General features: G+C 42.8%; 1 protein-coding gene across 11 annotated transcripts; it reads right to left on the reverse strand.

Moving 5' to 3' along the window:
- Positions 1 to 463: 463 nt before the first annotated feature.
- Positions 464 to 52,264, reverse strand: LOC120405295 (cytosolic phospholipase A2 zeta-like). 11 transcript variants are annotated; one of them, XM_039538805.1, is made up of 21 exons: positions 52,073 to 52,264; positions 39,608 to 39,738; positions 37,683 to 37,755; positions 32,492 to 32,628; positions 28,452 to 28,580; positions 22,642 to 22,691; positions 22,064 to 22,106; positions 21,559 to 21,625; positions 20,038 to 20,207; positions 17,499 to 17,612; positions 13,493 to 13,530; positions 10,421 to 10,556; positions 9,759 to 9,895; positions 8,175 to 8,397; positions 7,271 to 7,385; positions 6,271 to 6,408; positions 5,822 to 5,929; positions 4,733 to 4,927; positions 3,664 to 3,830; positions 2,152 to 2,338; positions 464 to 911 (listed from the first exon to the last, which is right to left on the reverse strand). In XM_039538805.1, exons 2-21 carry the CDS (start codon positions 39,707 to 39,709, stop codon positions 691 to 693), a joined length of 2,550 nt encoding a protein of 849 aa, XP_039394739.1. In that variant the 5' UTR covers positions 39,710 to 39,738; positions 52,073 to 52,264; the 3' UTR covers positions 464 to 690. The 11 variants fall into 11 exon arrangements, with proteins under 11 accessions (XP_039394739.1, XP_039394738.1, XP_039394743.1 ...); XM_039538804.1 differs by lacking the exon at positions 52,073 to 52,264 and adding an exon at positions 41,766 to 41,836; XM_039538809.1 differs by lacking the exons at positions 39,608 to 39,738; positions 52,073 to 52,264 and adding exons at positions 34,016 to 34,217; positions 41,766 to 41,782.
- Positions 52,265 to 53,207: the final 943 nt, after the last annotated feature.

Genomic DNA, 53,207 nt, shown 5'->3' on the forward strand with positions numbered 1-53,207 from the left:
TCAGATTAAAGGAGGGGCCAGAACTGTGGAGTATGGATCCAGAATTTACCCAAAGCTCAGATATTTTCTTATTCTGGTGCATCTCCTATTCAGAACACTTATCTATATTTATGCTTTCTGGAGACAGGAAAAGCAGGTGAAGTAACTATATTTTTTACCACCCACTAAAACGTATGTTTTCAAAGGAAAACTATAAAGCTAAACAATGCAGAGCATGGAAGAAAGCTCATGCCCTTTTCTTGTGTGAATACACACACCCTTATCATCAACCCTAGGCACTTCTTGATGCCACCCTGACAGTACTGAATATGGAGCGAAACCTTCTTTCCCCTGAAGAATAGGCATCCTGGGGATTAGTTTACCAGCATTATATATTTATCAATGGAAAAGCGTAACTGGCTTAATCCCATTGATTCACACATTGCACAGGAACACAAGAGCACAGTAAGAACATACAGACATGTTCATACAAAAATATTTTAATGCTATTATTAAAGCTCCACTCACACACTTCACCGAAAAGTGAAGTCCAGCTGAGACATTCTATATTTGGAGAAGCTACGAAACATAGTTGAGTTATCAGCTGTGTTGGTCATTTGCAGATACTTTAGCCCTTTGGTTTTCCTGTCTGAAGCTTTCATGTATTCAGTGCCCTGCAACCAGTCAATATCCTAAATACAAGGCTGCATCTTATTTCCTTTTGGCATTCTTGAGCACCCTTCTTTTCATGCCCAAAGCAAGGGCTTTTAAAATAGCTTCCTTGTTGTTCATAATATTGTAGCGGCTTAACTCCAGCAGCCTATCAAATTCATTGGGTTGATATGTGAAGTTCATAGAATGGTAAGGAGATTTTTCCCCTTCAACAGGGAAGTTGCCAAAGGATTTCTCATCTTCCGTCTCACGCTTGACTCCTGCAGACAGAAAATCAGACAATAACAGTCTTCACAGATCCCCTTAATAAGATGCTCCCATGTTTGTGCAGGAGCAGAAGGAGGTACTACCATCATGGTTTATCATAAACCTGCCCACAAGTTGATGATAGATAGATAGACAGATCGATCGATCGATCGATCATTGGCTCCACCAACTCTGCAAAAGGCTCTTTTGTCCTGTCACTGGGTGCAAGAAGCAAAGTTCCTGACAAGGTGAAATAGGTGTATGTTTGAAGTACTTTAACCACGCAGGATTTTCAAGCCCTATACGTGGTTCCTATCTCACAGGCAGTGTGAATGGTTTTAATTCAGAACTTTTTCAGCTACAGAGGGGAACCAAGAATCCCTAATCCCCAGTACTCTTCAGCTTTGCATTCAAACCTTTGGACAATACAATTCCATATGCCATTGTTGTTACTGTTCATAAAACCAAACATCTCAGGGCCCATTGCCATTATCCTAATACAAAATTTCAGCTTAAACTCAGACTACAACATTTAAAAAATGAGGCCAAAGCTATGACAGAAGGAACCAACCCTAAGGAACCCAGAATCTCTGGTAATGGAGTAAAGAGTGCTTCTGAAAACTGAGCTAACAGTACACCTGAACAAATATACTCTATATGACAAAAACTACTTTGGAATATTTGAATACATTAAAATACAGTTTTAAACAAATGGTCTGTTGCACCACTAACTAGCAGCTAGAGCAGGGAACACACAACCTTTATATTTGTGCATTTAATATTATAAATATTTAATCACTTTAAGTAGCACATTAATCATATTTTCTTGCGATACTGAAGATGGATATTCTGGTGGCCGATGTCCAATATATAGTTACTGTTCCAAATGATTCTTCTTGTAGAGCAGGTTTACACTACAAATGTGCAGCTGCGCTGCTGTAGCGTGTCTGGTGAAGATGCTCTAAGCCAACCGGAAAGAGGTCTCCCACCTCTATGAGTTATGTCGGTGGGAGAAGTTCTTCTGCCCACATAGCACAGTTTACGGGGGGGTTAAGGTCAGTATAACTACATCACCCAGGGATGTGGATTTCTCACACCCCTGAGTGACGTAGTTATGCTGCAGTAAGCATTTAGTGTAGACCAAGCCTTAGGGTCTTAGGGTTCAACCCTGTAAGGTGCTAAGAAACCCCTGACTATGGGGCTAAAAATGCTCAGCACCATGTATAATTGAACCTCGCCTACACACTTCCTTACCTGGTGCCTTGTATTTCTGGAATGTGTTGTTCACCAATGGAAAGTGAAGCACTATGGGAACTTTAGGATTGAGATCATCCACGAACATATAACACTCCTTGGGCTTCTGCTTATCTGTTTCATTCACAACAATGTGTGGAAAGGGGATTTCCCGTTCTTCACAATACTTCTGGGCCTGATGCAGCACCTGAACTCAGAAGTCAACAAGTAAAGTTATTTTCTTTACTGGATGAGAGCTAAAAATCAGGTGGTGCCAGATATTCAAAAGCGCTCAGCTCCCATTTAGGCATCTAAATAAAGACAAGATTTTTCAAGTGCGCAGCACTCCAAAGTCCTCATTCTGACCTCATGGCCAGATTTACAGAAGAGCTCAAAAGAGTATATGTCTACATAGTGCTTAACACAGTGGGGCTTCAACCTCAGCCTCCAGGTACTATTGTAATATAAATGTTATCATCTATGATAACAATGTCGCTGTCTGATTTGGCTATTGTTATCTCTAACCACTAAGAAATGCCCCCCTCCAAAAGCCAGGGACATAACCCAGGATTCCAGTCTCCAATATTCTATTGCTGTCTAGCCAACAGCTGGGCAACCCACTGGCAAAGTGTGCATCACGTTGCATCCCCCTGTAGTGGCTGCTCCACACAGAGAAGAGCAATTATTCCTGTAACTCAAGTAAAGTCTTGTGCTGGGAATGTGAAAATCCAGAGTTCAAACTCTGCTGATGATCCATATAGCAGAGGGTTTTTTTATTGCAAGCAATAGAATTAATTTTTTTCCAGTTTTCTTTTTTTAAAAATTGGTTTATTTAAGTAACACGGTGAGAAAACATCCTTCAAACATGCTTTATATATATTTTTTAAATCTGTATATTATGGTGTGCCACATTTTGGTCATTTATCACACATTTTGATTGTTGGTGTCACACACTGGCAGTTTGAGGGGATGAGAAATTTGCTTTGAAACTTCTATTTCTTGTGTTTTTAAATCTATGTCAAGGGCCCTCAGAGCCCAGAATGTGCAGTGTCATGTCGAATTTCTAAATACACATAATGTTCATTTAACATGGCATTTTAAGCATAGCAAAAAAATGATTAATCTCATATGGAAATGGTTATTTTTAGACTGATATTTGTCCATCAGGAACTGGACTGAGACCATCCATTTATTTCAGGTAAATCACCACACAGCCATCAGTTGGAAATCTACCAAATTGATCTGGGATTCAAACCAATTATCTACAGGTTCATAGATTTTTAAAGCCAGAAGGGATAAATATGATCATCTAATCTGATCTCCTGCATAACAGGCCACAAAATTTCACCCAGTAATTTCTGCAGCAAGCCCCAAAACTTGACAAAAGGTTGTATAATGCATTATACCCAATAATAATTCTCTCAGTCATTGAGATATGTCTAAATAGGGCATTTGACTATTCTGATTTCATCCATGATGTCCTGGTCAGCATGCATATGTGTTTGCCTAATTCTACTCCTTTTTGTCTCTCACCTCAAATGGAGCTTCCCAAGAATAGTTGAATGACAAGATGACATCTACATCTCTCTCTGGCTGAAGCACCAAAGGAAAGGGAGAATTGATAGAGAAAACCCCATCTATCAAGTACAGGTTTTGTTCCATGGGAGTTAGCTGGTTGGGAAAGGCATCCTGGTGAGTGCCTGAAAGATCCCCAAATCATACTGGTCACTGAAGTACACAAAACACATCAATCTAATTTCAGAGAAAAAGGTGAAAATCATCTGAGACCCTAAGGAGAAATGTTTAAATACCCTGGAATTACATTAACTGTACTCCCACACCCCAACACCCAGATACCACCAAATCAAACTAAGTTACCTCCACCCTGAACACTCAGCAAAACAAGACAAATCAAAAAAGATCTATATCTGAGCACCACAGAAAAGCTTATAAGCAAACACCACCACAGGAACCAAGCATCTCACGTGCATTAATCTGTCCTCACAATACCCATTTCAGGTAGGGAAGAGAGATTAAGTGACTTGCCCACAAAGAGTCAGTAGCAGAGCTCAAAATAGAACCCAGATCTCTCTAACTCCTGATCCAGTGCCCTAAGCACAAGCCCATCCTTCTTTCTGGGACAGATAACTTTCATATATGGCAATTTTCAATACAGTCAAAAGGGATTTGGGATGTTTTTGCTCTGAAGTACCGGGTATGTAAGCCCAAGTCTGCTGTCAAGTACAACCCTGTCATTGCAGTTGCCTGTTTGTAAATGAAGACTGCATTTGGCCAACAGCATTTCCACTAGTGGTATTGGTGACTTTACTCATGGCGATCTGGTTTACACAAACCCCAGTGGCAGCAGACACATATTTTTAACTTGTTTAAGACAGCCACTGCATTTTGACCAGCCTTCTATACTGCCAATTGAATGGTTTGCTCAGAGCAGCATCTTGCCCATTTTATAAGCTGTACAGCGGTATGTACTTAGATGACACACACTTCCACTGTCACTGACCAGTCATCTTTATCTTCCTAACTGTCCCCAGTTCCTCTGACACACAGCCTGGTTTCTCTCACACAGAATCTTGTTACCCACCTTTCCAGGCCACAAACTCCTTGGCATTGACATAGTCCCTGTGAAGGTACAGTCCACGCATGAAGTTAATGTTTTCCCCAGCAGAGAAGCGAGACTTAAATAAATCTTGAAATAATTGTGAGAAAGCTCCACCTGGCATGACCATTCGCTTTTCTAACTGTAAAGGGTCCAGAGTCTGGCGTCCACGAGCTTCATCTGCAAAAAGAAACAAACAAACCAGAATTCAGATCTCTTCATCCAAGCTCAAATTTCACTATTCCTTGACCATTTTACCCTGAGTTCAAGACACCAGCCATTTTATACTGACATTTCCCGCTACAACAGCTGGGATTTTAAACACAACTGCTATTGTCTTTAGCAGGACTCATGTAGCTAACACCTCAAGCAATATTTGTTAAATGATGGGTATTATTAAGCCCCCACCTACAACAGAATGTTGAGAAAACAATTAAGACACATTTGTCTCCAACCTTATATACTAGAGTTAAAATCTCTAGTATAGGTGGGGCCTACCCATGTCCTCACTTTAGACAGTGCATGGTTTTCACCTGGCTAAAGGGACATAGATAAGTACTATTTAAACTACAAACTTCAAACATATTGCATGTGCTTCAGGGGACAACTGTGATATTGCCAAATCCTCTGACTCCATAATAGTTGTAGTGTAAATAAGTCCAGAATCTGATGCTGTTGTGAAGTTTCAAAAAGTTGTGGTGCTGCACATTTTTTCTTTTTCTTCATTATACTGGTAAGGAGAACTTGTATTCTCTCTTGTATTACAAACTATTATCCTTTCTTATCTCCTCTGTCAGTCCCACACAATGTTCCCATTATCTAAACCAGGTTTAAAAAGGTTTCAGTGATGAATCCCTCAGGCCAATGTACTAGTCCTTATGTGGCCCTCGTGGTGATTTGACTTTGAGATCCCTGATCTAAACTAAATGAGCTACCAGTAGGCAGTGCTATTAAGGCCCTCCTAAATTATCTTCTTTTATGTTGTGAGAAGGGGTTACCTTCCTTGAATGGAGGAGATATTTTCAAGGCCCTTTCATATGACTAAGGAAAGCCCAGTCTCTGTCTATCCTTTACCTATAGCTTTGATGGCATCTTTCAGAGATTCTAGAAAGCCAACTTTTGAAGAAATCACCTCTTCCCAGATTTCATCTAGATTGGCAGCAAAGGCACTGGCCCATATTCCTGAAAATGGACAAGAAAAGTATTGATTTAGGTCCCCCAGACTTCTCAGGCACTGAACAGCATGACCAAACTCAATTTCACCACATCAGATATGCATCATATGCAGGACAAAATTGGGATAGGACAGATTATCTTTAATAAAAGTCTTGTTCAGTTAAGAACACAGAGTGTGGTTAGATGCCTAAAAGTCTCCAGGGACAACATCTTATGCAACTGTGCAGCGGTTGATATAAGTCACTAAAAATTAAATATCTGATTATTCTTAACCCTCTCATCAATGTGCATCAAGTTACAGTTGCTATAAAGCATAATAGAGTGTTTCTAGCAGCATCAGATCTTACCCTGCAGAAAACTAATTCTGGGCTCCAGACGTTTCCCAAGTAGCAGCCCATTGAAGAATTCACTGCCAAAGTCTTCTATGCGGATAAAGGCTCCATACTTGTGGGTACCAAACTCATAGGGTGTGAACTCACACCACTCTGTGAAAGGGTTAACCAAGATAATTATCTCAAAAATACACTTGAATAAACATTTTCATCCCCTCCCCATTCCCGTGAGAATGGCTAAGAGAATAATTCAGTTTCTTAACCCATACCAATGATACCTATGCTGGTAAAGGTTAACCCTTCCAGCTAACAATGCCTTAATGCATGAATGCCATAAGGTGAGATTTTCCCACATACATCTTACATATGGCATGGGAGCAGTATGATTGACAGGAGGTTTATTTAACAGCGATTCACAGGAATTCCCTATTAAGACTTTTCACCAGCATCGCAAGTTGATATTTTTAATGGTGGCAAAAGGAGTGAAGAATGAATGTAAAGAAGCATTATCGTGCCACTAACAGGAATAATTAAGTAATGGGATTTTCAAATCCGCCAAAAAAAATTCAATTAATCGTATCAGCATTTAAAAGTGTGTTGGAGACAAAAAATAAATAAACATTAAATAAAGATGTGCACATCCCCACAGAGAGATGCAGCCAAAAACAAACCATGTCTTGGCATTACAATTAGGATTGCCAAGTACAATTTGAGAGAAGATGTACTATTGAACACATCATTACAAATATTTAAAAGGCAGAGAAAGTTAAGTATACATAATGGGTGAAACCCTAGCCCCAATGGAGTCAATGGCAAATCTCCCATTGAGAGTTTAATGGGAACAGGATTTCACCCAGTACATTCAATGTAGCGAGGGTATGAAGGAGAATTTATGTTGCTGCCCACCATCATTACTATGCTGCAACAAGATTGGGAACAAGGACAAAAATAATTAAAACTGAGGGGGAAATGTAATTTACAGATTTTAGAGGGGAAAAAACACTTCACGTTATACCTGTAAATTCATGGCTACTGACATGGGGCTTCACATTGACAGCTGCATAGATGGGGAAGGGGTTCTGTCCCCACCTGACTGCTGACTGCTGGTCAGACAACTTCGATGGATCCTGCTGGATATGGCAGGGAAAAGTCATATCACTTTGGTGTTCAGTTTTGCCTTTAAATAGAAGGTTCCTCTTGCCCTCGCAATACCATGTGATTGATGTGACCAATCACAGAGCATGAACAGTGAACAACTTAGAGGAAATTCTCAAGCAAATTCTCTTTAGTTTTTCATGGGCTTTTTTAAAACCGCATAGAGTAATTTGTCGAATTCATGAGCTCATCTTTCGGTATTTCCATAATCCAGACATTGAAATAATGTGAGAAAAAACTAGATCTCAGTGTTTAGTCCTCATAAATGGTTCCTTTAGGCATCAGGAGAGACAATAAAAAACATAAAAGCAAATACAAAGTACTAGTCACACATACCTACTGAGGAAAATACAGTGAGCCGAGGATTCTGGAGTGCTAATCCGATCCATCTCTTATTCAGCATGTGGCCTTAAACAAGTAACATAACCTCTCTGTGTCAGAGCTATGCCATCCGCAAAAAGAGGTAATGCTTATCTATCTCAGAGGTGTTATGAAGATGAGTCAGTTAATGGTTGTGAAGCATTTTGAAAATACAAAATGCTATGGAATAGGTTTATGATTAATGTAGGATAATCACATGGAGCTTTAATCACCGTTAGATATTATTTAAAGTTTTAATTTCTCCTGTAAAATTCTGTTTATCTCTGGGAGAAGTTTAAGAAGTGTTCCACAAGTCTGAAGAGATAAGTTGCCTGAGGCTTCAAACAGGTTTGTTAAACTCCTATTCTGAAGACAAACCATTCACAATCCAGGACTTTCATTACCTTCTGTTGTAAGAAATATTCTATGATAAGGCCCCACAAATCCGTGAGTGAGACTTTCCGTCCTTCTTTCTCCAGCAAGATCAGCTGCTGGAAATAATACACCAGTCGTTCAGCAGAAAATGCCCCCACTTTGCTGCTGGTCACAAGTTTCCGAGCAACGCTAATTGCATCCTGGAGGTCTTGGTGGGACCAGTGAGGGTCTTCGTAGAGTTTAGACAAACACCTAGTAAAATGTCCACCAAGTTTTTCAGTAAACAACAAATTATTACACAAGATGCCAAACGTCTGGGGAAAGATGGCTGCCCTCCCCACATTGTGATTTGAACAGAACTGAAAGTAACATCACTGTTTTTATTTAACAACATATTAAATTTATAGTCTATAGCACACCTTGGAATCTTCAAGGAATTTGCTTTCCTATTAAATAATTTTATGATATGTCATAGTTTGGGCCTCAAAACTGCATTCTCTTAAAAAGTCTTAATATCATATCTCTGTGCACACCCTCAGACTTTCAGTAACAACCTAATTAATTTCTAGTATGAAGAAACTTTCCTAAAGCATCGATTACCATGGTCATCTAATGTCTGGGGCTTCCTATGTGCCCTCTTTTCTTTACCTCAGTATCTCAGACTACTTTAGGCACAAACACACCCCCTTTCCAGAGCCTTCCCTCTAACTTAATTCACATTATTTTTTCTTAATACCTAGACATACTTTGTTCACCTTTCTACAAGCCAATTTATTTTAATGCTACATGGGCTTGTCCCTTGATTTTTCTGCTACAAGCCTGATATCACTAAAACCTCATTTCTTAGAAAGAAAACCTTCAGTGGCAAAGGGACTAAGGCCCCAGAGAGATGGATCTGACTCATTGAAACTGGAAGTAGTCTGAAATCTTTTGATAAGAATTATGTTAATGAAAATATTGTATGGATTGAAGAAAAACGCTCACTTAAAAGGGGGGAGGGGCAAAGATATTATACCTTACTTTCCTGCTTCTCCTTTTTATCACTGATTCGAGGCAGGGAGGGAGGGAGGGAGACTACTCAGATCCCCTCTCTCCCTGTGATGTACTGCCACAATGGAGATCAGCAGGGCACTTAAGCTGAAGCTCCCTCAAAATAAACAAGAGGGAGCTGCTGATAGGGCATCCCCTGTGAGGGGCCCTTGATTCTGGAATTCAATTCTCCCTACTTAGTCTGCCAGAGCCTAGATTTCTTAACCTTCTGTGCATGCTACAAATCTCACCTTTTTCCTCCCTTAGTTAAGGCGGTTGAGAGGGGGTGGACCAAGGTGGGTTTATTTACGGGCAGTCCTCTGGCTATATTTATCCTGTAATTTTTAATTTATGGGAGAGGCACCCAGAGCTTGAATGGGCATCTATCGATGAACTTTAGAAATCTGAAGGATAATTAAAGAAGTAACTGGATGAGTAACAGAAACTTTGAAAATATATGAGCTTATCACTGAATCATCCATGTTGGTAAAAGTAAATTGTATCAGAAGGGTATCATTCCCCAGACTACACTGACTTGGGTTCTCAGGTCAAAGGACTACGGGGGGAAAGTTCCAGTGACATACCAGGTGGATCCTGAGACTCCACACATATACATCAGGATATCCAAGAGGTCAAGCTGCTGGAGTCCTGACAGATTGCCATAGAAAGCAGTCATGGCTCTCATGCCACCTCCAGATCCCACTACTGCCACTACAGGGATCTACAGGAATAGAAAAATGAAAGGCTATGAAAAACATGCAATTGAGTATACTGCATTACATACATATGTATTAAATTACACACGCACATACAAGGTCATTTGGTTTTAGGTTTCATTTAATGGATTTTCTCATTATAAACAAAAATAAAATAGGGGAGGTAGTAAGAGAGACAATTATTCCTATGAAAGGGCTCTGCTGACATTAAAAATCTGAGCCCACTATGTCCAAATCTTCTGCTCATTTAGCCTCTGTAATTTTATCCAGGAGTATGAGCAGCCATTTTGGACAGAAAACAAAGACTATTAGCAGCTCAAATAGCTTTCTCCTGTTTTTTTCTGGGTTGTTTGTCCCTGTTCTGCTACTGTAAATCCAAACTGTGACTGTCTTGTATTCTGAACTGCTTTTTCAAAACCTATGTGCTTACAATCTATTTTCCCATTAGGCTGAGGTTCACTGGCAGTACAGTTATCTCCCCCTAAAACTAGTCACAAAGGACAGAGTTCTCTAAAAAGGGAATTTCATACCTCATCTTTCTTGGGTTCCTCTGGCAAATCAAGTGTCTTCTTTAGGGCATGAGAAACTATTTTCTTCCTCATATCCACAAATTCTCTCTCTCCTCTACAAAGGTCAAAACTGATGCGAACATCAAGATCCTGAGAGCTACTCCCACAAGCAAGAGGAGAACAAGGGAGAATAGGAATGGCAAAAGAGAGAGATGAACTTTCAGAGAGCCCTTATCACTTGAGACTATCTCTCTGATTTTGTATCCTGCATCACCAGTTAAGACCAGCTGAGAAGAAATTAAATGCATTTATTTTTCCTTGGTTTTCATTCATACCTATGTTGCATTCTTGTTTATGTTTTACTAGTATCTGATTTTAAAGAACCAGGCTGTCCAAGTGATAAAAGCACAGTTTGTCCCGTCTCTCTGGAACAGTTTTCTCACTTCAGCATTCCAGACCAAACTTCACACTTCCTTCAAGACCCTCTGAAAGGCCTCACATCATCAGGATAGCCTCACAAAAAGGAAGCTTCCAAACCTGCTCTCTTCCATCAGATAATTAAACATTAAAAAACAAAATTAAATATTTAAAAACATTTTACCTGACAAGTCTGTTCAATCACCTATACCATTTCTCAGATGATACATGGTGAGAAAAACATTTATACGGTCAAAAAAGCAAAATATACACTCTTTAGATATATGTATTATAGATCAGGGAACAGTTAGAAGCAAGACATCAGCAAAACAACGAAAGTTAGTTCTAACGTTCTTCCACTCACAAGATTATGCAGTCACTTCACTTTTAAGCTGTATCCCTTCCCCAACCCTGCTTTCCATTTTGCCTTTTTACACCATAAGCTCTTTGAAACAGGCTCTGACTCCTTACAGATTTGCCGAATGCCCATGCATCTCAATAGAGCGATAGAAGTATTAATATGTCTAAAAGAATTGTAACCTCCCTGAAAAAGGCAGATATAAAATCTGGTTAGAGGAAAGTCATAAACGTTCAGCAGATTGAAAATATTTTAAATGTGTATTGATGACATGATGTGTGGTTTATACCAGACCATGCCTAAAACAGGAATCAGCTATACTTTGAAAAAATATAATTTACCAATAACGACACACATTGTACTGTTTGGAACTGAGTGCTAGCTCTCCTGCCCATGCTCATACATGCATTAGTTTATGGATGAGTTCACATATTACCATTTGAAGCAGCTTTCATCCAGACCACATCACACAATCCATTGTCTACAGACAAGCTCTAAGATACAAACGCATTTGCTCCAATCCCTCAGACAGAGACAAACACCTACCTACAGGATCTCTATCAAGCATTCTTAAAACTACAATACCCACCTGGTGAAGTGAAGAAACAGATTGACAGAGCCAGAAGGGTACCCAGAAGTCACCTACTACAGGACAGGCCCAACAAAGAAAGTAACAGAACACCACTAGCCGTCACCTCCAGCCCCCAACTAAAACCTCTCCAGTGCATCATAAAGGATCTACAACCTATCCTGAAGGACAATCCCTCACTATCACAGACCTTGGAAGACAGGCCAGCCCTCACTTACAGACAGCCCCCCAACCTGAAGCAAATACTCACCGGCAATTACACACCACACAAGAACACTAACCCAGGAACCAATCCCTGCGACAAACCCCACTGCCAACTCTGTCCGCATATCTATTCAAGGGACACCATCATAGGACCTAACCACAACAGCCACACCATCAGGGGCTCATTCATCTGCTCATCTTCCAATGTGATATATGCCATCATATGCCAGCAATGCCCCTCTGCCATGTACATTGGCCAAACCAGACAGTCTCTACACAAAAGAATAAATGGACACAAATCAGACATCAAGAATTGTAACATTCAAAAACCAGCAGCATAGCAATTTAATCCCCCTGGACACTCAACAACAGACTTAGGGCAGGTCTACACTAAGGGCGGGGGTCGAACTAGGGTATGCAAGTTCAGCTACGTGAATAGCATAGCTGAACTCAAAGTACCCTAGTTCGAACTACTTACCCGTCCAGACGCCGCGGGATTGAAGTCCGCAGCTCCAAGGTCGACTCCACCACCGCTGTTTGCAGTGGTGGAGTACCGGAGTCGACCGGAGCGCACAGGGAGTTCGAACTATCGCGTCCAGATTAGACACAATAGTTCGAACTCCGAGAAGTCGAACTCACCATGTCGACCCGGCAGGTAAGTGTAGACTAGCCCTTAAAGAGGTAATTCTTCAATAAAAAGACTTCAAAAACAGACTTCAATGAGAAACTGCAGAACTGGAATTAATTTGCAAACTGGACACCATCAAATTTGGCCTGAATAAAGACTGGGAGCGGCTGGGTCACTACTAAAAGTAATTCTTCCTCTGCTGATACTCACACCTTCTTGTCAACTGTTGGAAATGAGTGACATCCACCTTGACTGCACTGGCCTCGTTAGCACTACAAAAGTAATTTTCCCTCTCTTGCTAGTCACCCCTTCTTGTCAACTGTTGAGAATAGGCCACTTCCAACTTAACTGAATTGGCTTCTTCAGCACTGACTCCCCCCCCCTCTTGGTAAGGCAACTCCCATCTTTTCATGTTCTGTATATATATCCTGCTTACTGTATTTTTCACTCCATGCATCTGATGAAGTGGGTTTTAGCCCATGAAAGCTTACGCCCAAACAGATTTGTTAGTCTCTAGGGTGCCACAAGGATGCCTCATTGTTTTTGCTGATACAGCCTAACACGGCTACCACTCTGAAATTTTTCAGATTTGACTTCCATAAGCAACTCTTCAGCACTCAGCCCCAAGTTTGTTATAGTTTCAGTTCTTTTTCTGAGCCCACAGATACAATAAGTTTCAAATACAAGGAAAACTGATTCTACAGTAAAGTTACAGTGAACTGATACAACAGACGAAAAAACCCTCTACACTAGGAACCTTTTTTCACTTGAGACAGTCAAGTAAAATGAACCATAAGTGCGACTGGGATAGGTAAAACAGTTACCAAGATAGTTTATAAATGAGAACAGTATTTGCTTATCATATGTTATTTTAGGAATTTCTGGTATCTGACGCACCTCTCTTCAACCTTCACAGTCAGATCCACACCTTGCCCCTGGAAAAGAAGGAACAATCCTGAACCAAAGGATAGTTTTACAGATGGTCTCACCCACGAACCATAAAGAATTCCCACAGCTTATCGTAAAAAAATTATACAAGATCTATCCAGAAGTAAAGCCAACTCGAAGACAGGCCATGTTATGTTTTCACCATACACAAAGAACAAATGTATGCTTTAGTCAGAGTGACCTTTATTGTAGATTAAGAAAACAAGAAAAGCTAGCAATAAAGTCACCATAAAGGAACACAGTGGTATACTGTGACAATGTATAGAATATGTGGGACACTATGATATTGTTGATACCAATATTATAAAATTGCAAAGAATCTGACCAGATACACCGTGTGAGGTATCTGCCAAAATGTTACCATTTGCCAAGTATGATAATTTTGTTTATATGTTTGTATCACCTTTTATTATGAGTTATAGATATGTAGGGTATTTCCAAACTTGTGCTTTGTTTCTGGGTGATACTCCCAGACAGATTGGCTTCAGCACTGCTTAGCCTGTTTGATGGCCCCTCAAGGGTCATCTGTTGTACAATGTATCCACTGAAAGGAGCCAGGGAATACACCTCGTGAGCCAGCAGGACTTGTAGGGGGAATACCTATGGACAGAGACTTTAAGGCTTTTCCATGCCCATGGGTTGTGAAGCTTGTGTTCGGGACACAAAATACAAGCCACATGGCAAGAGGAATATAAAGGGCGGCTGCAACATCTGCTTTTTGTCTTCAGTCCTGTTTCTTACCTCTGGAGTAACTTTTCTACAAACTGAAGCTCTGAACAAAGGAGACTGAATGACCCATCCAAGCTGTGGATGTGTTCCAGAGGGATTTTCAAGCCAGCAATCTCACCAATACCACTAAGAACCTGATATATGGACTTTGAAGTCTCTGGGTGTATCTGAGCGCTTTATCATTTAAGTCTCTTCTTGTCCTTTTTTTTTTCTTTAAAATAAACCTTTAGTTTTAGGTTTCAGAGTAGTAGCCATGTTAGTCTGTATCAGCAAACACAACGAGGAGTACTTGTGGCACCTTAGAGACTAACAAATTTATTTGGGCATAAGCTTTCGTGGGCTAAAACCCTCTTCATCAGATGCATGGAGTGGAAAATACAGTATTTTCCACATAAAGGGGTCTGTGTGATTTCTTTTTTAGCTTCTTGATAACCAGTATAGGGAATCAGAAGCACTGTTTGTGACTGGTTGGTAAGTTTAACTTTAGTGTTAACCAACCACCAGTTTGGGGAGTGTCTGCTCTCTCTTTTGCAGCCTGCCCTGTCCTTGGCATTTCCAGTGAGGGTTGCCTTAGGCACACTGGGTCACATGTACATCTCCTCTAAAAGTGCAAAATGAACACAGAACCTGTAACTGTAGAAAGCTCAGTCTTTAGAGATTTAATGATCTTCTGACATCAATTTGAATTATTAAATAAATTAGTAAAAAAAAATAAGTTACAATAAGTAATGCAAGCTGGCTAGGAGAGAAGCCACTTGCTTTGGAAAGGCATTAGCAGACATCTAGCATAATCTTTGATCTGAGCAAATAAAGTTTGGTCAGTTCAGTACACCACAAAGGCTGATTAGGGGAAGGATTCTCTTTCAATTTGGGGAAGTGAAATTAACTATTGTGTAAACTGGTGCATAAGTTGCAGACCATATTGTAAACACCTCTTTGTATACGTTGGTACAGCAACCCAGCACAATGGGGAGCATTCCTGCCTGGGCCCTCTGGGAACTACTGCAATAATAGATAGTCCAAATGTAATTCAGTGTAGGATGTTTGGTTTGAATGCTCATTGTACAAGCGTGTAGGATTTGAAATCAGATGGTATGAGGATACTTATCCGAAGCAAAACTGAAGCCATGTTATGGAGGTTCTGCCAGAAGTTAAAAGTAGCACAAGGATTTTCCTTTTAATTGGCCACATTAATATTTTTTCAGATTTCAATTTTTTTGAAGGCAAATTTAAAAATTACAAAACTTAGCATTTTTTAAAACTTAGAGAGTTTTTAAAGTGTTGGAGAGTTTGTGAAGTTACTGTGTATTATAATAATCACTCTTTCAAGATTTTCAGGGTTGGATTTTCAACTTTTTTGTAAACCATTTTTGTGAGCTACCAATGCCTACAGAATCATAAAAATCACATATAGCAAGAACGGGACCATTTTTGGTAACTGGAATGCTGGCTATGGCAATAAATACATGGATTTTGACAAATTTTAACAAAAAGAGCTAATTTAGTTCATTCACATAATCCCCTGTCTTCAGCATGTGAGTCAACATAGCAGAAGGTTTTGAATATGAAAGTTTATATAACAGAGGTTTTCGGACATCACAGCTCATGTGACAGAAGATTCTGGAGGCTCCTCCTAACAGTTCACTGAAGATGACACAACACTGTGTGATGAGAAAACCCATCAATGTAACCATAGAGATTATAAGCACAAAAACATAGTCAGTACATATCTTGTGACAGATCCAACAAACCCCTGTGTTTGACCTTGCACACTATCTTTGGGTAAAGCTCAGTCTCTTCAGATGTAGAATGAAAAGATATGCTACTAATGACTCTAAGTGGGGCCTTTGTGACTCCCCACTTTGCCACTGTGGCCAGTGAGAAGATGTAGGCAACAAAGCTGTGGGGTACACCCATCAGGAAGGGCTGCCTTGTTCCTGCATGGATTTGCACAGTGCCCTTCTCTCAGCTATTCAATGTTATGACATTTAGACAATATGATTGACTTGATTGCCTATGTAGATGCTATATATATATCAATCAATCACATCACATTGCTTTTGCAGAGCCAAGGGCCTGGAGGAGGGAGAGAGTAAGAGAATGGAAACATGAGACAAGCCACGGCCAGATCGACAGAGGGAGGAGCAGGTTTAGTTGCTGAGCTGCCAGATCTGTGCTCACCCAACACTAGCCTCTGTCTCCTCCTCTCAAGAGAGGACCAGGACTAGGCAAGTGCAATACCAGCTCTTTCTTCCAGAGTCCATGGGCATGCAAAATTCTTCTTGTAATTGCTCGTCTCAAGTCAACATGGACATCTCATTTCTTCCCATCTCCATAAAGAGGTCCTTGACCAGCAAGACCAGACAGAGAAAATACTGAACTGAACAGGAAGAAAACAGGGCTCAATAAATTTATACACCGTTTTGCTCTGTTTTATTCAATGCTTTAAATTAACCCATGAATTGTAGACGAGATTTCACTCCTTACTCCCATTTACCACATTTCAGAGATGATCGCTCCAACTTTACAGTGAGGCAGCAATAACGTGCGAGTGACTGCTCATTAGGAGAGACAGACAGTATGTAAGGGGTTAGTTACCATGGGCTTCCGCAGTTGAATCCAGAACATTTAGCAGAGCACATGTCTTCTCTCTAGCAACCTGTCAGGCAGGCCAAAGTGGATAGGATTTCTGAGCCAAACCCAATTCCAAACCGAAGGTCAGGTAAGTGTGAGAGGACGGGGTAATTAGTGAAGGGAAAATGAAAGACACGAAGGGAGAGATAGTGGTAGGCTTATCCCTATCAGCCCCCTCATTCACTCCTACCCTTCACTTCCATTATAATATTGTCCCCCTCTGATTACCCCCTTTACATTCCTTATTTGCTCTAACAACCAACTTTCTCCTTATCTCCCTTTATTCTCAATCAAAAGCTTCTCCTCCTTCAATATTCCCCTTCTTCCATTCCTTATCTCTGACTCATGCACCCCTTTCTCTTCCCTCTTATTGTAGCACATAGCAGCTCCAGTCAGATCCAGGCATCACTATACTAGGGTGCTATATAAACACTTTGTAAAAAACATTTTATGCCCCCAAATCCTTCTGACTTTAAAAAAACAACACTAACAGTAACAAAAAGACAACATAGAGCTTAAAAGCACAAAGCTTAACTTAGTCCACCATTTCCATGCCCCCAAAAAACCTGTGCATAGAAAGAGAGACTATTACCTTTCCTAGTGGAATGCTAATTTCAACTTCCTGTCCAAGAGGAAGTGTTGCAAGAGGGACTGCTCCCGTCCCTAAGCGTGCAGTGTGCATTTGCAGATCCTCACTCCATCCCTCCTAGGAATTAAAATGCTTGGTTTACATATAGAGAAAAGTAACTATTTATATACATTTATAGAAGCATCCTTCGATCACTCAAGGTGCTGTACACTTGTTATAAAAACATACCACTCAACTATGTGCTATTGACTAATAGAAAACCATATGTACACTGTTCAAATGAGTAAAAATGGCTGGTAATTTAATTATCCAATAACAAAAACTTAATTATGTCACAGTTCAGATTGAGACATGCAATTCAGGAAAAGATGTACCGATAATATCGCCTTAAAATATCACTAACTTCAAAAAGTTAAAAATTACAAGCTAAAGTTACATAAGCAATTCTGACCTACCCAATTCACACAAGTGGACTATTATACAGAAACATTCCCAAAGACCAGCAACTAAATAAACTTGTCCTTTGAACCTAGATATATGGTAGTATATGAAGGCCCAATCCTATTTCCACTGAAATCAATGGTCCTCTTTCCTTTGACTTTAATAGGAGTTTGACTGTGCCCTTTTTAACCTTTAATAAACCTATGTGGCTCATCAGCAGGTTGGAACTTTTAGATCCACTGCACAGACCTCTGCCACTTGAGGTAACGGAGTAATTGATAGCAGTAGTAGGTTGTCACTATCTCTACGGCCCAGAACTAGAGGGGACACTTTGCCGGTGGGTTTCAGAGATATTTGCTGACAGCAGAGGAATGGTGAGACTCATGAATCTTGGATTCCATTCTAGGCTCTGGAGAAAAGTTTGCTCTAGTGGGCACAGACCCTTCTGACCATTTCTCACCAAGGTTGACCCCTTCTGCCCTGTCTCCTCCAACCTGTCCCTGAACCAGTCCTGTTTCTTCCCCACTCCTGGCTCCTCGCTTCAGTCTATTCTCCTCATCTAGCTAATCCCAGTCTCCATACCTCAGGTTTCTCACTCCAGTACCAGTCTCCTTGCCCAGTAAGTCCTAGTCTCAACCCCTCCAGACATTCCATCCCAGTCACCTACCCCACTCCAGGTCTGAGTCCTCTTGCCCAGCCATTCCCAGTTCCCCACCACCCTCACCCGCCCCTTATCTCCAGTCTCCCGGCCCAAGCAGTTCCAGTTTCCCCCTCCTCTTCCAATCTGTTGCTCCACACTCCCAAGCCTCCAGTCCCAGTCTTCCTCCCCAGGCTCCTTGTCCAATCTCAGCACCTCCCTTCCCCGCTTCCCCCAACTCTGGCTCCATGTGCCAATCTCTTTGCCTACACAGTCCCAGTTCTCCCCCTCTCCAGCTCCTTGTCAGATCTGTTCTAGTCCAAATCTCCCCACAACTCCTCATCCAATCTCAGTTTCCCCAGCCCAACCACTGGCTCTCAGTCCCATCTGTTTCCCTCCCTAGCTCCCAGTCTACTTGCCCAGCCAGTCCCACTCCATCCCAACAGTTTCCCTCCTTTCAGCCTTCAGTCCCAGTTCATCCCCTAGGCTCCTTGTTCCAGTACACTACCCCATCTACCCCGCCCCCCACCCAGTACAGCTCTTGTCCCCTCTAAATTGGAGTAAGGTAGCTTTCTCCTCCACACTCCCTAGGTGTCAGCAGGAGGGTCATTGAGAGCACAGGAGAGACAGACTCCCTTGCTCCCACTTCCAGTGTTTGACCCCAGCACAGTCTGCAATTGCAGGGATGTTCTGCTTAGCTCCAAGGTGGGGCATGCCCAATGTGGATGGAATTCTCAGGGAATTCAGCTACAAAGTTCTAGCATTTCTCTACTGACCATGTACAAACTGCAATTTTTCAATGGCTACTAAATTGGCCAAATATGGGCTGATTTTCATAGGGATGGTGAAAGAAATATGCCTGACACAAATATCACCCTCCTGCCAAATTTCAAGTCCCTGCTCCAAGGAACGGGGGTGCTAGAGCTTCTCAAAGAAAAGATCGCCCTGGTGTTTTTTTGTTTGTTTGTTTTTAAAAAAAAACATGGGCAAAACATATTTTTCCCTAGGCATATTCTCAGAAACAGCTCAATGATTTTGGCTGAAATTTTCCAAAATAATTCAGCTTGAGGCAGATATCTGGCAGTAACATTTCAGCCCAAATGGTTAAAGTTTGATAAAGTTATAAGCAAATAAAAACCATCTTATAATGGGAAGTGCTGGACCATCTTAACAATAGTCGGCACTGCCAGCCCCACCCTATAATTATTTGTTGTGTATTCTCACATCCAATAGTTAATATAAATAGTTACTATTTTAACATAATGGACTTATTTTCATCAACAGGTTTAAAAGCTATGTCAACTTTGCCTCTAACACTACTTGTCCAACTGGGGTAGTTCATGGAATTATTATGAACGGAACGCAAGTCAGGACCCAAGTGTCACTTTCAGGAGCCAAGGACCTGGCTTTAGAATGGATTTGCCTGGCTAGTGGATTAAGCTTCTGGCAAACGCTGTTTCTCACCTCTAGGACAGTTGTTGTTTGCAGCAGCTCCAAGTGCAGCTCTGGGCAGATTTCTCGGTCTACGTGGAAGAGAAATGGGATCTTCCTTCTCTCTTCTGAATCAGCACTGCAGAAAGTGGATGACCGATTCTCAAAGGCCCCTGGCACAGACAACTTGACTTGACAGTTCTCTGAATAAGGAAATGAGAGATTCAATCCACACAATTAAGAGCATAAAGACAGAAAAGGAAATCCCTAATATACTACTTTAGATTGCAATCAACTCTCCTCAAGTGACTAATGCCTCAGCAAGAATCCCCTCCCAGATGCCAGAACTTCTCACATACTCCAGAACAGATTCCACATTGATTCCTCAACATCCTGCTTGCAATGCTTCTCTGCTGATCATCTCCAGCTGTCAAACCTACAAATGAACCCTTGTAACATTAAGATGGTTTCCAGGTGGGTTCTGCTCATCCAACCCAATACGGACATGGTGGCAGTGGAGGTTTGTTAGCTATGCCCCCAGCACTGCAGATAGCATTGAGGGACTGCATTAAGTGAAAAGGGGGAATTTTGTTTGGATGGATTTTGGCAGGGAGGGGGTAGCGTTATTTTATAGAATACCTACAGAATTATCCTTGTTTGCCCCAGCTGTCGTCCTCACAATCCCCCTTTTGTAGGAGTGTCAGTATCTGCCCTTTGCCAGCCAGGGGAACAAAAGGTCCTGTTAAGGTCCTGAAGGTCCTGTTAAGCCCATATCAATGTTTTTTATACAACTCCATAACAAGGGGAAGTGCAGTTCCTCACCATATCCTCTGCCATTTAAACCCTGAATTGGATGTATATGTCAAAGGAAGGATATATCCATCACAGTTCAGGGCAACTGCACCTGTATCCCCCCCCCCCATCGCAGTCCCTTGAGTGCACCCATGCTAGGCTCCCAGCTCCTCAACTGTCCTCTCTTGGGCAGAGACCACATTTCTCTCCCTTGGGATCAGAGTGTTTCCAGGCTGCACAGTAGTTCCCTGCCTACACTGTGATATCCCCAGAAAGCCAGACTCCATAAACAGGCTAGCTCTGCACTTAGCTTTCTCTTTAAAGGGTATGAATAGATGTAATTGCCAGCAGTTATAAGTTACCATACAGCCCTTTGTGAGCAAGCACATTTATTCTTAAGGTGAAAGCATTACAGAGAAAACATATTAAAAACAATAAAGGAACCTACATGCATGCTAATAAACTTGCCAAAGATCACCTCTCAACTCCAGCAGGAGCTCTTTTACTAGTCAGTCCTTCAAACCCCACAAAGGGGTTTATCTGTGACCAAACATTCATAACAGCCATGAATAGCTCAGTTTTTCCTTTACACAGCTTGGGCCTTTGATCCAGGCCTCATGGAAAAGGTGATCAGCAGACAAAGGTCCACAATAATACATAACCTTTGCATTTAACACAATGGACTCCAAAGATACTTAACTTAATTCAATAAGGGTTTTCAAGGCTATTGTAGGAAATTGCCATGTCTCTCACAAGACCTACCCTGTATTATCCATTTGGTCTTCTCACTTTTATTGATGGAACCTTGAACACACAGGCAGGGATGAGCCTATGTGAAAAGAATGGGCTGTGAGAACTTAACTCTCTGACTAAGAAATTGTGTTCATTTCCTCACAGATGCTAATGCTAGTCTCTATGATGAGAAGTTGCTAGATGATTATTCCAAGGACAAAACTAAGGTCAGTTCATGACAGATTTGTTCCTGCATCCAGAAGAGCATTCCCCCTAAGCAAGACTCTCATCACAGTGCTCAGAATTACTCTCTGGCTTGAGCACCTTCCTCCAACTTCTTATTACTGGTTGCTTCCAACCTAAACCAGTGCCAAAGTGGGGAAGTGGGAGACATCACTACAATCGCAGCCAAAGAGAGTCTCTCTGATTTGAGAGAATGAAAGGGGTGTGTGGAAAGCAGTGCACCACCAACAGCACAACCCACACCAAATTACAGTCCTCCAGCACGGTAAGTAAAAACACATCTTCTACTCACCACTAGAACTCCATTGGTGATGGACTCAGTGGAGGGAGCTGTGCTGTGGAAATGAAGTGATAATATGAATGAGTTTGGGTTCCTTACCTACCTCTCTCAACTCTCTGCATTTGGGGCCTAAACTGTGATAGGCTTTTTATAATCTATAATCTGACACTGAAGCAAATGCTTCCTTTATGTCAGACAAAAGTTTTCCACTGTCAGAGGAGAAATAGCATCTTGGTTTTATACAGCTGCTTTGGACTCTCCCACCTTGTCACAGGATAGCCAGAACCCAAGAAGGAAGGATTTGAACAGGATACCAGTCATCCCAGACATACTGCAATGAAACACTGGAATATATACTGTGAAATATCCAGCTGCATTAACCTGCCCTAGACACATCTAGGATACCAAGATTGTGACTTCCTCAGAGCAGCTCTTCAACAACCCCTTCAAACTGAGGAAGCAACAGCCTTGTTGACACATATAATCGCATCCCCTCACGTAGTGAGTGCACTGAGAAGTACTACAGTGGATTGTAAAGGGTTAAATTCAAAACTAGATATACAGTTAGCAGCACCTGGTGGGTACCTCACCTTTCTTCCAGGGAAAATTCCACATCCAACTCTTCTTTCCCCTCCTTTTCCTTGAAAGAAACCAGACACACAATGGGTCACCTGAATATTGGAGAGCACATTTCATAGCTCCAGACCCACCCCAGTCCTTTTTTTCCCTTCCATGATAACTTCTATCCATAGAATGTCTATGGATAGAAATGCCATGCTTGAATAATAAGAGTATAGCAATAGGAATATACTACCGACCACCTGACCAGGATGGAGACCGGGGAGGAGGGAAAAATACCAAAGAAAACCTCCACAGTAGCATTTAATTTAAAAAAAAAGGGGAACTATACAAAATCAGGAAGCTATGAAAATTAAAAGGAACATTCACAAGAGGGAAATGCCTGCAAGCTGCATGGAAGCTTTTAAAAAAGACCATAATAGAGGTTTAAACTAAATGTATACCCCAAATAAAAAAAAACAGTAAGAGGATCAAAAAAATGCCACTATGGCTAAACAACAGAGTAAAAGAAATAGTTAGAGACAACAAGACATCCTTTAAAAATTGGAAGTCAAATCCTACTGAGGAAAATAGAAAGGTGCATAAACTCTGGCAAGTCAAGTGTAAAAGTATAATTAGGAAAGCCAAAAAAGAATTTGAAGAGCAACGAGTATGACACACAAAAACTAACTGCGAAAAAAAGAGGAAATACATTAGAAACAGGAAGTCTGCCAAAAAATCTGTGTGGCCTGTAGCCTGACCCAAAGTTGGGTAAATATAAATGTAACTTAAGGATTAACAGGTTCTTGTCCCAAGATCAGGCACAGTAAGATTATTATAAAACTATCATATAATTTGGGAACCCTGATGTGCACAGGTGCAACACTCACACTATAGGAATTCTTTATATATAGAAATATATGATTTATTAATAATTTAGCAAAAATTATACACACACAAACTTAACAAAGCAGATATAGATAATATAGAAAGTACATCTGGACATCCATACTTATACCCTTATCTTTCATACTTAACCATTATCTTTCTCATCATCATCATCGTCCTCATCTTCCCCGGTGGCCATCATTCTGGCCCCTCCCAAGGTCTACATTTCTCCAACCTATCTGCTGCCCCTGGGATGTTACTTTTATAGTAGGTTACGCTGATGCTGCCATGACCAATGCATATTCAGTAGAGGTCCTTATTTGTATTTCCTTCCCTTAAGGTGTCCGTTTTCTATAGGTTAATATATGTATGATGTTACCCTATTAGCATACACGTCAATTTGCTGTCATGGCAGCTTTGTGGTCAGAGATCCTATCCAGAACGTTCCGGATGCTGGGGTCAGCTATGTTCTGTGGGTGGCTGATGTCAGTATTCTGGACAAAATCCCCCCTCTTGCATGCTACTTTTAGTTCCCTATAACTTATGAGTTACTTAAGTTTATCTATACCAAAGGTTATAGGCCTCAAGCCTCACACTATCTACTAAAGCCAAATCTTACAGGATAAATGCCCGTAGGTTCCTTGCATTACTACTAAATATAATAAATGACTATAATACAGGTAAGCTGGCGCACTGGGCTATAGGCCATTGGATGATTGAGGTGCTAAAGGAGACAAGGAAGACAAGGCTGTTGCAGAGAAGACACATAAATTCTTTGCACCAGTCTTCATTTCCCAGGATGTGATGGAGATTCCCACACCTGAGCCATTCTTTTTAGGTGACAAATCTGAGGAACTCTTCCAGATTGAGGTGTCAATAGAGGAGATTTTGGAACAAACTGATAAACAGTAATAAGTCACCAGGAATAGATGATATTCACCCAAGAGTTCTGAAGGAATTCAAATATGAAACTACAGAACTACTAACTGTGGTATGTAACCTAGTGCTTAAATCAGCCTCTGTACCAAATGACTGGAGGATAGCTAATATAACACCTATTTTTTAAAAAGGCTTCAGAGGTAACCCTTGTAATTATAGGCCAGTAAGCCTAACTTCAGTACCAGGCCAATTGGTTGAAACTATAGTAAAGAATAGAATTATTAGACACAGAGATGAATATAATACGTTGAGGAAGAGCCAACACAGCTTTTGTAAAGGGAAATCACTGATCTATCACAATTCATTGAGAGGGTCATCAAACATATGGACAAAGGTGATCCAGGGGATGTAGTATACTTGGACTTCGAGAAAGCTTTTGACAAGGTCCCTCACCAAAGGCTCTTAAGCAAAGTAAGAAGTCATGGGATAAGATGGAAGGTCCTCCCATGGATCAGTAACTGGTTAAAAGACAGGAAACAAAGCGTAGGAATAAATGGTCAGTTTTCACAGTGGAGAGAGGTAAATAGCCGGGTCCCCAAGGAGCTGTACTGGGGCCAGCTGTACTGCTGTTCAACATATTCATCAATGATCTGGAAAAAGGAGTAAAACACTGAAATGGCAAAGTCTGCAGACAATACAAAATTGCTCAAGATAGTTAAGTCCAAAGCTGACTGCAAAGACTTACAAAGACATCTCACAAAACTGGGTGACGGGGCAACAAAAGAGCAGATGAAAATCAATGTTGACAAAAATAAAGTAACGCACGTTGGAAAGCATAATCTCAACTATACATACAAAATGATGGGGTCAATTAGCTGTCACTACTCAAGAAAGATTGTGGATAGTTCTCTGAAACTGCTCAATTTGCAGCAGCAGCCAAAAAAAGGGACTATTAGGGAAAGGATAAATAATAGGACAAAATATCATCATTCCACTATATAAATCCATGGTACACCCACACCTGAAATACTGCATCCAGTTCTGGTTGCCCCAACTCAAGGAAGATATATTAGAATTGGAAAAAGTACAGAGAAGGGCAACAAAAATTATTAACAATATGAAGAGATAGTAAAGACAAACTATTCAGCTTGGAAAAGAGACAAATTAGGGTCGATATAACAGAGGTCTATAAAATCATGACTGGTGTGGAGAAAGTGAACAAGGAAGTGTTATTTACCCCTTCACATAACAAAAGAACTAAGGGTCACCCAATGAAATTAATAGGCAACAGGTTTAGAATAAACAAAAGAAGTACTTCACTCAACGCACAGTCAACCTATGGAACTCATTGCCAGGAGATGTTGTGAAGGCCAAAAGTTTATCTGGGTTCAAAAAAGAATTAGATAAGTAAGTTAATCAATGACTATTAGCCAAGATGGTCAGGGACACAACCCCATGCTCTGGGTTTCTAATCTCTCCCTGGCTGAAGCTGAGACTAGATGAGAAGGATGGATCACTTGATATATTGCCCTGTTCTGTTCACTCCGTCTGAAGCAGCTGTCACTGGCCACTGTAGGAAGGCAGGATACATGGTTAGATAGACCATTGGCATGACCCAGTTTGGCCATTCTTCTGTAACTTCTCACAAAGATATCTTTTACACTGGGCCTTTACAGATATCTGAGCTGATCTGTCTCTAATACAAAGACATGTAGCCTCTCAATTAGCCTAAATTTTATTCCCTCTGTTCTCCTTCCCCTTTCTGTGTTAAACTGCTGCCATTAGAGCACCTTGCTGCCAACAGGGAGCATGGGCAGCCACCCTTGAGGCTGGCATAGAGAGCTAATAGTGTGGAAGGTGGTACCCACCCATCTTCTCCTAGTCCAAACATGGCACCTTCACCATGAAGCTAAACCCAACTGATCTGAAAAGAAACACTGCTGAGGTTACCCTTCACCCATGCATCTTATGTTGTAGCATGGATTCCCTCCAGGCTCATTTGTGTTGCCGGAGGGCTAAATATACAGAGAAACACTGTGATTAAAAATCTTAAATGAGAGTAAAGTGGAGGCGACAGCAAGAAGCAAGTACTTCCCTACTAAAAAAACAAGCGCCTTTGTAACCCACACATCTCCTGGTGTGTTGTTCTGTCCCATCTAGTGGCACCGAGACCACTTAGAGAGACAGAGAGATTAATGAGTCTGCTCTACAACCTTAGCTAAGAGCCAGTTGGCTTTTAGCTCATGCAGTAGAGGCTCATGCACTAAGCTCCAGAGGCCCCAGTTTCAATCACAATGACCGGGGTCTGTCGGTGTTACAAGTGGGGGCTCTGGAGATTTTAGTGCATAAGCCTCCACTGCATGAGCTAAAAGCCAACTGGCTCTTAGCTAAGGCTGTAAAGCAGACTCATTAATCTCTCTCTCTAAGTGGTCTTGGTGCAACTAGATGGGACAGAACACCACACCCAGGAGCCGGAGGTGTGTGGGTTACACTTTATCATAAACTCCCAGATAGTCTTTACTCACAGGAGTGCCATGACAGCACTCAGTCATTGAGGTGGCAGCAACAGCAGTGGTGGGGGTTTGTGATTGGTCTCGCCATATAGCAGAGGAGCTTGGTTATAACGTGATGGAGGATATGAAGAGCAAACAAAACACAAACTGATTTATACCATCTGGATTCCAAGACAAATGCAGCAGCCTATAGTGGAGACCTTTCCAAAAAGTGAAATTATACCCAGTTTCATCAAGGTAATGAGCACATATGTACCCTTAATTTCTAACCATGGGCTTTCTGTGCCAATATTCATGCCTTGGCTTCTCTCTATGGCCTGCACTCCTGTCACCCAGATCTCCCCAGCTAAAATATGATCAAAGTCTAATCAGTGCTTAGATGGAAGACCTCCAAGAAAAATCTATATATTGCAGGATGTGGTGCTGACAATGAAGTAATATATCCCTCTGGGTCAGTAAGGATCCAGCGTAGTTGAGCAGTGGTGGTTGTTCTGCTTAAAGTGCATGTTTTTGCAAGAGTAGATGTGTTTGTTTCACCTTCCTAGGAAAATTCTCCTTGAATAATTGCATTCTGTCTCCCTGAATTCCCCCCCACAATTCCTCCCTCAGGAAATAGAGACTGGTATCTCAAGTGGGCACAGAGCTGATTGTGAATGGAGGTTGGGAGAGTACCACCATTCTTCTTTCAGTAAATTGAGCGCTGATTACAAATACAAACTTCCAGCTGGGTTTGTGAAACCTGCCTGGACCAATGTATGAATTCATACAGAAACCACAAAGAATTCACTGCTTTCAGGTGAGTTTCATTCTAATCTGGAACTCGAGGAGTCTGATCCCTCACAGAGCAAAACTGAAAGCAGATTTACATGAACCCCTGCAAAACAAAACTACAGAGTTCTGCACAACTCCATTGTTAATCAGTTCGCCAGTCTCTAGTTTAGATATCAGCCGATTCATTCACCTTCTGTGCCCACTACCTCCTCTGAAGCACTGACAGCCTACAAGGCATAAACTGATGTTTCCCAAAAAGGACAGTACAGAGATTTTTTTAAAGAACACCCCAAGAAATCTCCAATACATCCTACTTTGGCAATTGCCTTCTATTTCATGCAGAAATGTGGCGAGGGATATGGAGGCAATATGAACTTTGAATAGTTCCCTGAGGAATTTTCACCAGTGACTCAATATCAAACATCACCAATAATTTCTAAGGGTTTGTATCGTATTGTGAGTCCTGGAAGCCAAACAACAGGGGAGTTTGACCACGGGGCTATGGTGGAAGCTTTAAGAGCTAGTGCTTCAAAGGAATACTGGGTAAAAAGTAGAACGTGATGATTCAGTGTTATCTCTGAAATGTGACCCAGGACAACTGCACAGGTTGAGACTCGTTAACCACATTATCCTCCATTTTGGAAAGGAATATTTAATAAATCAACACTTGCTACATACCTAATGTGGGAAGTAATCCTGGTACAACTACCAGTCTCTTCATCACATGTCTATTACACATCCTACCTGTACTAGTCTTTTCCCCACTGGGAAGTTGGGTAGAAAAATCTCACCTGGGGATTTAGCACAAATGTGTGGTTCAAAGTCTGCCCTGGGTTAATATTCTCCACATCAAAATGAATGGAGGCAGCATGACTCCTCAGCACAATGCCTTTGTCATAGAAGGTGAACTCCAGGATATTCTGCAATGGGAGAAGTGAGAAATCTTATCTAAATATCTTCCACAGTCAAATAATAAAATCTATCATAGCCTAATATGGAATAAAGGGATATTCTCAATTCATTTGTTATTCTGTCCTTTGTTTTATCATAGAATCATAGGACTGGAAGAGACCTCGAGAGGTCATTTAGTCCAGTCCCTTGCACTCATGGCAGGACTAAGTATTATCTAGACAATTCCTGGCAGGTGTTTGTCTAACCTGCTCTTAAAAACCTCCAATGATGGAGATTCCACAACCTCCCTAGGAAATTTATTCCAGTGCATAATCACCCTGACAGTTAGGAAGTTTTTCCTAATATCCAACCTAAACCTCCCTTGCTGTAATTTAAGCCCATTGCTTCTGGTCCTATCCTCAGCGGTTAAGAACAATATTTTTTCTCTCTCCTCCTTGTAACAAGCTTTTATGTACTTCAAAACTGTTATGCCCCACTCAGTCTTCTCTTTTCCAGACTAAACAAACACAATTTTTTCAATCTTCCCTCATAGGTCATGTTTTCTAGATCTTTAATCATTTTTATTGCTCTTCTTTGGACTTTCTCCAATTTGTCCACATCTTTCCTGAAATGTGGTGCCCAGAACTGGACAAAATACTCCAGCTGAAGCCTAATCAGCGCGGAGTAGAGTGGAAGAATTACTTCTTGTGTCTTGCTTACAATACTCCTGCTAATACATCTCAGAATGATGGTTGCTTTTTTTGCAACAGCGTTACGCTGTTGACTCGTATTTAGCTTGTGATCCACTATGACCCCCAGATCCTTTTCCACAGTACTCCTTCCTAGGCAGTCATTTCCCATTTTGTATGTGTGCAACTGATTGTTCCTTCTTAAGTGGAGTACTTTGTATTTGTTCTTATTGAATTTCATCCTATTTACTTCAGACCATTTCTCCAGTTTGTCCAGATCATTTTGAATTTTAATCCTACCCTGCAAAGCACTTGCAACCCCTCCCAGCTTGGTATCATCTGCAAACTTTAAGTGTACTCTGTATGCCATTATCTAAATCATTGATGAAGATATTGAACAGAATTGGACCCAGAACTGAGCCTTGTGGAACGCCACTCATTATGCCCTTCCAGCATCACTGATAACCACTCTCTGGGAATGGTTTTCCAATCAGTTTTGGACCCACCTTATAGTAGCTCCATCTAGGTTGCATTTCCCTAGTTTGTTTATGAGTAGGTCCTGCGAGACAGTATCGAAAGCTTTACTAAAGTCAAGATATACCACGTCTACCACTCCCCACCTCCCCCCCTTCCACTACCTTGTCAAAGAAAGTCATCAGGTCGGTTTGATATGATTTGTTCTTGAAAACTCCAAGCTGACTGTTACTTATCACCTTATTATCTTCTAGATGTTTGCAAATTAATTGCTTAATTATTTGCTCCATTACCTTTCCAGGTACAGAAATTAAGCTGACTAATCTGTAATTCCCCAGGGTTGTCCTCATTTCCCTTTTTATAGATTGGCACTATATTTGCCCTTTTACAGTCTTCTGGAATCTCTCACATCTTCCATGACTTTTCAAAGATAATCACTAATTGCTCAAATATCTCCTCAGTCAGATCCTTGAGTATTCTAGGATGAATTTCATCAGGCCCTGGTGACTTGAAATTTTCTATCCTTTTATTTTCAAGCAACTAAAACATTTCCCCTACTAAGTTTGTGTTTTGTGACAAATCTCCACATGGATGCTACTTCTGCTGGCATGTGCCCCAGACTAGAGAATGTGGGACAGCCAATGCACCAGAGTCAGTATGCATAACACCCTCAGTGAACATATGACACCTGAAGAGGTGAGGTAATCAATAGACACAGCAGGCATCTATGTGACATAAAGTGAGTGGGAATAGGGACTGGTGCAGTCAAATACACATCATATTCTCCCCAGTAACAGACTTGGGGTCTGGAAGGAGTGAAGGAACAAAGCAGGAGGAAGAGGCAGAACAAGAGGAAAAGTAGAGAAGGGGAGCAGACTTGAAAAGAAGGCAAGCAACTAGCATAGCCATGTGATGGTGGAATCACAAGCATAGCCAGCAGAGACCCTATTTAGTTCCACTCAATATATTAAGTTGGGAGAACAAATTCTAAGCTAGACAAGCATTTAAATACTGCAGTACATTCCTGCTAATAGCCAACAGTAATGCTCTGGGGTAGGACACAATAAGCTTATTGGTCGGGGAGAGAATGTCAGACAGTTAGGCAAACACATAAGACAAGAACCAGTTAGCTATCAACAAATATAAGCCAACATCCCCTGCAGTTGGGTCTGAAAACTTTTCTCAGAGGTCTTGGCCTCCTCTGCTTTGTGAGCAGTTTTGAATGCCATGCAATTCAGTAATCAAATGACACGTTGTGTCTTAAATAAGTGATATTATTTAGGAAGGCTCGGGGGTACATACGTTTTTCAACATAACTCTAATGGCTGCTGTCCTAGCAAGTTTGAAAAACAACAGGCAGCATTTCAGGCTTCCTGCAGAGTGGCTTCCTACAGAGAAAAGTTTTACAGATATTACCCTGCTGTCACTACTTGGCTATCAATAGGAAATTGATTAACTTTTTGTATAGTCTGTTGACTTCTTTTCACAGAAGGTTATGTTGTTAGAGACTGATTTAATATACATCTCTACAACACCTGTCACAAAACTCCTACAAACCAGCCCAGGAGCCAAAGCCTTTCCACAAGGCAAACCAGGTTAGAGCTCAATCAGCTGATCCCACATGACACTGTGGTGAGGAACAGCATTCCCACCTTGCCTCTCTTCCTTAAACTCCTGTATGGGGATGCTGAATTTGATACCCCATCTCCAGTTATGTTTTATGGTTCTTTATTAAGGAGGCAGTGGTATCTAATGATTTGAGCTTTGGATTGGAAACCTGACTTTTAATCCTGGCTTTGTCACAGACTTCCAGTGTGGTTTGGAGAAAAGCCACAACACTTTTGGGCCTCAGTTTTCTCATGTATCCAACAGGATTTTGCTTACCCAACCATGGTGTGACGAAGTGGGACTGTTCTTACTGGGGTGCTGTGTGCAGTTCTTAAGTATCTAGCAAAGCAAAAGGCCAATGCATCCGAATGCCTGACACTCTGTCTCCTAGCAACTGATGGCCCGGGCCCCTCCTGCAAAGGTGCCAGGAGAAGGTATTGGAGACAAAGGGGTCAGGTGACCTCCTGGCCCGGGAAAGAAGCTGAGCAGAGAGGAGGGGCTGGAGCAGGCTGGGCAGACTGGAACTAGCTGGGGAAAGAAGGGAAGACAGACAGGGCTTTGATCCCCAATGGGGGCTATGGGGCTCCTGGGGCCCCAAGATGGACCTAACAGGGGGGATCCTGTTACCTGTGCCTGCAAGACCTGTGTTGGACTGTGTTCCTGTCATCTAAATAAACCTTCTGCTTTACTGGCTGGCTGAGAGTTACTGTGAATCGCAGGGAGCCCGGGGGTGCAGGGCCCTGACTCCCCCACACTCCGTGACACATACTGAAATCTTGTGAGGATTAGTTCACACAGCACTTTCAGACATACAGTTCTATATAAACAATATTATTCAACTTGCAAACACTTTCCTTTGAGAAAACTGCAAAAAGCATAATTTCTTCATCTATGCTGCCACCATCTCAAGAGTCCTTAAAAGGCACAGGGCCTATTTTTCCCTTTACCGCTATTTTTCACTGAAATTTACCTCGTACATTTGTGGTCAGAAATACACCTTCTCAGCGAAGTGAAGAGCTTGGTAGAGGCAGATCTTGAATCCCTAAATTTTATTTCAGTATGTGTGTCTCTTGTAATAATGACCCTTTGTTTTTTGAATGCTAAGACCCTTCCACTGCAGATGGTGTAGAATAATCTAAACAGCTCCATGTCAAAGAAACCCACCTCACCTTCACAGCACTGTGGATCCTGTATTCAAAGGTTTCATTCCACTCTGGATCACTGGAATTATAAACAACCTGTGTTCGAGATGTGACTGGAGATGCAGTTGGAAGATCCAATGCCACATAGCAGTCTGCCTTGGACACTGAAAGGGAGGACAGAAGATTGGCATCAGGAAAACCCTGAACAGGTAACTTTTCTCTTCTCAGCTCATGGCTAGGGCCCTACCAAATTCGCAGACCATTTTGGTCAATTTCACAGTCATAAGATTTTAGAAATCATAAATTTCATTATTTCAGCTATTTAAATCTGAAATTTCAGTGTTGTAATTGTTGGGGTCCTGACTCATAAAGGAGTTGGGGGGCGGGTTGCAAGGTTATTGTAGGGGGGTTGCAGTATTTCTACCTTTACTTCTGTGCTGCCTTCAGAGCTGGGCAGCTGGAGAGTGGCGGCTGCTGGCCGGGAGCCCAACTCTGAAGGCAGAGTCGCCACCAGCAGCAGCACAGAAGTAAGGATGGCATGGTATGGTATTGCTCCCCTTACTTCTGCGCTGCTGCCTGCAGAGCTGGGCCCTCAGTCAGCAGCTGCCACTCTCTTGCCGCCCAGCTCTGAAGGCAGCAGTGCAGAAATAAGGGCGGCATGGTATGGTATTGCCACCCTTACTTCTGCGCTGCTGCTAGCAGGGCGCTGCCTTCACAGCTGGGTGCCCGGCTAACAGCTGCTGCTCTCCAGCCACCCAGATCTGAAAGCAGCACAGAAATCAATGTGGCAATACTACAAGCCCCCTAAAATAACCTTGTGACACACACACCCCGCAACTTCCTTTTGGGTCAGGACCCCAATTTGAGAAACACTGATCTCCCCTGTGAAATCTGTATAGTATAGGGTAAAAGAGCAGATTTCACTGCAGGGGAGACCAGATTTCATGGTCCATGATGTGTTTTTCATGGCCATGAATTTGGTAGGGCTCTACTCATAGCTTTTTTCGCAACCATAGGTGCTGACTCCATGGCTGGAGCACCTACTGGGAAAAAAATGGTGGGTGCTGAGCACCCACCAGCAGCCCCTCATCAGCTCCCCCCGACCCCACCCCCAGCACCTCCTGCCCGCTGGCCGGTCACACGGACGAGTGCCTTCCCCACCCCTCCACCCACCTCCTGTCCCCTGCAAACAGGTCTTTTCGTGCCGTGCAGGAGGCTGCGGGGGAGGAGGGTGGTATTGGGCAGGAAGAGGTGGGGCAGGGGTGGGAAGAGTCGGGGTGGGGTGGGGCCTGGGGGGGGAAGGGCTAGAGTGGGGGCAGAGCCTGGGGCGGAGCTGGGGCTCAAGCACCCCCCGGCACTTTGAAAACTCAGCGCCTGTGTTCAAAACCCATCATGTCTCATTATCAATTTTCTTTTCAGTCTTTAGTTCTGGCTACTGAATATCAGAAACCTAACATTTAAAATGGCTGTCAAAACAAACATGTCCCTATGGAGTCAATTCCACTTAAGATGCAAAAAACAGCCAAAGCACCAAAAATTAAGGTTACTTGCCTGTAACTGGAAATTCTTTGAGAACTGTGGCCCTATCTGTATTCCACGCAGGTCCAGAAATTCTAACAAGCAGTGTCCACTGGCGTGCACATGCACAGGAGCTCACCTCATGCTCCAGACTGAGGGTATAAAAGGTGGGGCAGTCCTCTCCAGTGCCTCTTCGTACCATGAAGACAGCAGCAGAGGAGACAGAGGGCAAGTACTAGAATACACATACAGATCACACATCTAAGAACATTCAGTTACATGCAAGTAACCTCCATTTCTTCTTCAAGTGCTGGTCCTTATATCAGGGGTTAGTTTGTATCTGTATCCACAAAAACAACAAGGAGTCCGGTGGCACCTTAAAGACTAACAGATTTATTTGGGCATAAGCTTTCATGGGTAAAAAACCTCACTTCTTCAGATGCATGGAGTGAAAGTTACAGATGCAGGCATTATATAATGACACATGAAGAGCAGAGAGTACCTCACAAGTGGAGAACCAGTGTTGACAGGGCCAATTCGATCAGAGTGGATGTAGTCCACTCCCAATAATAGATGAGGAGGTGTCAATTCCAGGAGAGGCAAAGCTGCTTTTGTAATGAGCCAGCCACTCCCAGTCCCTATGCAAGCCCAAATTAATGGTGATAAATTTGCAAATGAATTTTAGTTCTGCTGTTTCTCTTTGAAGTCTGTTTCTGAAGTTTTTTTGTTCAAGAATAGTTACTTTTAAATCTGTTATAGTATGTCCAGGGAGATTGAAGTGTTCACCTACTGGCTTTTGTATGTTACCATTCCTGATGTCTGATTTGTGTCCATTTATTCTTTTACGTAGAGACTGTCTGGTTTGGCTGATGTACATGGCAGAGGGGCATTGCTGGCACATGATGGCATATATAACATTAGTAGACATGCAGGTGAATGAGCCCTTGATGGTGTGTCCCTATATGTATTCCACACATGGGTGACTGGCAAGCAGTATTCATCCTGGAGGAAAGTGTGAGGATGCCAGCTGCAAAGACGCTTGAAGTACTGCAGCTCCCACTACTGCACCCGCAGCAGAGGCCTGAACTAGCATGCAATGTTTTGTGAACATGTGAATGGAGCTTCCTGTAGCTACTCTGCATATATCCACTATCAGTTCTTCCTGCAGGAATGCTGTAGAGACAGCTTGTACTTTCGTGGAGTGTGCCCTTATCCCATTAGGCAGAGGGACAAGTGCTAATTAGTAGCACATGATGATGCACCCAGAAATCCATTTAGAGATTCTTTGACAGGATATACCTTGTCCTTGTGACCTTTCTGCTATGGAAAGAAATATCTTTTGTGTGTGAAAAATAGCATACGGTGAGTCTGCCAGAAGGGCTCTCATCTCTCAGAGCTAATGGAAAGATCTCCATGGAAAGAAACATCTCCATTTAGCTAGATAGCAGGTCCTAGTTGAGTCTTTCCTACTTTGAATAAGAATATCTTGGATGGGTGCCAAGCAAAATGCTCTAGTTCTGATGCCCATCCAAACACCAGGCCATGAGATGGAGTGGGTCTGGATAAGGGGTGTCTGATTCTGCCTCCTTCTTGAGTAAGGAGATCCAGGAAGAAGCAGATCCTGAGAGGAGGATGAACTGACATTCTCAGGAGTTCTGGGAACCAAAACTGTCTGGGCCAGTGGGTGTGAGGAGAATGACTCTGCCCTTTCATGATGGATCTTTCTCAAGACCTGTGGTAATGGGAGAACAGGCGGAAAGGCATATCTGAGTTTGTCCATTCATGACAACAGGAGAGCATTGCCCTGGGAGCCATAATCCATAGCTCCTCTGGAGCACTATAAGAGAAGCTTCCTGTTTGTTTCCCATTAAGGTGTTTCCCACTAAATGAATCTCTCATCCAGGATGGAGCTGTGTATCTTCCCCACACAGTCTACAGAGAAGGATCTGTTCAGGTTGTCTGCTAAAGAGTACTGAACCCTTGGAAGGTATGTAGATTGGATAGTGATGTGGTTTCTGGTGCACCCGTTCCAAAGTCTGGCTGCTTCTAGGCAAAGAGGAAGAGATTTTGCTCTGTCCTGTTCATTTATGTAAAAGATCATGGTGATGTTGCCCAATATTACTTGGACATGAAGAGAATAAATGAGTTGCAGAGAAGTCTGCATGCCATACAGTCCGCCCTCAGTACCAGTAGACTGATGTGCAGTCCTGGCCTCCTGGAGTATCCAAATACCTGGTACGGTGTGGTTGTTCAGGTGAGCACCCAACCCATAAGAGATGCATCTTTTATGATGGTGGTACTAGGGGCGGGAGTGATGAAGAGGATGCCAACTCTCATTCCATCCAGGTTTGACCACCAAATAAAAAAGGTCACTCATGTTGATGTGATCCTTGTCTGGTACATAGATTGACCAGACCCAGGCCTGTAGGCAGCATAGATGAAGTCTGGCAAATGGTGTCACATAAATGCATGAGGCCATGTGACCTAGAAGAGAAAGGCACAGCTTGGCCGTTATCTTTGGTCAATAAGTAATCTGTGCTATCAGATTGCTCATTAACTGAAATCTTTCTGTGGTGAGGATAGCTCTTGTTGAAATGGAGTCCAGATAAAGCTTAGCGCCAGTGTAGGTGTTAAACTGGACTTTTCTTTGTTTACACAGACACCCATCGCTACTAGAAGATGGAGCAGGAACAAAGCCACCAACCTCTTGACTGGAGCAACCTACTAGGAGCCAATCATCAAGATACAGGAAAACTGCACTCAGAAGAACTCACCGGTTCTTTGTGCAGTAGGATCAGCTTATCAAAGTTAATTATATAATCCCCACCTCTAAGCACAGTGCGCTAAGATACAAGTGCAGTTAGATGAAAGGCTATGGAAGAAAGGCTATGTTCTTCCCATATCTTTCCCCACACACAATTCCTATAGGTGCACCCACAAAAAAGAATCACCTTTTCTGTCTGCAGAAACCTGTGTGTATGCGCGCGTACATGCATATAAACTGCCATTTGTGCATGGAGGTTCAGTAAATATGCAAAGGGATAGTCAGGTACCCAGTTACCTAATTTGCACGCATAAATTGCTGTTTATATGCACAAATGGTTCTTCAGGTACAGCAAACGTGCTCATTTTTATAAATGCAACCACATTTGAAAATCAGGCTAAAGACAAACTTTAGTTAAGAATAACTTTAATTTGAAAATAAAAGCAATGTTTTCAAAGGGAGTTGACTAAAGAAACTGAACACTGTCACTTAATTTTGTTTAGATTATTTTTTTAAATGGTCAGGAGAAGATTAATACAGTATTGAAGGTTTAAAAGTAAAAAAGGCCAGATTCACTTTGCACTCACCCTACTTTTTACACTAGTGTGACTCTGTTTACTTCGCTGGAGTTATTCCTCATTTACACCAGTTTAAGAGAAAAAAAATGAAGAGCAAAATTTTTTGCCCTACCAATTTTGTCATTTTTAATTTACTAGAAATTAAACAGTTCCTCCATGTTACTAATGTACCCGGAAACTATCATGGCTGTTTCTCTATTTTCTCTCCACATCAGCCTCAGTTAAAAAAAATTAAGACTAAAAACTTGTAAAAGTTAATTTAGTGTTTGTGACAGAGGCCAGACAAGTTCTATGGAAACTGAAGCATTCTGTTCACAGAAAAAAACATTAGTTTGTATAATTTTGGTCAAGGACTTACACAGATCTGTGCTGTGAATGTTTCTAGCTCTGAGGACTTTCACCGTGAGATTGTAGTACGGGTGCTTCTCATGCTGAAAAGACAATCAACTTGAATGTTAAACTCAGCCACAATCCACCTTAAGAAAACTGCTAATATTAAACAAAAATAGGGGAACAGCCAGCCCATGGGTTGCTTAGCCTATGAAAACTAAGAACCACTTCAGACTCAGGACGTGGAAGCTCATCAGGCTAAGCAGAGTAGAATTGGCCTACCTTTCTTTACCTACTTCAGTAATCTGCCTTTATACCTCAGATCTGCCTACTCATCTTAAGATGTTAGTTCTCTCCATTAACTTGAGAACTATGAACCATGAGAAAGTCCCTGCAAAGGGACAGGGAGTAGTTACAGTGGTCAGAATATTGCTATATAATCTGAGATTGAAGACTTTGTGATGTCTCATAGAAACATTCTATGAAAATGTTCTTTATATGCTATCCATGAGTGCTAAGCTGCCATGCGCTCGTTTTAGAAAAAGCACTTCAAAACATTTATTTGCTAATAAATAACACAAATTATTGCACAGACTTATCTCAGAGATATAAAACAAGAAATGAAGTACACACACTTTTTTATTCCAACCTTTACAAGTGTTGCTTGACTTTACTGATTTGAAATGTATAGAGGCCTTATTTTCACTAGGGGAAAAAGTGGTGTGTTCTAACCTCGTGTTAACTAACATGTCATAGCTAACATGAAGTAAAATCCCTGTGAAGGCAAGCTAGTTGTAGCATTAATACATGGTAGCAGGTCAAAATAAATGCTACCAGCCCACTAGCATGTGTGAAAACGACAAACTGCCTTGTCTTCACTAGAATTTTACTTCACGTTAGTTAGCATGTGTTAGCTAACACAAGATAAGAACATAACTTTTTTCCTTCTGTGGTCGCACCTAAAAATTTGAGAACCTGAACAAAACCCTTGACCGAAGCCACAGTGCCTGTATTATTTGCTAGATCATTAGCTTGAATGTTATTGATGTAAATGGGGAATTGTTTTGGCAGAGAGAATTTTGTACATTCATTATTTTACCACCTGTGTAAGGAACCCGTACCCAGCACAAGACCAAACGCAGTAATCTGGCTCAGTAGCCTTAAGTATTTTGCATCGCTGTTTACAGGTATGTAAACCGAACAGTCAGTTAAGCCTGCTCTATACTTGAACAGTGAAGCAATAAGAAAAGAGGCAAATAAGTGTTATACCTCAAAGTTAATTATTCTTCCCCCACCCCTCCCTGACTGCACCTGGAACAAGAGATTTTGGGAACAAGAATGGGCAAAGTCCAACTACCGTTTATGGTTAATAACAACATATTTCTAACTTTGTTATGCAAACATTTAAATAAATCTCTTCCATTTTTCTCCCAGAGATTATAAATATTTCACTCAGGATATGTCTACACTACAAGCTCTACAGCAGCATAGCTGCAGCATTGCAGTTATGCCTCTGTAGTGCAGACACTGATAACAGGAGGGGTTTTCCGTCGACTCGCTGTAGTAAATCCACCCCCTCAAGAGGCTGTAGCTAAGTCAATAAAAGAATTCCTCCATCAACCTAGTGGTGTCTACATCGGGGTTTAGGTCATCTTAACTACATCTCTCCAGGGTGTGAATTTTTCACACCATTGAGCAATGTAGCAAGGTCAACCTAAGTTTTAGATGAAGACCAGGCCTCACTCTATATGCTGAAAGGGTCAGAGTTAGGACCTGACTCTGCAAACATACACTGGAAAATGCAGGACTTACTACTGTTAAAACTTTTACTGACATCAGTGGGACCATGCAAACCAATAAGCACTATGCTCAGGCCTGTAGTTTTGCAGTTTCTTCATTCACTAGTTGCAAAATCATATAGCAAAAGAATTGCTAGCGACGCATTTACATTACCTGCCTGTCAGAGAACTCAGTATCTTTCTTCTTAAATAGCACAGCAGCCAGAAGTGGCAGCATTCGGGTTGACACCTGGCTAAGCAGCACAGCACGGAACATGAGAGACTGGGTCCAGGCACCTCCCAAGCCTGAGGTAAATGTAACAGAGAATGAACAGTGTTTAAAACCACTGGGCTGCTCTGAGTTCACTAGCTGGTTCTGTTCTCTCCTCAATGCAGCTGTTACTCTAATATCCTGTCCTTGAAAGCACGCACACAGCGCTGCTCCCATATTTCTTTAATGTTATTTCAAACCCTCCTTTTAAAACTAATTATCTGAGGCAGTGACTGCAGATATTTTGAAGAAGTCAGAGCACAGGAACTTCATTTGTATATTCCTAAATGGCTAGTGCCCATTTTAAAAAATATCCCTGCACATTTCGCTGAGTGCTTCGCTGCATGTTTTTTTAGTCTCTTAGCGCTAAAGAAACAGTTACATCAAATGTCCACAAAGTTCCCTCGTCCAGGGGAGCAGGTATTGAATTAAGGAACCTCAGACATCCAGCCGGATGTAACAGGAGCCAGGATATCGATGCCTGCCATATAACCCTGACCAATAGCATATGTCAGGGGCCAACTAATAGTCTCTTTTAGCACTCTTGGGTATCTGACCATTATTACACCAGAAGCCTAATTCCGCAATACAGTGTGCCATACAACTTCATACTCTCCCTTCAAATGCCTGCAGACTTGTTTTTTTTCTTAGTTTTCAGTTGCTTACATTCATTCCCCCACTCTTGCTCTTTAGACTGAATTTGCTCCTTCAAACAGTTATATGTACACAGACTTCATAATAGCTATGTGTGTCAGAGAAACGATGGTCCAGTGATTAGGGCATTAGTCTACAAGATGGGAAACCTGAGCTCTGTTCCACCACAGACTTCATATGTGACCTGAGACAAGTCAATTCTCCGTTTGTAAAATGTGGATAATAATATTTTTCTCCTCACTAGGGTGTTGTAAGGACAAATACAATAAAGACTGGGAAATGCTGTTACGAGGGCAATAGATAAGATATACAAAGTTAAGAAATGTAAAGAAGGAACTCACAAGATGCGAGTATCTGCTCATCTCATGATCTTTTACTGTTGGATCAGTTATCTTCCCTCCACCCCTCCTCCACCCTTTGTTTCAGAGTTCATCCCAGGGGATAGGAGCCACATCTTGTCTCTCTATGAAGCACCCCACACATTTTTCTACAGAAATAATAAGCAATAGGTGAGAATGGGAGGGGCATTAACTTTAGCTATGAATTTCCTGATGTGAGCGTTATTGTCATCACAATGTTATTGACATCAGGGGCGGCTCCAGCCACAGCACACCAAGCGCCACTGGGGGCGCTCTGCCGGTCGCCGCGAGGGCAGCAGGCAGGCTGCCTTTGGCGGCCTGCCTGCGGAGGGTCTGCTGGTCCCGCAGCTTCGTCGGACCTCCCGCCGGCGTGCCTGTGGGAGATCCGCCGAAGGCAGCCTGCCTGCCGTGCTTGAGGCGGCAAAATGCCTAGAGCCGCCCCTGATTGACATGTATTTGTACATTAATTTCCTCATTCTTTTTCCATGCTTTAAAAAGAAATCAGTTCATGGAAGTTTACAGGCTCACTGTTTACACAGCACGCCATAAAGGCTTCAAAAAGGATGAATATGTATTACAACACACTCATTTTGAAAATGCATATGTCCTGCAAAAAGAATCCCCAAAAGACCCTGAAATTGAAGTCACAGAACAAATACGAAGTCCTATTGGAAATCTATGAAAAAGTATCTTTGTAGTTATTTAAGACACAGCTTTCAGCTTTAACAGACTAGGGTCCCTTGAAAATCTTCAGCTGGATTCTACTTGGCAATTGGTGACTGCTGGTTTACACTAATCATAATCATCTCATTATTACCTTGTGCTCCCCCATCTGTAGCATCCACCCATTGACATCTTGTCATATATTAAAGCCTAAGTTTTTTGGGGCAGAGACCTCTTTTTGATACAATGCCTAAGACAATGGGCTCCCAATCCCTGAAAGGGACCTCATTATTTGCATTGTGATGGCACCTACATGTACAATAGTGGCTCTACCTAGTCAACTAGATTCTGAAACACTAGACTGCTTTTTTTTGGGCTACTGGTACCTGGGGTTCCTGTTCCTCTAACTGAAGCCAGAGACCAACCAGTTGATGGATTCTAATGGTGCCTACTGGAATTTCCACTAGAGATTAGATTCTAATTGTCTGAAGTTAAATGTGACATCACCAGTTACACGCAGGAAAAACTGCAGTGTGAATGACATTCAGCACATTCATCAACAGCTGAGTGTCCAGGAGGAGTTTGAATATGATCATTCATACTGAATCCCCAAATTATGTTAGAAGTTAGATGCAATTGCCCACACAGACTCATTAAATTATTTCAAGCACAATGAATGGGTGTTTAGGATTTTTCTTCCAAACTGTGTTAGCCATAAGGTTTTTGGGTTGCACATTAAAAAAGGAAAACAAAAGTACGAGGGCCTTATTGCTTCTGGAATAAGGATGCTTTCGAAGATAAGGCCTGGGGTAGGGAGTCTAGAGACCTGGATTCCATTCCCAGCTCTGCCAGAGACTCACTGTGTAACTTCAGGCAAGTCAGTTAATAAATTATTAGTATCATGTTTTTTGTGATGCAGCAGTGGTCATAGGTCAGGGCCTCATTATGCCAGGTGCTGTACATACAACATGATAAAAAAGACAGGCCCTGTCCTCAAAGCTCATAACAGAAACCTATGATGAGGCAACCTGACAAGGATTACAGCAGACACGGTAACAGTCAAAGTATCACATTTGGTACAACAGAGGTGTGGTATGGAGGGTCAAGTGCCCTCCCAGATTGGCCTGCCAGAGGCAGGGAGAGAGAGAGGGGCTCTGCCCTTCTCTCCCTGTGCCTCCCTGCTGACATGTTCACCACTCTCCCTGGCAGCCAGATAGGGAGAGGGACAGAGCTGCTTCTGCCTGAGAGCGCCTGGCTGGGAGGCAGTAGTGGCCCGTTCCCTGCCCGGGCTTGGCTGCCAGAGACAAGGGCGGAGCAGCACACTGGAAGGAGACGGGACTCCGGCTCACTCAGTCCCTGTCCTCAGCAACAGAGTGGCCCACTACCGCCCCAGCTGCTGGAGACAGGAGCCAAATGAGCCAGAAACATGTCGGGCAGGGAGAGGCAGCTCCGGTCATCTGTGTGGTACAATAAGCTGCATTCACAGTTAAACCATCAGTAAAATGAAAACAGTAATACCTATTTACTTCTTAGGTGTGTTTTGAGGGGAAAAAAATTATGACTGTAAAGGACTTTGAGATCATTGTACTGAAAATGCTAGAGAAGGGGCAGGACACTAGTTTTGTTCCCCATTGTTTCCCACTGCTCTAAGCAGACCTTGTGTACAACTTTTGATACTTTAAGAACTGATCTTTACACTAGGTCTAAAATCACCTTATAATAAATTCTGCAAGCATGGCAGAATCATAAGGGAGAATACTGCATGGCACACGGGGTTGATACACTTGCCCTACACATTTTATACCTGCTGATCATAAGTAAAAGGTTCATGTGGTTTCCACGTAGTGCACATTTGTACATAGGATAAAACCATCAGAGTTCAGCACATCAGACATTACTGGCACTCTGCTTTCATCTACATGAGCAAGTGTTGCAGGTTAGATGTGAAGAGGAGCATTTTTCTTTCATCATAACGTATCACCACCTCCCAAACTCAAAAGGATGTGTTCCAAAGCAACACCCTTGCAACAAGTTGTAATTTGCTATTATTTGAAGAAGGATGGTACACCTGTCAGTGAGGCATTGATGGATTACAAGAGAGAAATTTTTCCACAAAAATCTAGCAAAAGAATGTAGGATAACACTTGGGAAAATTAGTAGATGCAGATTTACAAATTCAAAGGGGGAAAAAATGGACCCAAATAGTAATACCAGACAGGAATCCCCCAATTTTGGACCCACTTCCAGAGCTGAATTTTGTGACTGAGGCTCAGCGCTACCAACTACAGCAACACAAGTCAAGTTTTGTCAACAGAGATCATTTAAGCACAGACAAGTGTTTTAGCTCTCCTTCAACCAGGAATTGTGATATCAAAAGGTATGCTAAATTGTTTCCTTTTGCTGGGAATAATGCAAAAGTTTACTTCACGGAGCATCAAGGGGCCTAGAAGAGAGACTGGAACTTGGAGTGGGGGTGGGAGAGATTGAGTTCAGATGAGGAATCTACAAGTGAGACCGGAACAAGGAGAGTGGGGATGAAAGATGGATTAGATGAGAAGGAACCCAGAGAGGGAATCTGGGATGAAGAGCTAGGGTGGAGAGAAGACTAGGACTCCAATAGGGAGCCCTGAAGAGGATATTGGGACTGGCTGGTCAAGGGAGACTGGCATGAGGGGCTTGGGGCGGGAGACTGGGACCATCTAAGTGAGGAGATTGGTATGAGCTGACACTGGGCGTGGAAAGTGACAGACACTGGCTGGAATGGATGGGGCAGAAGGTCTATGACCATTAGATACACTGCCCACAGAACTTGGACTAGAACACAAAATTCCTGACTGTTACCATTCCTCTGCTATCAGCAAGCATCTGTGAAACCAACTGGCAAAGTGTGTGTCTCATCCCCCTCTAATGCTGGTCTACACGCAGAGGATGACAATCCACTATTGCTATCAGTTACTTGGTTTGCTCAGTGGCAGAGAGCTGTGCAGTGGATGTGAAGGTTTCAGCTCTGCTGATGACCCATGCTGAGGACAAGCTGCACGTTTTGCAGTTTGATTGGTTTTAAAAACCTAGGAAATTACACACAAAAATCTACACTGAAATAACATTCCAATTGCAAAGCCAATCACTCAGAAGTTAGAAAATGTCCAGAATGTCCAGACTGTACTACCTTAATTCACACCCCTTGTGCATACAAATTATGCACATTCTTTAACTACATGATCACATACTATTTTTTTCTACAGACGTTTGCCTCATTCAGTGCACAGGCTGGATAGTGCTCTGGGGATAAATCAAGTTTGTACAATAAAGCAGTGGTTCTCAACCAGGGGTCCAGGGCCCACTGGGGGGGATGTGAGCAGGTTTCAGGGGGTCTGCCAAGCAGGGCCAGCATTAGACTTGCTGGGGCCCAGGGCAGAAAGCCGAAACTCCACATCCTGGAGCTGAAGCCAAAACCTGAGCAACTTAGCTTCACAGGGCCGTCTGTGGTGTGAGCCTCAGGCAAATGCCCTGCTTGCTAACCCCTAATGCTGGCCCTGGCTTTTATATGCAGAAAAACAGTTGTTGTGGCACAGGCAGACTGTAAAATTTTTATAACATGTTGAGGGAGGGCGCCTCCAAAAGAAAAAGGCTGAGAACCCCTGCAATAAAGGATGCTAATTCCCGCAGGACCCCTGCCTCATTTGTTGCAGAAGTAGGACCATGTGTACTATTTGCTGATCTGAGACAGGCAGGTCTAAGGCCATCCAAAACTAAAGGCTTGCCCCCTTAGCTAAGGGGGAGGAACCTCTAAGCCCAGGCCACAAGTGAGAATGTGGGACAACAAATGAAAAAACAGAAACAGGAACAGGAGTGAGGTCAAAGGTTGAAAATCAGAGGACCCTGGATAGCACCCACTGCCTCTCAAAGATGTCTTAGAAGTCAGTGGACGCTGCCCAGAGGAACTCTGCCAGGAGACTTGATTGAACCAAAGAATGAAAATAGACCCCACACTCACAGAGCATCTCCACTTCATGCTTCCTCCTCCTGGTGTGATGGACAGCCATCTTAGCCAGTGCCAGGAAGAGGTGAACGAGGAGGTCCCACAATTTGTGAGGCCACGGATTGAATGTGCATCAATCAGGAGCTGCAAGGAAAAGTGCAGCTAGAACCTCAGTAAGAGGTTCTGGAGGAGCCAGAAGAGGGGCTTCAACCTGACACACCCTACATATATGTATGCTAGCATCTCCCTCTTGCTACAAAAGGGACAGGTGTCAAGAGAGTTCATGAACTGCACCAAGTACATGCCCGTGGCCATGGCCACATGGAGGAACTGCCAACTAATATCTCCAGTGGGCCCTGGGACCAGAGCAGAGTACAGACTGGCCCATCAGAGTCCCTTACCTTCCTCAGGCGGCAGCAGGTCCCCCACATGGCGTCAGGATGGGACACAAGTGTTAGCATATAAGCCTGTTTGTTAGCCTGGGATAGAATTTTGGGTTTGACTTTTTGATACTCATATCTTATACTAATATGTGTGAACAAAGGGATTCTTACTAAAAACAAAGACAGATACTATAAATGTTGCTTTTGCCTAAACCAGATGGGTCTGTTAGAATAATGGAAATAGATAAGAGCAGTTAAAGGGTTATTGGGCATGGTGGGAATGTGATATATGAGCGCACACTTAAAGACTGCCTCAACTCTTTATCTCCAGGCAAGGCCAAGTAACCAGTTAGGAGGGGCAAGGGAGGTTGGGGGGGAGGCATAAGAAACACTAAAAGCTGAAGAAAGGCCTGGCATTGGCCAGAGCACAACCTCACTCCTTACCGCCCCCCCCCACATGGGTACAAAAGGGATGGGATGAAGACCTCAACTCATGACCCTTCCAAATGGAACATGACCATAAGTTGTAAGGCGTGTGACTAGGGGCGTGCACTGAAGGTATATTTGGGCTTGCTAAGGAGGAGGAGGGGGTAAATAGATAATGGGGAATTGGGAATGGGGAAGGAGGACATGGAATAAAGGCTCTGTGGCATCAGAGCTGGGAACGGAACACTGGGAAACAGATTCTGCTGGTCTGTAGAGCTATGAATGTGTTTGCTTGGAACTAACCTCAATAAACATCGAATTGCCTGCACTTCAGACTTCTGGTCTTCTGCTTTCTGTCTGCATGACAAGAACCAGGGGAGAGGGTGAAGGGAAAGCCCTCTAACAACAAGGGCAAGGAAGGGACTGGTATGAAGCAAGATCACATACAGATGTTCACTGGGCACAGTTCAGCAGCAGACCGGCTGGATGTTGGGCAGCTGGCACAGGTGGCCTGTTGAGGGTGGCCAGAGAGGCTGGCAGGACAGGGACCCAATGGTGAGTTCTAGAGGGGTGGGCAGGGAGCAGCCACCCACATGACCTGCTCAAAGAAAGAAAGAGAAGCAGGAGGCAAGGCTGCCCTCACCTCCTGGAGACAGGGCACATGCAAGGTAGGCAGACCCATGCAATGACCAAGAGCCGCAGGGTCCACCCAGGCCCTCAGTTCAATGCTGGCTTAGATCATTGGATTCTATTTCTGCTTCAGTCACAGAATTTTGATGCTGGGCAAATCACTTCAACCAAACTATACACAGGTGATCACAAATTGTGTTTCTTCTCTCCTGAGTGCCTGACTGGAAACCCTGGGATCTGATTTGCAGAAGTGCTGAACACTCACAGCTGCAACTGTAGTCAATGGGGGCTGTGGATTGAACATATATAGTGCTAAGTTCTCTAAAAGACCAGGTCCCTAGGCATCTCAGATGAGGCACCCAATTTAGTGGACACTTTTGGCTTTAATCTCTGTGCCTCAGCTCCCCACCTGTAAAATGAGGATAACAATAGCCTTCGCCTGGCAGAGGTGTTGTGAAGATAAATCAAATAATGTTTGTGAAGCACTCTGATACTGCAGTGACGACCACCATAAAAAAAGCCATGAGGAAATTCATTCTGTCTTCAGAACAGGGTTTGAACACTGTGCAGTAAATAAGATCTGATGTCACTCATTGAATAATGAGAAAAGAAAATGTTGAATAGCAGCTCATTAAATGAGCACCATCCCATCCAGTGCACTGAATGAGGCAGGGGTCATGTGAGAAAAAAATAGACTGAGATCATGTCATTAATGACTATTATAATGCACACCTACAAGGGGGCCAAATTAAGATTTCATGGGCAACCTTCATTCAGTCATTTCTTAACTTTTGAGTGCTTGTCTTTACAACCTTAGTGTTCCTTTAACTTATTCTTGTATATGTGTAATACATATACATACCCACAAATAGTCTGCAACAGTTAAAAAAAATACAACATATTAAAACAGTTGTTGTTGCTGTGGGTTTGATGAAACAAACACGCAACAAAGGAGCCCATACCAACAGCTCTGCTCTAATTAGCAAGGACCAGTGGTGACAGATTAAGGGCCCATCAGCAAATGAGTGCCCAAATAAAATGGCTTTCCATCCCCTGGTTCCTGCAGTCTGATTTCCTACCTTGGTCTCTAGCTGTACCAAACCTGTTTATTTTCCACTGCTGTAAAGAAGGCCAGGGCATACAGACAGGGAAAGGGGTAGTGGTGCTAGCTCAAAGCCCTTCCCAGACAGTTAAAAAAAATTGGGATTTTCCTGTTTTGTGCCTCTGTATCACTTCCCATATGCATGAGTGAGAATATTAATATGGGGTGAAAGTTCCCCTACCTTATGAATGCCAACTAGTGCTTCTTTTTCCGAGGGCTTCTGTTTTCGTCGAGGAATGAGCGATCATGCCATAGGCACATTAGCTGAATTAGTCTCCAGAATGAATGAGGGGAGATAGTTAACAATGCTGATACCCAAACTGTCACAATGAGGTTCCACAGCAAGTTCTGCAGCTTTAGGATCATAGAGTAAACAGAGCTCTGCCTATGGTATTTACCAGAGTACAGATCTAGTACTACGATTTCTACTTCCTAAGGCAGCCTGAGTGCTGTTGGCATGCTGCCAGTATCTAACATTGAACAGCAATGTTTTATAACATCCCTTCCTCAAATTCCTGGGAGCAATATAAAGAAAGGAAAATCAGGATCCTGATGCCCGAACTAGCTGTTTGTAATATACAGACACAGAATGACTGCAGTGTATCGGCCTCTACAGAATCATAGAAGTGTAGAGCAGGAAGGGACTTCAAGAAGGTAAACCCAGACCATCCCTGACAGGTGTTTGTCCAACTTGTTTTTAAAAACCTTCAGTGATGTAGATTCCACAACCTCCCTCGGAAGCCTGTTCCAAAGTAAAATACCCTTTTAGTCAGAAAGATTTTCCTACTCTCTAACCTAAATCTTTCTTGCTGCAGATTAAGCCCATTACTTCTTGCCTTACCTTCAGTGGGCATGGAAAACAATTGATCACTGTCCTCTTTACAATAGCCCGTAACATATTTGAGACTTGTCAGGTCCCCCCTCAGTCTTCTTTTCTCAAGACTAAACAGGCCCAGTTTTTTAACCTTTCCTCCTCCGTCAGGTTTTCTAAACCTTGTATCATTTTTGTTGCTCTCCTCTGGACCCTTTCTAATTTGTCCCCATCTTTCCTAAAGTGTGGAGCCCAGAAGCAGACACTGTTCTCCAGTGAGGCCTCACCAGTGCCGAGTATAGCAGGACAATTATCTCCAATATCTCCCATACAACACTCCTATTAATACACCCAAGAATGATATTAGCCTTTTTTGCAGCGGCATCACATTTTTGACTCACATTCAATTTGTGATCCACTATAACTCCCAGATCCTTTTCAGTAACACTGTTGTCTAGCCAGTTATTCCCCATTTTGTAGCTATGCATTTTCTTTTTCCTTCCTAAGTATAGTACTTTGCACTTGGCTCCACTGAATTTCATCATGTTGAATTCAGACCAATTCTCTAAATTGCCATGGTCCTGTTGCTTCTAATGCTGTCCCCTCCAAAGTGCTTGCAACCCCTTCCAGCTTGGTGCCATCTGCAAATTTCATTATTCAAGTCATTAATGAAAATACTGATTAGTAATGGACCCAGGACTGACTCCTGTGGGACCCCACTAGGTACACCCTCCTAGTTTAAGAACAAGCCATTGATAACTCCTCTTTGACCACGCTCTTTCAACCAGTTTGCCCCCACCTTATAGTAATTTCATCTAAACCACATTTTCCTAGTTTATCTTACAAGGATGTCATTTGGGACTACATCAAAAGCCTTACTAAAATCAAATCATCTTTTAGGGACAGTGAGAATCATCAAGAACTGCAGGTTTCCTATGGTTATGGGAGGTGTCATCAGGTGGCACTATTACAGTCTTTCAAGTTCTCTTACTTAGTGTGTGAGCAAATATTTGGTATTGGCTGTACAGTTAGTCTGGGTTATGCAAGGTTCCGGGTAGAAGGAGCTGTGTGAGCAGCAGTGTTTGCTCTCTGCCTTCATGTATAGTCAATTCTTCTAGCATAATTGCTCTCTGGGAACTGAGCTGGGATTCCTGAGAGAAGAGATTGATTGCATGCTCTTTGTCCCCATTCACCTGCCAGGACTGGGATGCTGGTATAAATAAAAGTTATATTTAGAACATACCCAGATGCTGCATCATTGATGTCTCCTCCCCCCCGAGACCACCTACAAAGATTCAGAATTGTACACAGTACAGCTGGTCCTTTAAAATCTCTCCTGCCCTGCAGGGTGAATTCTACTGAATAACCCAGTTCCAGAGTTGCTCTTCCTGCAGAACAGGAAGCCTTTTAAAGAGACAGGACAGCATATCAGTATATGTTGCAGAGTGTTCTGCAGCCCAAGGTCTGCAGAGAAGGATTTATCTTCCTACAAAAATGTGATGGAGTCCTACATGAAGTGCTTATGTGCTAATTTACTGATCAACGGGAGCATAAAGGACCCTTACTTCAGACATGAAGTCCTGCTGCTCTGGAGCAGAGAGTGGGTGTGTGAAGTGTTTAGGAAGCCTGGGGAGACCTAGCTTTGAGGAGAATACTTGTTGCCTTCCCATTTATATCAATCTAGGTTTATATACATCCCCCCTCACCATGGTACCTGAGCACCTGCTGGGAGAAAGAGAAAACTGCAAGAAACAGACACTGGTTTATTTAAGATTCGCAAAGGAAGAAAAAGGTCCAGTTTGGAGAGGGAAGTATCCTGCCTTCCCTGAGCCAAACATCACAAGGCCTAACCTGGATGTAAGGCTTTCTCAAAGCCCTGTCAAGAATATGTATAATCATATGCAGAAAACAATAATAAAATTAATCTTCTAAAGTAATTGACGATAAAAAACATGATAGACTTCCCAATCCTGCAAAGAAAACAGCCACTCTGCATCGGAAATAATGAAAAGAGGTTGCACTGAATTGGTGATTCTCATCATGCCTCAGCTGGAGAAAAGGACATAAGAGTTGAGGATGCAGCCTGGTAGGAAGGAAGTTTAACAGCTCAGAACTGCAGTTATTTAGTACTCTGAACTCTAAAAAGCAAGACCCCTGGAGTGCAGATTGATTATATTTTTATAATTATATTATATTTGAGCAGTATTCCCTAGTGAATAGAGCACTGGACTGAGACTCAGGAGACCCAGGTTCTAGTCCTGGTTCTGCTACTGGCCTTCTGGATGATCTTGGGCAAGTCACTTCCCCTTTGTGCCTCACTTTCCCTATCTGTAAAATGAGGATAATGATACTGACCCTTCTTTGTAAAGGGCCTTGAGATCTACTGATGAAAAGTATTATCCTAAGAGCTAAGTATTATTCTATTTACTGTTATTACTTACCTTTGACCAGAAGGCACTTAAGGATAGATCTTTCTCCTCCAGTTTAAGTTCAACAAGCATCAATCAGTAAAGAAAAAACCCTCCACTTCAGCCTTGTGGCCTAAGAAGTGGCATGTTAGCAAAATTCTTTTTGTTTAATTAAAAGGAAATACAGAAAATATCCTTTTCTTTATAGAAATGAAGTAGCAAAATGTTCTTGAAAAGTTACAACTACACTATGGTCTGCTTTGAATGGGGATATCAAACTTCTGTCATGACAGTTCAGATACACAATCAGTACATTCAGTTCAAAGTAAACACCATACATGTGAATAGTGGTTATTCCCCAAAAACTTTGTTTTGATTAGATGTGCCCTGAAAGTCACATCTTAAAAATTCTCTGCAAAATGAGGTAATTCCACCCCACAATCAGGAACAGATTAAACTTTTGTGGGCCTGGCACCAAACATATTTGTGGGTCCCCATTGAGGCAATGGAGCATGGCGTAGGAAGGTCAGTCCCCAGACCAAGGGGCCAGCCAGGGGCATGGCATTACAGGGGCGGCTCCACTCGTCCAGCCCAGTGCGAGGGCACTATTTACAAACCACCAGTTGCCAGATGCACAGTGACCCTGTGATGACAGCATGCCCCTTCCCCTCAGGGGGCTGGCCCATGCCACACCACAGAGACCCGCCCGACCCACCACCACCCCCAACTCCCTATGACCAGCGCCCCCCCCGACCTCCACCAGAAATGCTCAGTGCCCTGCACACCACCACCCCTGCCTACAGTCCCACCACAACTGTCCAGCACCCCCCACTCCCTATTGCCCCAACACACACACACACACACCTTCCCCCATCCCCTCACAGCCAGCACACACCCCAAAGACTCCCCAGAGACCCACTCCCTCATGCCCTGCCTTCTGGCTGCACTCACCGGCCCTGCTGGGAGGTGACCGCGTCTGCTTAGCTGAGCTCGCAGTGCAGCCAAGGCTGGTCCCGGGGCCGGGAATTGCTCTGTCCCTTCAGGAATGGTGTGATCAGCCAGGCCAAGACCTGCCCCGGCCGGACTCCCTCTAGAGCCTGGAGGGGCCCAGCCAACCCCCCACACTGTCTGCCCCCCCAGGCAGAGACTGGCCAGGCTTCTGCACCAGTCCCAGGCAGCTCAGCTCCGGAGAGACAGGCAGGGCCCCACAGGCCTGGAGCGAGGTGCACTGGGGTCCTGCCAGGGGGCAGAGAGGAGCAAGGGGGTGGGGCCAAGGGGAGCAGAGGAGCCCTTGGCCGGCTGGCAGGCAGGCCAAGAGGAGCAAGTGGTGGGTCGGCGGAGGCGCGAGGTCTCGAGGCGCAGTGCAAGTGGAGTAGGCCGGGGCCCCTTCTGAGCATGGGCCCGGCTCCATGGAGCCACTGGCGCCATTGTAAACCTGGCACTGCCCACAATATAACAGCAGCAGTTCACATTTATTCTATTTATTCACATTTAGTAGTTGCACCTATCTCAAGCACTAGCTGCATCACACTATTCCTCTAACACACACACACACACACACACACACACACTAACAAAATAAAATTCTTAACAAGGCCTTGACCCAAATATCTTAAAACAAAATAGACCTCCCTAAATCTACCCTTCTGTAGAAAAATAGCCTCCCTTCCTCCGTCTCAGGAAAAGTCTGAGGAAAACAAACCGATGAGTTCTTGCAGCATCGGAAGATCACCAATTCCAGGTTCTGGTGAGCCAAGTTGCAGCAGCAGCAGGAAGCAATTTCCAGAGTCAAAGATCCTTTCCTAAGAACTCCCAGTGCCTTCCCAATTACATTAGAGAGGAGTTAGAGCAATTGCTCTGGTATCACAAGGGGAGAGACCGTCTCTGAAGTTGCTAGGACCGAGCCATCTAGGTGTTTTATTGGTCAAAAATCAACACTTGATGTATTACATGCAGCAGATTTTAAAAGGAACTCTGGCATAGACTGAGTTAGGCTGTGTAGAGGAATGTGCCCACTTTATCCATGCCTTGAGCACAGGAGTGTCTGCCAACAAATCAGGATCTTTCTCCAGGACTCGGTACAGTT

Source organism: Mauremys reevesii, linkage group 4 (genome assembly GCF_016161935.1).
Source record: "Mauremys reevesii isolate NIE-2019 linkage group 4, ASM1616193v1, whole genome shotgun sequence".
NCBI lineage: Eukaryota > Metazoa > Chordata > Testudines > Geoemydidae > Mauremys > Mauremys reevesii.

Bases quoted from the DNA above. Each gene is read 5' to 3' on its own strand.
- LOC120405295 (XM_039538805.1), bottom strand. From the start codon at position 39,709: ATGTTCCGTGCTGTGCTGCTTAGCCAGGTGTCAACCCGAATGCTGCCA. The intron at 17,613-20,037 runs GTGAGAAACAGC...TTTAATTCCTAG, and splicing joins AAACAACAACTGTCCTAGAG to GAGGGATGGAGTGAGGATCT. The intron at 5,930-6,270 runs GTAAGATCTGAT...GTCCATTTTCAG, and splicing joins CAGAATTAGTTTTCTGCAGG to GAATATGGGCCAGTGCCTTT.